General features: G+C 33.4%; 4 protein-coding genes across 4 annotated transcripts in view; 3 read left to right on the top strand and 1 right to left on the bottom strand.

Annotated features, from left to right (window-relative positions):
- Positions 1-3,391, top strand: part of LOC109099942 (neuropeptide FF receptor 1-like) — a 7,358-nt gene extending 3,967 nt beyond the window's left edge. Inside the window, exon 3 of the mRNA XM_019113412.2 lies at positions 2,536-3,391. Within this exon, the coding sequence (XP_018968957.2) occupies positions 2,536-3,277 (742 nt within the window). The 3' untranslated portion in view covers positions 3,278-3,391. The remainder of the gene's footprint in view (positions 1-2,535) is intronic.
- A 4,876-nt stretch (positions 3,392-8,267) lies between these two features.
- On the top strand, positions 8,268-18,143 carry LOC109084047 (inorganic pyrophosphatase-like). The gene is made up of 9 exons (XM_042734816.1): positions 8,268-8,351; positions 9,110-9,174; positions 10,231-10,284; positions 12,602-12,721; positions 12,894-12,980; positions 14,100-14,226; positions 14,298-14,425; positions 15,823-15,908; positions 17,889-18,143. Exons 1-9 carry the CDS (start codon positions 8,291-8,293, stop codon positions 18,136-18,138), a joined length of 978 nt encoding a protein of 325 aa, XP_042590750.1. The 5' UTR covers positions 8,268-8,290; the 3' UTR covers positions 18,139-18,143.
- A 4,226-nt stretch (positions 18,144-22,369) lies between these two features.
- On the top strand, positions 22,370-27,232 carry LOC109113113 (GTP-binding protein SAR1b-like). The gene is made up of 7 exons (XM_042734815.1): positions 22,370-22,525; positions 24,017-24,086; positions 25,544-25,663; positions 25,742-25,807; positions 25,939-26,042; positions 26,116-26,247; positions 27,043-27,232. Exons 2-7 carry the CDS (start codon positions 24,029-24,031, stop codon positions 27,157-27,159), a joined length of 597 nt encoding a protein of 198 aa, XP_042590749.1. The 5' UTR covers positions 22,370-22,525; positions 24,017-24,028; the 3' UTR covers positions 27,160-27,232.
- Positions 27,233-30,196: 2,964 nt separating this feature from the next.
- LOC109113112 (testican-2-like) lies at positions 30,197-60,775 on the bottom strand. Its single transcript, XM_042734814.1, has 11 exons — positions 60,536-60,775; positions 49,437-49,445; positions 48,231-48,276; positions 41,572-41,686; positions 39,439-39,544; positions 37,265-37,409; positions 36,900-37,013; positions 35,223-35,441; positions 34,876-34,938; positions 32,698-32,835; positions 30,197-32,119 (listed from the first exon to the last, which is right to left on the bottom strand). The coding sequence occupies exons 1-11, from the start codon at positions 60,695-60,697 to the stop codon at positions 31,986-31,988; spliced, it is 1,251 nt and encodes a 416-aa protein (XP_042590748.1). The 5' UTR covers positions 60,698-60,775; the 3' UTR covers positions 30,197-31,985.
- Between the last annotated feature and the right edge of the window lie 11,314 nt (positions 60,776-72,089).

The following is a 72,089-nucleotide window of genomic DNA, read 5'->3' as shown; positions in this document are numbered from 1 at the left end:
TTTTTGATTTTTTATTTTTATTTTTTTTTTTTTGGTTAAGATATTATTTTCTTACTGATTTTTTAAGAAAATGAACAACTGCTATAAAGCTTCTGTCTGGCCGTTGACAGACGTGATTACAATGTGCTTGTATTGTTTGAAAAAAGAATGAAAAATCCCTTTGTGTTCCACAAAAGAAAGTAAGTCAAAACAGATCTTAAAAGTACCATTGAATAGAAGATGACAGCGAGTGTCAATGAGAGAGGCGTTCTTCCTTCTGAGAAACTGTCGTGACACACACACACACACACAGAAATCATTTGACAGACACTTCACACGTTATGTCACATTGGATTTTATCTAACAAAGCAGTAATTTGTAAGGACTGGAGCTCTCTATCTATCAACTTGATTCTTAGGTTGCAATAATTCAGCACTTTTGATGAAGAAGTCAAATCTCTGAGGTGCTTTAAAGGGGTCCTATTATGCTTTTTCACTTTTTTGACTTTAGTTAGTGTGCAATGTTGCAGTTTGAGCATGAAAAAGATAAGTCAAATCTCTTTGCTTTTTTTCATGTAAAATATAAATGGAGGTTTTCTATTTAACTGAAAAGGGAGATTTTATTTTCTAGAACTAACGGATAATTGGTGGTTCGGGGCACAGCGCGCTTCTTCCGTTATGTTGGTAAGAGAGTCACTCATTTGATTAATTCCACAGTGTTGCCAACACATTTTTAAGGGAAGTTGCTAAAGGAAGGTTGATTTGTTGCTAAATGTCATTGCGCAATAACGTCATTACATAATGACGCAAAATTGTCACTACATCAGATCTCATCAAAAATATATTTTGTATATGTTAATTTAGATTTGTTCGTAAAATAATATTAATGCATAATATAATATAAATATGTAAATAACTATTTTTAAATACATTGAATTACAGAAAACGTACACTTTTTTTAACCAATTACAATTTATGTTTTTGTTTTATTACCCAGTAAACATGTAAGTAGATAACAGACAATGTCCTGGAAAATTACTTCTACCTTTTACAATTTTAGATTAGTCTTTGACAAAAACACCAATGTTTCCAGCTTTTTGTTCTATTGATATCTTGCATGTTTAGATATTCATACAGAAAAAAAAAATAAAATAAAAAATGTACCAGGTGGCATTTAAAAAATTAAATAAAAAAAATTTTCCAGGTCAAACTTTTGTGAAAGTGATCAAAAATGCTGGCGATGGCTGTCAACTTTTAAAAAAAAAACACTGAGGGAAAGGGTTAAATGTAATGTGTGAAATCATTTAACTGTTTTAAAATGATGGCGATGGGTGTAAGGTTTTAATTTAATTATTTATTTTATTTTATTTTTCAAAATATGACATTTTGTCATAATTTATTTTTTTAATCTCAAAAATTTAGACTTAGTTTGTCTTTATTTTGATTTTTAGATTTTTTTTTTTATCTCATCATTTGACTTCATTTTGAAATCTCATAAATTTAACTATTTTATAACTATGAATACATATTTTATAACCACGACTGTATGATTTTTTTTTTCTTTTTGTGTTATCATTTTTCATTTTGTTTTGTGTAAGCTTTTGTTTTTTACTTATTATTATCATTTTTTATTTTTTTTTTTTAGGATTTTAAGTTTTTTTATTTTATTTTATTTTTTTGTTTTTTTTTTTTATTTTTTGGTTATTTTTTTTTATTTTGATTGATTTAGATTATTTTGATTTTGATTTGATTTGATTTAGATCTTTTTTTTAATTTCATCACTTTGACTTTTAAAATCTCAAATATTTGTCAATTTTATAACTGACTACACATTTTATAACTGTGACTGCATTATTCTGAGTCATATACAGTAGATTTTTTTTATGTCATCATTTCAATTTTGCACTCATAATTTTGACTTCTTAATCTCCGAAATTAAAATGTATAATTCAGGTTTTTGTCATAATTTCGATTTTTTAATCTCATCATCATTTTGACTTTTAAATCTCTTGTATTTGACTATTTTATAACTATGAATATATGATTTTGAGTCATAATTTCGACTATTTATGTCATCATTTCAATTTTGGTCATAATTTCAAAGGGATAGTTCACCCAAAAATGAAAATTCTGTCATTAATTACTCACCCTCGTGTCGTTCCAAATCTATGTTCATCTTCGGAACACAAATTAAGATATTTCCATAGACAGCAAGGGAAGAAGTATTCTCGCAGCTTCATAAAATTAGGTTGAACCTCCAGTGTCACATGGACTATTTTAACAATGTCCTTATTGTCTTGATCGTGGTAGGACCCGTACTGTCTATGGAGGGTCAGAGAGCTCTCGGATTTCATCAAAAATATCTTAATTTGTGTTCTGAAGATGAATGAAGGTCTGGCGGGTTTGGAACGACATGAGGGTGAGTAATTAATGACTGAATTTTCATTTTGCGGTGGAGTAACCCTTTAACTTCCTCACTCTGGTTTTCCAAAGCATGATTAAGTTTCTCCCGTACAGTCTGGTCCAGATGGCTCAGATCTGATCTCCTGTGTTCCAGGTTTCGCTGCATCGTCTATCCGTTCCAGCGGAAGCTGACGCGGCGTCAGGCCATCATCACCATCGCCTTCATCTGGGCGCTGGCCGTGGGCATCATGTGTCCGTCCGCCGTCACGCTGACCGTCTCGCAGGACCTCCTGCACTTCACCGTGGACGGGGACAATGAGACGCACCCGCTCTACACCTGCTGGGAGGCCTGGCCCGACCAGAGCATGAGGAAGATCTACACCACCGTGCTTTTCTCGCACATCTACCTGGCTCCGGTCACGCTCATCTTCATCATGTACTCGCGCATCGCGGTCAGGCTGGTCAAGCCGCCCGTCTTCCGCCGCAAGCTGCGCGTGGTGAACATGCTCCTGATGGTGGCGCTGCTCTTCGCCGTCTCCTGGCTTCCGCTCTGGATCCTCATGATGCTGACTGATTACGGGAATCTTACGGCCGCTCAGCTGGATCTGGTGGCCGTCTATGTCTTCCCGTTCGCTCACTGGCTGGCCTTCTTCAACAGCAGCGTCAATCCTATCGTTTATGGCTACTTCAACGAGAACTTCCGGCGCGGATTCCAGGAGGCGTTCAAGCTGGGTTTGTGTGTGGTGCATGAGCCGCCGCAGCCCAGACGCAACGCAGCGTGGAAACACAACCGGGTGTTTGCGGACCGAGACGAGAAGAACACAAAGAGGGACGGCAGGAGAGAGTTCTGCAGCGGAGAGCAGAGAGACGAGCTGGTGCTGGAGGATCTGGACTGAGACACTTACACACACAAACACACACGCATGCACACACACACACACACACATATGAACGCACACACACCCATGCACACACATACACACACATGTACACACACACACTCACTCACACTTACATGACACACAAACACACACATGCACACCCACACGCACACACACCCATGCACACACACACACACACACACATGTACACACACACTTACACGCACACATAAACAAATACATGCAAAAACACACACACTGACAGTGAGGCTGCACAGTTTGGGAAAAAAATACAAACACAAAAATTATTATTAGAATATGAAAACAGCATATTAAAAACTATAAAATAGCATAAAAGATCTAGTATTTAAAAAATATAATAAGATAAAAATATTACTATTGTAATAATTCAACTGCTATTATTATAGTTGTTAATAAGTTTAAAAATATTGGCATTGGGTTGTTATATTGTATTTTAATATGACCATTGCAACATTTTACTGTAGTATAAAAAGATTTAGTATTTGTGACCCTGGACCACAAAAACAGTCATAAGGGTAAATTTCTTGAACTTTCTTCTTGAACTCAATTTCTTTCTACATCATCTGAAAGCTGAATAAATAATCTCTCCATTGATGTGTGGTTTGTTAGGACAATATTTTCTGTGATACAACTATTTGAAAATCTGGAATCTGAGGGAGCAAAAAAATCTAAATATTGAGAAAATCATCTTTAAAGTTGTTCAAATGAAGTTCTTAGCAATGCATATTACTAATCAAAAATTAAGTTTTGATATATTTACAGTAGGAGATTTACAAAGTATCTATAATTTTGGCCCATTTAATGTATTACTGACTACTGCTACAAATATATCCGTGCTACTCATGACTGCTTTTGTGCTGCAGGGTCACATTTTCGAAAAATATATTACTACTACTTACAACTACTAATAATAACAATAACAACTGTTATTGTACAACAGCCATAACTGAAGCTAACACTCACAGCTCTCTTCTGCTCAACAAGAGGGTTAAAAAAAGAATAATTCTTCATTTTTGAGGGACTGTTCCTTTAAGAGAATGATGCATGCAAGCATGCCGCAGAAATGTACAGCACATGCACATTAAACACACTCATTAAGTACAGTCAATGTATTAAATGATTCATGGACTGATATTTGGAAGTAAATGTTTGCGGTGTTCTTCTGCTGATCTGGTGTTGCTTGATATGCAGATGTATGTAAAACTATTTGTTCTGTGAAACAAACAGCAATTACCATTCATGCTGGGATGTGTACGTTTCCCTTACAGAAAAACACTGACAGCTAATTAGAGAAATTCACATGGCTGTGAAAATGTCTTTTTATAAGCAGCGTTTCTTGAAAAAGCAGACAGTTCACAAAATTACAAATAGGAATATTTAAAGCAAAGCTCTGGACTAATCAACTTTAACCAATCTTTCAAACTCAAATAAAACAAAGTTAGAGTTATATAATTGAGAGACCGGGGCTAGTTGTCACATTTTTGCTTGAATAAAGCATTTCTATACTGACCAAAACAAAACTTCTGCAAATTTTTAACATCACTGCCTGCAAAAAATATACAAACAATAATGGGGCATGTTGTCACACTATATGGGGTAAGTTGTCACAATGCAAACCTGCCATTAAATAGCCTATTAAAGGCTTTGCAGTAGAATTTAGACAGTAAAACAACATTGAAACAATTCATGAATATGCAAAAATGGAAAACGTAACTACGAAAAAAGCACACAAAGCCACTTACTACAATTACAGCAGTTAAAATGCATGTGAAAACTTGCCCCAGTCTGAAACTAAAAGTTGTGAGAATTCACAAATATCATTGTAAATGTTTGAAACGAACACACAAAACCACTGATGATGGAGAAAACAAGTATTGTGCAATTCAATATTCACCTTCTGACAACTAGCCCCGGTCTGTTTTATAGTGACTCTCAGCAGAATCTGCTGCAGTGGTTTTGTGTAACTGTGATAAATCACTTTTGTTCTTTATATTGGTATGTCTGGTCTACTTGAGTGAACTGAAGCATGAAATAACATCTCAAACCTCTATGAACACCAGCATCCATCCGTTTGATTGACAGCTGGAGATCTGCAGAAGCTCCTCCCACTGAAGTACAGCAGCACTGCAGGAGACGGCCATCCAATCACAGTTACTCTGTATGTTTGACAAAAATCATTATGATTTATTTCATCAGAATACATAACTCCTGAATGGATAAAGATGCTGTTTAACAGACAACCGTGACCTGCTACAGGACTTGTTATAAACAGCTGGACTAATACACAATCCAATTGTTAAAGTCGAGAAATCCAAACTCATCCAAGACATTTCTGGTCTTATACTGTGAATGCTATCTTGTTTGTGCTTGTTTTTTGAAAATAGAAATGCTTCTGAAATGACTTTTCTTGTCGACTTTTGGTTAATGTTAACCACTATCCAAATATCTAGTTCTAGGCTGCTGTTTTAGGTGATGCAGCTTTTCTAAAATATTTTTACTGTTTTTAAAATAGGGGGTTAACATGCACATGTGAAGAGATAAAATGGTCTCTTGTTATTAATACATTCAATTAGATTTTGATTATTCATGTCCACTTGAAGTTTAAATCTTTTCAAATGTTTATATTTTTAATAACATCTTTTTGGATTGGATAGGGCATTTTAGAGAAACATAAACCAAACATCACATTTCATAGAGGCGTAGAAAAAACATTGATAATACTTCACAGCGTCGCAAACCCATTGATAATACTTACTGATGTCACTTCCTGTTGGATGATGTCATTGGAAACTGACTTTTGTTAGTTAAAGGGATTTTACTTAAGACACACTTCACTGATAAAATAAATTAATTTATAAAAACTGAGGGACATTGATGATTGGGTTTGGAAAATATATGCATACCCAGTTAATAAAAATATAAACAAGAACATTTTTCTAACATTCTAAGTTTTTTTTTTTTTCTTATTTTTTTTTATTTATGTATGTTTTATTTTTTTTTTTTTTTTTTTTTTTTTTGGTTATGTTATATGTTTGTTGAAAATTTTAATTTTTTGTTCTTTTATTTATTTTTTCTTTATGTTCTCTGAACATTCTAAACAACATTCTTCAAAGAGATTTCAAATGTAGCATTCCCATAACGTTAATTCCCATGATGTTCAGAGAACAATCCAAAATAAAGGTAAAACTTAGCTTTGTATCAGACTGGGCTTTTGTTGGAACATGTAGCAGAAATGGCTCTTTAGCTGAAATATCGAAAAACATGATAAAACAAGACGAGTTCTGATTGTCCCTTCACAGCAGATGCTGCCAAATACAAGTATATTTAACTCTGAACTGTTCTTAATTGCACTCGGTGGGACTTCATTAAATCCTGCAGAAGCCACTGTGTATTCTAGAAGAGTTCAGAGGAAACTCAGACTGTAAATATATATATATACAGCTCTAAACTGTTGACACCTCTTTTCTTGCTTGTTCTTCTTCCACAAACCATGACACCTCAATCAGACAGATTCAAATCTGTAGCACACTAATGAGGAGAAACAGCCCAAGCCTTATTTATAGTCTGTGTTACTATCTATAATGTGACCAGGTAAAAAATCAGCTTCCATAAGCATCTTATGAGAGTCAGCGCAGCAGGAAGGTAATCTGGGCTGTAATTGGCTTTGTTCTAAACCCCCGTCTCTCCCACCTGCTGCTGTGTGTGTTTGGATCACACACACTGGCATTTACACACGCTGATGTGCTAACCACGCGTCCACCTGCCCTCAAGATACAGCACTGCGGCAGAGACACAGAAAACCAGCATTACATGCGATGGTCAGAGAGTTGAGCTCCGCTGTGTTTTACACAGAATGAGTCAAACGCAGTTCCCAGAGTTCAGCAGAACTGCTTGTGCTTTTAGACGCCTACAGAAGATGAGAAGCTCTGCTGCTGCAGATGAAGTCAACTAAAGGAGTGACCTTAATCGCTAGTGTGCACACTTTAAAAATGTGCTTAACAGCCTGTGCCATGATTTACGGATGGACAGACTGAAAAAGAGATGTCTGCATTTTCTGATGAAGTGAATTAAACAGACAGACAGATAGATAGATAGATAGATAGATAGATAGATAGATAGATAGATAGATAGATAGATAGATAGATAGATAGAAACAAGGCACAATAAACAAATAATGCTTTAAAATGAAGAAAACTAGAGTTTAAGTGGATCCATAACTTTAAAACTCTTTTTTAATGATTAGATTTAGGGCTCTGCAGGCATTATTAAGCATGTCCAAATTCTGATGGGGATATTTATTTTGAATGATTTCGTTCGTATGGCGTGCAGTGCTCTGCATGCTTTTATAAGTAATGTTTTAATTGCCAATTTGAAATTTCAAGTGGGAGTTAAAACCAGACCAAGATAATTATATTGTAAAGCATGGAAAGCATTTTGTAAAGCATCTTTCCTTTGCTGTGCAATTTTTACTCCACGTTTATTTTTTGTTATACATGTTTTTAATTAATTCATATATTTTACCCCCATGCCATTTTGAATGTTTTTATAAAACAATCCATTTTGCCAAATGGAGTCAAAAGCCTTCTTAAAATCTTTGAGGCATGCAAATATTTTTTCCATCTTTCTTTAGGTGTACTTGTTCATTTATTAACGTGTGTAGTGTGTAGTTGGCTTTTGTTGGGGAAGGAAGTCTGTGTGTTTATTTTTGTTTTTTTTTTTTTTAATGCTTTAAGAAAGATGAAATCCAAGAGTTAATTAGTTGGTTTAGGAAGGAAGCCCGTTCTCTCTATCTCTCTCTCTCTCTCTGTCTGTTTCTCTCTCTCTCTCTCTCTCTCTCTCTCTCTCTTTATTTATAGAGCAAAATATTTTTCTCTATTTTCTGTTTCTCTCTTTCTGTCTGTCTTGTTTATGTCTGTTTATGTGTTTATCTTTATGTCTCTGAGGTTAGTGTGTTATTAACTCAGCAGAGCAGGAGGAACAGGCAGCATGAGCTTCAGCATGGAGGAGAGAGGCAGAGACAACACGGCCGACTACAGACTTTACTTCAGTAAGTGTCACAGCATCCATTCATCACCAGCACTTCACTGATTCCTGCTGCTCTTCACTTCAGTCCTGTCCTGTCACGCAGCACACCTTCATGACCAAATCAACACACTCGAGCAAATATTAATCTCACAATGAAGCGAACATAGGCTGATTTTAAATAATTTTTTCTACTTGAGTGGATGCAAACATCTTGTAAACACTGTTTTAATTAACTTAAAATTTGTCGGGTTTATATATGTCCAATATCACTTTCCACCTTGTTATTTGTTTAATTTATTTTAACTGACAATGCTTATGTACTTCTCACTGAGAAATTAACATTTACATGAAAACAACTTAAAGCTGATTAAATTACCCATGCATATTCATTTTATAATTGTTGAAAGGATGCTGCATTACAAGAATGACCTGTCTAGTGTTATCTTCTTAATTGTGTAATTATGCATAGGTATATTTAATTATCTTCTCTTATTACAGTGACACACACACACACACACACACAAACTGTTGAGCATCTGCTGGTGGCAGTAAGTAACAGGTGGAAGTATAGTAACTACTGTAGCTACCTGACCATGTGTCACAAAGAAAATATGCTTACTGTTGAAACCATAAGAGTTTTCCGTAATGAATTCTGTCTTTGGTTCAAACATCACAATAAATCCTCCTGCTCTCACGGTCAGACTTCAGAAAGTGCTGAAAATCTCTTTAATCTCAGAGTATTTTAGATCCTTTGTGAAGCTCTTTTATCTCGTCTCACAGGAAACGCAGAGGGGAAATACATATCTCCATTTCATGACATTCCCATCTACGCCGACGAGGCCGAGGTATGGAATATCTGAATCCTGATTCACGCATGCATTCCTCAGATCTCTGAACCGGGTTTTAACGAGGAACAGAAGTCGTCTGTGAAACACACAGACTGAGTTCTCACATCTATGATCACGTGAAATTCAAGCAGAGACAAAAACAGCCCAAAATGTAGTTTTGCATTGGAAAATGAAGTCAACGATGAAATGAAAAGTGCATCTGTTACTGTTTGATGCATGGAGAATTATAAAAAATATACATCTATTTTACATTTATTTTAAAATATAATATAACCTATAAATTCAAATCGTGATGTCAATATTTTATTTTTAATCATTAATCTAAATAACGTGTTGATTTATTGTGGTTAAAATTTAAATCTGTTAATTGTTTTGACAACTAGTTAGTTATATAATTTATACTTAACAGGGAATAAATAGGCTTCATTAGTTAGATGTACTGAAAGGATTTAATTATTTAGATTTTGTCAAAACTGTTGGATTAATGAAGTTTGTTATGATTCTGATAATATTGAATTGCTGCAGTAAATAAACAATAAAAGCACCAAAAAAATTTAAACCTGGACCCTCGTCAGCATCAGCTAAATGAACCGGCACATTGATGATAAAACAAACAAACACTCTCTCTCTCTGTGTGTGTGTGTGTGTGTGTGTGTGTGTGTGTGTGTGTGTGTGTGTGTGTGTGTGTGTGTGTGTGTGTTTCTCTCCCTGAGGCATATGTGTGAATTAAATCTAATTAGATGCATTCTCTCACGATAATCATCCTGAAGTTCATAATGACATTAATATGTCAGATGAATTATGGGAATAGTTTCCTCTGTTCAAAATCACGGGAGGTTTGATTAATATAAACACAACACAGAGCAGAATTATCATGCAGGAACATGAACTCAGACACTGCAGACAGAAAGAAAAACAGAGGAAAGTGTATGACCTCTAAGATGCTCCACAGAGCCATTTCTAGACGGATCGAACGATTTCACAGAATTTGCTTCAGCTTCTGATTGTAAAACGCAGTTGTGATCATCTGCCCAAATCCGTTTTCTCCTTCAGAACATCTTCCATGCTGTCGTCGAGGTTCCTAGATGGACGAATGCAAAGATGGAGGTGAGAAATCTTGATGTGGATTTTTTTTCACATGCTCAGATTACTTTTTTGTTTTTTGATCTTCACTAGAGCTCATTTTAGATGATGATTTTCTAGAATGGACTGAACTTCTTTAACAGTTAAGTATTGTTAGAAAGGCCTGAACTTTTTATGTATTATTTCGTGTTAGTAGCCTAAATATAGGAATTCCAGGAATTATAATAATGGAAGGGAAAATAACAAATTATCTGTAATGACGAATGCTGAGGAACGAACTGATTTAATGAGTTCTGCACAGCGGTAGACAGTCATTAATCATTTTACTTTATTATTGTAATTAAGAACATTTTTAAAATATACAGGTGCATCTCAAAATATTAGTAAAAGTGAAACTTTCATATGATTTTATATGTGATGCATTGTTTTGATGCTTAAAAAAACCCATGGGCAAAATGCATTCACATTTTAAGAGAAACTCTACACTTCTTCAGGTCGAAATAACGAGAATGATGTGTTTTTATGAGTAAAAGGATGGTAATGTAAAGGTTTCCAAAAATGAAAATGCTCTGATAACTTACAGTATATACAGGTGCATCTCAAAACATTTTAATATCGTGAAAAGTTCCAAAACTTTATTTCAAAAAGTGAAACTTTCATATAAATCTAGGGTTTCTCTTAAAATGTTAATGCATTTCGTCCATGGGTTTCTTAAGCATCAAAACAATAACACTTTAATAAAACTTTACATTTTGTTTGTGTGTCCAGTTTAATTTATTTTTCTGAGCAAAAATAATGAATATCATACATTTTTACCATTATTTACAGAAAACACCCACTAAAATGCTTATTTACCAGAAAATCTTGTCAGGTGTATTTAGAGCCAGAATCATAATTAAAAGACAGGCTGACGATTAATTAATTAATTGTTATTTTTAATCTTTGCCACCATCCTTCAAACCACTAGGTTTTACCCATTTGTCAGCAAGACGTTTTTAATCATTTTAAATATATGATTTAATATAATCACTTTACCTTTTATATATTTTGATAAGTACAGATCAGAATAATGTTTTCTTTTAACATAACTATATCTGTTACTCTGAATGACGATGCTTGAAAAACACTGAAGCAGCATCATTACTTGCATTTAATCTGCTTTTTATGTATTACTTTTGTAAATTTAATTAGATGCAGACACCAAAGTCTTTAAACCTTATGCTGTTTATCACCTTTTTTTGTTTTTCCCCATTTTTAAAATACTAAATGATATATCACTCTTGCTAATAATTAGCAACTTAATTTATATTTTAGTATATTGGCGTTTAATGTTATGGTACTAAAATAAAACATTTACTTATTTGCAGATCAATACATACATATTAAAATTCTGTATTGACTAGTGTTGGATAGAATATATAATAAACATGCTTTATCCATCTGTACTTTTTACATTTTTAATTCTATTTTTAATACAAATTGAAAACAAGTACTTATGCTTTTACTGCAGTCATATAATATTAGTGCATCTGTATTATATCTAAAAAAAAATTATATTATACATACAGATATATTTGTGTGCTTCATCATGACTGCCTCTGCATCTAAAGACCAGTTCAGGCCGGACTTCTTCTTACACTTTCACTAATGATTTCTGAATATCTATATATATACAATATATATATATATATATATATATATATATATATATATATATATATATATATATATATATATCTATATTGCAGCCAAAATATATTTTAAATATATCTTCCCATTTTTTATATGTATTGTATTTTTTAATAAAATAAAGTATATTCTTTGCTGATTTTTATACAGTTGTGTTACATGTTCATACGACAACAAAAGTTTTTCTTCAAATGTGACATATGTGAGTGTATTTTCTATTAAAATGAAAAATATCGAGCAAAATGTATTTTTAAATTCTTTAAAAAAAAACATTTATTTATTTTTTAAATGTTTTCAAGAATAAAAAAAATGCATAAAAATATAACAAAAATATATTTGTATTATAATTGGAAATTAATATATTTTGAAATATATTTTAGCAAATATATTTTTCTCATTTATTGCATATATATACATATATATATATAATATCTATATATATATATATATACATTTTTTTTTTTTTTTTTTTTTTTTTTTTTTGCTGTATGGGATGAGTTACTTTATGCTTCTTTTTGGAGCTTGATTTTATAAGTCTGCATTTAATTTCTGAGCTGTATTTTCATTCTATTTCACATTTTATGGAAGAAAAAGTCAAACATTCTGAAAAACTGAATGTTTAAATTCTGAAATATAATCCTGGTTTCTCCAGATCGCGACTAAAGATCCTCTCAATCCACTGAAGCAGGACGTGAAGAAAGGGAATCTGCGTTACGTCAGCAATGTCTTTCCTCATAAGGGCTACATCTGGAACTATGGAGCCATTCCTCAGGTCTGTGTTCTTTCAGATGTTTAGAAGTGAAGCTGCAGAATGAAAGCGTGGGAACCGCTTGAGTCTGCTTAGAGAGGGAGATTTCATGCATGTTTAGATGCCAGCCCAAGCAGCGCTGGAGCTCACTCACAGCATATGAATGAACGGACGGATGATTTGCCGTGTTTTGCAGACGTGGGAGGATCCAGGCCACCGGGACGAAGACACGGGCTGCTGCGGCGATAACGATCCCATCGACATCTGTGACATCGGGAACAAGGTCCAGAGCAGCGCAGAAACTCACTTACTGTAGCTCACGCCACATCACTTCAGTGTGACGGGATATTTCTCATGCTTTACTGTCTGTCATATACAGTCTGTGTTTATTGTCCCCCAAGTTTATTCACTCAAAACTGACTTTGACGTTATTTCAAGCAAGAAGCACCGACTCTTGCTCTTGCAGGTTTTTGGGGTTTTTTGTCTGTATCTGGTTTGATAATAATTAAATATAAATTTAATTTGAAGTTTTTTGTATCAAATATGAAAAAATTTAAGAATAAATTTATTTATAATATTGTTATAAATAAATAAATCATTCAAAAATAAATAAAAGTAATGGAAATTAGACTAATAAAATTATAAACTTCACACTCAAAGAAATATATATATTTATTTAGATTTTATAATTACTTTCATATTATTTATAATAATATACAACATAAAATAAATTAAAATAATATTATATTATATATAATGATTATTATTATAATATAAATATATATATATATATCATATTTGTCTCTTCAAACTCATGCAATATTTTTTTTTTTTTTTTTTTGTTGGAGAGAGAGAGAGAGAGAGAGAGAGAGAGCATGATTTTGAATATGACATATATACTTAATAATCATTATATATAGATAGATAGATAGGTCTATTTATATTTCATTATTATATTATTATGTGTGTGTGTGTGTGTGTGTGTATTAATGTGTTATAATTTAGAAATACACATATAGATAAATACATACATAAAATGTATTATATTTTATTATTTATTTCACCAGCTATATATATATATAGATATCATATATATATCTATAGATATATATTATATCTATATATATATATATATTTATTTTTTTTTTTTTTTTTTTTTTTTTTTTTTTTTTTCAGAGGTAAAAGTTGCTCTCAATGTAAATTATGAATTGTGAGCAAATCATTCTTTTGAGTTTTTGAGTTGTTTTGAATGATTCGGTCAAACCGCTTTGATCTGAACGATTCATTTGAATCATTCTGAATCGGAATGATTTGAAACATCTTTCAGTAGTAATCATGCTTGCCTTCAGAGCTCCAGGAGTTCCAGCGTTCTGTAAGCGTGTTCTTCACATGTCTTCATCAGGTCTGCTCTCGAGGAGAAGTCATCCGTGTGAAGGTGTTGGGGACTCTGGCGCTGATCGACGAAGGAGAAACCGACTGGAAAGTGATCGTCATAAACCTGGAGGACCCCGAGGCTGAAGACTTCAACGGTCTGAGAGCTTTAGCTTCAGTGTTTGTGATGAGCACGAGGGTAAATCTCAGCATCTTCTGTCTCTTGCAGATATCGAGGACGTCCGCAGACTGAAGCCTGGATTCCTGGAGGCCACACTCGACTGGTTCCGGATGTACAAAGTCCCAGACGGGAAGCCAGAAAACCAGTTTGCCTTCAATGGGGAATTTAAGAACAGGGTAAATAGATCCGCAGCTTAAATAATAGACAGGAGACTATATTTGAATAATGACTTCTTCCTGACAGCCAGAAATGAAGATGTTTTCCATCAAGTCACGAAGGCAAGAGAATCCAAGCATGTGATTTTCAAAATTGCTTTTTCAAGAGGTGATCGTGTCAGTGATTAAATTACTAGACAGATCTGAGATCAGCGGTGCGTCTCGCTTCTCCAAACTTTTCAAAACTATACGAGCTGCTAAACATTCAGAAGCTCATCTCTCATTTCGGTTGAAAACATCAGGAAACATGCTTTACCTGTGTTTGTTGAGTCAAGCCTCACTCATAACACCTGGTTCACACTGAACACAACATTCTCTTTAAAACAAAAATGTAAAAAATAGTTTGATTTTATTGTTTTAAAATGTTGCCGTAAATGTATCTTTCTTATTTTTAAATGTTTAAAAACACAATGCATTTACATTTTAGTAAATATACATAAAGGTGCTTCACGATGCAACAGAAGAACCTTTTTGTCTAAATGGTTCCATAAAGAACCTTAAAACATCTGAAGAACCTTTCTGTTTCACAAAAGCTTCTTTGTGGCGAGATTCAGATTATAAAAAGGTGAGAAAGAGATGGTTCTTTGACTGAATGCTTCTTTGTGGAACCAAAAATGGTTCTTCTGTGGCATCGCTGTGAAGAACCTTTGAAGCACCGCTATTTTTACGACTCTATATCTTTTTTAAGTATATTTTTATTAGCAAAACATACCATGTCTTTTTAAAAATGTTTTGAAATGTAAATTTTTGGTTAATATTCTAAATCATTTTTCTTTTTAAATGTTCACAAAAAGTTTTAAATATGCTATTACATTTTTTTTAATTATTACTTTTAGTAATATATTTTAAACTATTTTTAAATGAATTAAAAATTACATACTATATATTTTTTATACTATACACAATTATTTTTTCTTTTTAAATGCTTAAATACTATTTTAAAAATGCTTTAAAAAACAGTAATCATGACATATATACATTTTCTTAAATATATTAAAATAATTATATTTAGCTAATATATTAAAGGTTTATTTTTAAGGTCTTAAAGCTTTAATTTAGTAACTATGCTTATTATTTTATTATTATTTAAATTCTTAAAAAATATTGAACATATACTACATATTTTCTTAAGAGTTTGTAAATATACTAAACCCTTTTTTTTATTTAGATGGTTTAAAATGCAGAAAATATATTTTATATCCTTTTAAAATGTTTTAAAAGTATTATTTTTGGTAAATATACTAAATTATTTTTTAATGCATTGAAAATGTGCAAATATACCACCTCTCTCTCTCTCTTTTTTTTGTTTTTTTTTTGTTTAATGTTTTAAAATGTCTTCTCTGGTTCATGGCCTGCAGGATTTCGCCATTAAAACGATTAAGGACACTCATAGTTTCTGGAAAGCTCTGATCTCCAAGAAAACAGACGCTGGAGAGCTGAACTGGTAAGACATCTGTCTCTCAGTCTATAATCTAGTTTTAGTTTAAACTCCAGTACAATCCACACAGAAAGGCCTCAGATGACAGTCATTCTGTACAAACACACGTGATGCATTCAGCTTAGAGCCTGTGATGTTGCACAAAAACATGCATATCACGAGTGACGAGTGAGTGTTTACTTCTCAGTCTGTTTGAATGGCTTTTGCATGTTGGAATTAGAAACTGGGTTTGAGATGATCTGATTAAAGAGAACAGGGCTGAACTCATTCACATCCTCAGACGCGTCCGTCTTGACTCCAACAGACACACAGACGTAACACGTACCTTACAGTGATTGTTCAGTAACCCACAAACAAACACTTCTGCTTCAGGAAGCGCATCTGAGAGGATCCTGGAGGGTTGATAGTTACAGAAAACAGCATTAAGATGCTCAACAGCACTGTCAGCCTTTAAATAAACTACAGCAATAAAGACAGACAGAAATCAGGGTTGCCAGGTCTGTGCAACAAAACAAGCCTAGTGACCCCATCCCAAATATCAAACTCCAAATATGCCACTCCCATATCTAAAATCATAATTTTTTAATGCTTTTCAAATAAGTAAATATATATTTTCTTAAATGTTTTAAATTGAGAATTTTTAGTAGAACCCAATGTCAACTCAAATATATATATATAATGAGTCTATATATTAACAATAATAATAATAAACTAAAATATTTTTAATTATCAAATATACTATATCTTGTTTAAAATTGTTTATTTTATTTTTAGTAAATATGTTGAATAATTTTTATTTAAAATCATAAATAAACTATGTACTTTCTTAAATGTTTTAAAATCTTTATTTCTAGTAAATTATACTAAATCATTTTAATTTCTAAATACTTTAGAATAAGTATATATTTTTTTGTAAATGCTTTAAAAAGATTATTTTTAGTAAAACCCAGTTTCAACTTGAAAATGTCTGTATAAAAATATTTTTTTAATTAGCAAATATACTGTATCTTTTTACAGATGTAAGGTGCTTATTTTAAGAAAATATACTGAATTTTAATTTTTTAATAATAAAGAGTATACATTTTCTTAAATGTTTTAAAATTCTAGTAAATTATACCAAATTATTTTAATTTTGAAGTGCTCTAAAAATCTTAAACATACTACATATTTTTTTAAATGCTTTAGACATATATTTTTGGTATATATAATACATCATTTTTAATTTTTAAGTGTTTTAAAAATATTTAAATATATTTAGTAAAATGTTTTTAAATCATTATTTTTACTAAAACCCGATTTAAATTATGTTTTTTTAAAAGAGCTCAAAGACATCACTGACCGTTCCTCACAAAACTCATCGTCCAGCACAGCTTTATCACGGCTAGAATATCAAATACTTCAATACACGCATTTCTGTCAAATATAATTAATGCAATATGTCAAACCTTTAACCCACGGGGGAAAAATCAACCCCCGGCAAGAGTTTAAAAGCAGCCTTATTAAATTCAAACTTGGCAACCCTGCTGAAAATGAAACGATTTTAATTGAAATGAAACTCCTGACAGCAGCATGAATTCAAAACCTAGTGTGCTGTCTACATAGGGAGCATTTCAGGACCAAACGTGAGGTTTTTTTCAATAAGGATGGCATTATTGTTCAGTTTACACCTACTGAATTTACTTATTGCTATAGACTATATTTCAGCTTCAGCAGCAGGTAATCAGAATGAAATATACAGGCACACAAACATCTGATCTCTATACAGTACATCCCTACATAGACATCAGCCAGCAAGATGGTTTTTATGGTCACGCTCGGATTGAAAATGAGGTTTCTGATGGCAATCTGTGGCAGATTTGAGAACAGATATTAGATATCAACAGCTCTGTTTAGTTCGCGTCACCTCCAGTGACTCTAGACTGAAGGAAATCTGGTTTTGACTTGATTTCTAATGTTCTGCTTGTGTCTGAAATGTACATCCGTCAGTATGAACACCTGCGTCTCTGACAGTCCCTTCTGCTGCTCCGCCGGTGAAGCCCAAGCCGTTGTGGATTCAGTGAGTGTTTTCTGTCTCGCACACAGAATTATAATTCAGTCTCCAGAAGCATCTACACGTTTGGGAACTTTTGAGCATAATGAACCTCTGATTGCATTCTTTTCCAACAATACCAGAGGTCTGTTTGGATTTAATCGTCGTTTATGCAACAGCAAATTGTTTAAAGATGACTTTGATTGATATGATGAAGCTATTTTTTTATTGTTTTCTTTGATTTTCATTTGATTTCTGATTAAACTTCAACTAAAAAGCTTTAAAGTTTCATCCAAAAATTAAACTTCAATCGTTTACTCACCCTCATGTCGCTCCAGACAGAAGAAGCCGGAGCTGTCAATGTCAAAAAGCATAATTAGGGCCTCATTAAAGTCTCATTTAACTCAAATTAAAGTCTCATTTACTGTAAGTAGTCCACAGAACTCATGCAAAACATTTCTGAAGTCACATGATAGTTTTGTGTGAAATTCAACCCATTAAAGAAATAGTGGAAATGTGCTCACCCACAGGTGATTCAAGATCAGGATGAGTTTGTTTCTTCATCAGGTTTGTAGAAATGTAGCACTGCATCAGTGTCTCAGTAATGGATGCTCTGCAGTGAATGGGTGCCGTCAGAATGAGAGTCCAAACCAGCTGATAAAAACATCACAATAATCCACAAGTAATCCACAGCACTCCAGTCCATCAGTTAACATCTGGAGAAGACAAAAGATGAAACACATCCAGCATTAAGACGTTTTTTGACTCAAATACATAAGAGTCTATAATCCATAATAACACTTCCTGCAGTGAAAAAGTGCATCTGCTGTTGTCTCTCACATCAAAATCCAGGTCACATATTTGTTTAGAGCTGTTTAAACGCTGCTTGATCTGTGTTTATTTGTCTAATGTTTCACACCAGAACACTTTTTCACTGGAGGAAGTGTTATTATGGATTATAGACTCTATGTATTTGATTAAAAAACGTCTTAATGCTGGATTTGTTTCAGGTTTTGTCTTCTCCAGATTTAACTGATGGACTGGAGTGCTGTGGATTACTTGTGGATTATTGTGATGTTTTTATCAGCTGTTTGGACTCTCATTCTGACGGCACCCATTCAACTGCAGAGCATCCATTGCTGAGACACTGATGCAATGCTACATTTCTCCAAATCTGATGAAGAAACAAACTCATCCTGATCTCTGATGAACTGAAGTTGAACACATTTTCAGCACATTCTCATTTTTGGGTGAACTGTTCCTTTAAGTTTCTTGACTGAAAGCGCTGAACTTGTCTAAAGCATCTCAGGAATGGCTCTCTTTTTATGCTCCATTAAAGAAAGTAAGTAAATGATGGCAGAATTATCATTTTTGTTGGTCTAATCCTGTAAGATCTACCTTCTGTTCTCAGGCTCCTCCGTATGGTGCTGCAGAGTTGACTCCGAGCTCAGGTGAGCGATCCGCCCTTCAGTGTTTTATTAGAGAAATATCACATAATGTACAGTAAAATCAATAATAATATCTAATAAGGTTTCCAACATATATTTATTTATACATGATCAATAAAGTTAATACAGTTTTCAGAAGACAATATTATTTTATTTAAATTTTTATATATATAATTTAAAATATTTTTTGTTGTAAAAATTATATGTATATAATTTTTAAGATTATTTTATATAAGAATTTAATATAATTTTAATACTATTTAATTATAATTATATGATATATTAAATAATAATATGATATATTTACACATCTGATTATGTTATATTTTTTATTATTATGTTAATTTTTTTTATTTTTTTTTATAGTGTAAAAATTATATTTTTACTTTGTTTTTGGATGATATGTTTTTGTATTACTTTAATTCATAGACAACGATCATCAGCGCTGACGGGAAGAATAAATGTAATGTCCGGATTTTATTTTTATTAATCAATTATATAGTAAAGAAGAGTAGAGTTTGTCTTGTTTTTGTTATGTATTGTATTGTTTTATTATAAACACTGTGTAGTTTGATTCATAAAGGCCTAAATAAAGTTTGGATGTTAGGTAGTCAGTGCAAAATACTCTGTGAACGTATAAAGCCTTTCAATGCAAACTCTATCAGAATAAAGCAATGTGACTTTATAAATACACATCTGTGCTTGAGCTCTTTTACTGGAATACAATACATATTTATATTATGCATCATTTCAATGTCTATTTCTGCATCTGTATATCTAATTGTAGTACATTTAATTAATTTGGCTGGCTTTAATCATTATAATTGCTCGGAAACACTTGATTGTGGTTCTACAGGTAATTGCTGCTAATGTCATGATGTTATTTCTTGACTTTATGCCCTGTTGCCATGGAGACCAGCCTCAATGTAGCATCAATGTAGCAGCATCTGTTACTCTGCGTTTGAATGTCAAGCAAAAAAATGACATGGATGATGCATGGGAGTAATCTGCCTGTAATTGGGGAAATTTCCTGCCCTGTACACGGAAAAACAAACAATCATTATAGTTTTACATTGGCGGACAAATGTTTGGAATAATTAAGTTTTTTTAATGTTATTGAAAGATGTCTCTTCTGCTCACCAAGGCTTTATTCAGCAACTGATGATAATTTATCTGCAAATCATCATATTAGAATGATTTCTGAAGATCATGTGACACTGAAGACTGGAGTAATGATGCTGAAAATACAGCTGCGCATCACAGAAATAAATTACAGTTTAACAGAGATTCACACAGAAAACAGCTTTTTTAGACTGAAATAATATTTCACAATTTTTACTGTATTTTTGATCAAATAAAGCCTCGGTGATCAGAAGAGATTTCTTTCAAAAAAATCGTAATTATTCCAAACTTTTGAATACAGCTGTAAAGAATGAATTATAATGGCTTTAAACTTTCTGTCGCATCTCTTTAATCACTTTTCCCTGAGCAAGTATTGAAGTTTTAATTTTGAGCTTGTCATTACTATCACACACAATATTAAAGTCCAGTTAAAGGCTGATTACGGCAAAGATCTGATCTTTATTACTGGACGTGTGATAAATGTGTTAATATGATATGAGATGCAGAATGATGAATAAGTTTTAGATTTATAATCTTGTATATAATATTCATTTAATAATGGTTATAAAATAATTGTATATGAGATGAGTATAGACTGAATGTACTGTAACTCACTTAAAAGCATCTGCTAAAATACATATTGAATGTACTGTAAGTAGCTTTGGATAAAAGTGCATAAATGTAAATCTCACCCATATTCATATTTTTTTAGTTAATATGAGTGTTTTTCCCCCATTGGTGAGAGTTTAAACATCATTGATTTCTATATGCATGATTTTCTGAATGCATCCCATAATCAGCCTGTCAAATAAAACACTGGTCAGTCATGTGGTCATGATTTTCTGTATGCATACCATAATCCTAGCGGTCAGTGGTTGGATGCGCAACACACCTGCATGCAGAGGTAGGTGTTCTACAGCCATAAAAGTGTGATTACATCCGCATCAGAGCATTCGTTTCGAAGAACTGCACTTACAGTTCATGATCAGGTCAATATATATTATAATATATATTATGTATCCACATTTTTGGTAATTTAAAAAAAAGTTTTAATTGAGAACATCAAAGAAACTGGCAGCTACAATACACGAGAAGTTAAAAAAAAATGAAATAAATGTAAGAAGGACATGGGGTATGTTACTAAACATAAATCATATTAAAAGGAAAAGATTAGAGGACTTACATATTTCAATCGTTTTTAATAACTGCTTAATTATTAGGCTTAATTATTAGGTGAATTGGAGATAGTCCCAAAATAATGATGTTGATAATTAAGTGTATTTCGTTTTCATGTTGTCGTAGGTCTTTTTACATTTAATAAACCCATACAAAAAATATTTTCCTAAAGGACAGAAAAATCTTTGACAATATTCTCAATGAAAAATATTTGGAAAATGCTTTTAGAGTAATGGCGAAGCAAAATAAATAATAAATAAATAACGCACTAAAGTCTCCGCGTGCTGCTTACAGAAAGAAACTCTGTATCAAAATCAGTATCAGTATCTCAAATCTTATTGACATTAGCGCATGAATAAATAAATAAACTACGCTGTTTTAAAATATTTATGAAGATTAAATTACGTTATATGTCTCCTGATTTTGACGTGAAACTATTTTTATTTGTTTATTTATTCATTTTTATTTATTTATTTTCAGCATCGTGACATTATTTTAATGACTGGCACACATAATCACACATAATCACACATATAGCACACATATAACACACATAATCACACATAACACACATATAACACACATATAACACACATAATCACACACATATTACATTTAATTATGTTATTTAACTGTAAAAGTAGCAACATTCTCTGACGAATGAGATCGAGCACCGACGGTGACGTGCCTCAAGGCGGAAGTAGGGTCAGGCTGGCGTGCGCGCTCATGTGAGTGATCCTGCGAGGTACTAGAGACGCTCCGCGGCTCGCGCGCTCTCAGAGAATAACGCAATAAACCGGAGTATTCACCGACGACACACTGAGGCCGCGACACGCGTTTGAGAGAAGGTGAGCGATGATAAAAACACCCAGAAACACACACACATACAGAGAGAGAGAGAACAAGACGAGGCTTTATTCAGGCCTGGGATTAACGGAGTGTGTGTGCGTGCGTGAGTGTGTGCATGCACCTGATGACTCTCTGTCACTCATCTGATCTGTGTGTTTGGTCTGTGCATATTAATAATAATAATAATAATAATACAGTGAATTATAGCAGGGGCGTGTCCAGGATCTTATACTTGGGGCGGCAAATATACTAGTTACATGTAACGGAGTTATGTCATTTAATTACAAAATAAATGTAAGTGCAATCTGTTACAGTTACTGAGAAAAAAAAAGTGTAATTAAATTACAGTTACTTGTGAAAATGTTAACAATTACAAACGAGGTTACATTTGATTTTTTTTCACACAAACACACACACATACAGATTTGATTGATTTATTTCTTTATTGCATTGCTCTTAAATAGGAGACACCAATGTTTCAGGAGTTTAGTACAGGATAAGATGCATGCTTATTCAATAACTGTTTTATTTCCTATCTGGGTTTATGCATATGCTTTAAGATGAACTGTTCTTCCTCCCAAGGCTTGTTTGATGCCAGTGTGATTTTAAAAACAGTATCACAGCGATCAAACTCTTTCTCGTTATGATTATAAACCTGTATTTAACCAGTGGCTGTGGTTTAAAATTAAATGATTATAATCTTAATTTAATCCGTGTTGAGTTCTACTGTAAGCTTAACCCTGCCTGCTTTACATGATTCAAAATGATTAACAGTTGAAAATGTTACATTTAGAAAAGTAATCAAATGTAATCTGTTACATTACTTTAATAAAGCATTTGAAATAGTTACACTACTTGTTACATTTTAAATAGTGTAAACTGTAACTATTACCTCCCCAGCACCGTCTAACAGTAACGTCACAGAAAATATTCTGCAAATCAATGGAGAAAAGTGTCAAAGATTCATATAGTTATTTTCACCTTATTAGACATTAGAAAATCTCTGTTATGGCATTTTAAAATATACTGTTTGTCAAAGCTCAGCACTGTTTTGTATTGAAGTATGAAGAGTGTGAAGAGTTGATTTTCTGCTAAATGTGAATTTATTCCTGTGATGCATTTTAATGCATTAACTCTCTACTGTATAACAGTAATGTCAAAGCATGAGTGATTTATGTAGATACTTACTTTATAATATTTTGAGCTCATTTAAAATTCTAAACAACAACAACAACACTTATTTGTTTATCTTTTGATTTCTCTAGAGATAAAAGTAGCCTAAACGTAGCAGATCTGATAAGAACAAATGAATGAATGAAGGAACGAATAGTAATAATAATAATATTAATAATATCGAGCCTACATGCACATTGATAGGTGTGGAAAAACATACTAATGGTACGATATACATTGCAGTAAATATCAAAAAGAGTACTACCATGTGATAAAAAAGGATCTTTCCGTGTTGATCTTTTCTGTGTTTTTGTTAGGAAACATCTGCGATGTCATTTATATTCGACTGGATCTACAGAGGCTTCAGTGGAGTGCTGCAGTTTTTAGGTGAGTGCACATGAGATTTAATCACAATGTTATTCTAACGTGCAAAACAGGTTGGAAAAAAAAACGTGAAAATGTTTTTGCCCCCTTCCTGTTTTTATTTTTTGCATATATGTCACACTTAAAAGATTCAGCTCAAACTAATATTACACAAAGATAATGCAAGTAAATACAAAATGCAGTTTTGAAATGATGATTTCATTTATTAAGAGACAAAACGCTGTCCAAACCTGTAATCAGTAATCAGCTTTCTAAAATAAAGTGCTTAGTCACAGTTCTTTCTTCATTTAACAGGAGGGCGCAATTACTTTTTCACATAGGGCCAAGTAGTTTTTTTGCTCTTAATAAAAGAAATCATCATTTAAAAACTGCATTTCGTATTTACTTGCATTATCTTTGTGTAATATTAGTTTGAGCTGAATCTTTTAAGTGTGATGTATGCAAAAAATAAAAAAAACGACACTTTTTACGACACTGTGTATATATATATGTACAGTACAGGTCAAAAGTTTGGAAACATTACTATTTTTAATGTTTTTGAAAGAAGTTTCTTCTGCTCATCAAGCCTGCATTTATTTGATCAAAAATACAGAAAAAACAGTAATATTGTGATATATTATTACAATTTAAAAATAATTGTTTTTAAATTTATTATACTTTAAATTATCATTTATTACTCTGTGATGCAAAGCTGAATTTTTAGGATCATTATCACATGATCCTTTAGAAATCATTCTAATATGATGATTCATTATCAAAGTTGGAAACAGTTCTGCTGCTTAATATTTTTTTCAGAACATGTGATACTTTTTTAGGATACTTTGATGAATAAAGTAAAAAAGTAAAAAAAAAAAAAAAAGAAGCTATGTTTTTAAAATATAAATATTTTTGTTATAACAATATACACTACTGGTCAGTAATTTGGGGTCGGTAATTAATTTTTTTCTTTCTTTTTTTAAATAAAATCAATACTTTTATTCAGCAAGGATGTGTTAACTTGATAAAAAGTGATAGTAAAGAAAATATATTATTAGAATATATATTATTAGAATTTATTTTTTATTTTGAATAAATGCAGTTCTTTTTAACCTTTTATTCATCAAATATATTAGACAGCAGAACTGTTTCCAACACTCATAATAAATCAGAATATTAGAATGATTTCTAAATGATCATGTGATAGACTGGATGTTACATGTGACACTGAAGGCTGGAGTAATGATGCTGAAAATTCAGCTTTGCATCACAGGAGTAAATTATTTTTTTTAAAGTATATTCAAATAGTAAACTATTATTTTAAATTGTAATAAATATATCACAAATATTACTGTTGTTTTTTCTGTATTTTGATCAAATAAATGCAGGCTTGATGAGCAGAAGAGACTTCTTTCAAAAACATTAAAAATAGTAATGTTTCCAAACTTTTGACCTGCACTGTATATATATATTGTTTCTTGCAGGTTTGTATAAGAAGTCTGGAAAGCTGGTTTTTCTCGGGCTGGATAACGCTGGGAAGACGACTCTTCTGCACATGCTCAAAGACGACAGATTAGGACAACATGTGCCCACGTTACACCCCAGTAAGACTCGGTTACTAGATTAAAACACAACACAGCTGTGAGATCAATCATTCCCAGCACTGACTGTGTTTCTCTCAGCGTCAGAGGAGCTGACCATCGCAGGGATGACCTTCACTACGTTTGATCTGGGAGGTCATGTACAAGGTCATTATTTGATGTGTTAGGTTTTGTAGAAGGTGTTCATCGTTTACTCGCCTCTGTTTGCTGTTAAACTTCTGTGTGAGAGTATTTTAGCATTCATCTGTTTGTCCTCGTATGTTGTTGTTCATCTGCAGCCCGGAGAGTGTGGAAGAACTATCTTCCTGCGGTCGACGGCGTGGTGTTCCTGGTGGACTGTGCGGATCACGAGCGTCTCTCAGAGTCGAGGCTGGAGCTGGACGTAAGTGTGCGCTGCTTCAGACGATCGCGGGCAGACGCTCCTCTCTCTCTGAGCTCAGTCTCTGTGTTTGCAGGCTCTGCTGACAGACGAGACCATCTCCGGCGTTCCCGTGCTGGTTTTGGGGAATAAGATCGACCGTCCGGAGGCTGTGAGCGAGGTTAGACTGAGAGAGGCGTTCGGTCTGGACGGACAGACCACTGGGAAGGTCAGCGCCGGCCAGTCACAAACACACCACCAGTCAAACGTTTTTAAACAGTGAGATTAAAAAAGTTTCTTCTGTTCACCAAGACTGCATTTATTTGATCCAAAGTACAGCAAAAGCAGTAAAAATGTGAAATATTATTACTATTTAAAATAACCATTTTCTATTTGAATATGTGTTAAACTGTAATTTATTTCTGTGATGTGCAGCTGAATTTTCAGCATCATTACTCCAGTCTTCAGTGTCACATGATCTTCAGAAATCATTCTAATATGCTGCTCAAGAAACATTTCTGATTATTAACAGTTGAGTACATTTTTTTATTAAAACTTTTATCAAGCAGTGATGCTTTAAACCGATCAAAAGTGATGATAAAGACATTTATAATGTTACAAAAGATTTCTATTCCAGATAAATACTGACCTTTCTATTCATCAGAGAAACCTGAAAATTCTACTCGGCTGTTTTCAACATAATTATAATAATAATAAAAGTTTTTAAGCAGCAAATCAGCATATTAGAATGATTTCTGAAGATCATGTGACACTGAAGACTGGAGTAATGATGCTGAAAATACAGCTGCGCATCACAGAAATAAATTATAATTTAAAATATATTCAAACTGAAAACAGTTGTTTTAAATAATAAAAATATTTTACAATTTTTCTGTACTTTGGATCAAATAAAAGCAGGCTTGGGGAGCAGAAGAGAGTTCTTTATTAAAGGTTTGTCAGTAAGCATCATGAGATGTTTGTATGATGCTGAACACAGTGTGTGTGACTGGTGTTGTGTCTGCAGGGCGGCGTGTCTGTGAAGGAGCTGAACGTGCGTCCGCTGGAGGTCTTCATGTGCAGCGTGTTGAAGAAGCAGGGTTACGGCGAAGGCTTCCGCTGGCTCTCGCAGTACATCGACTGATTTCATCCATTCTGGCCTGATTTGATTTTAGTATCAGCCATAAGTATGGAAACCCCTTTCTGACACCTGAAGATTTGTGTTGTGTGATGTAAGGTCTGAAATGAAGGAAGTAATGTTTTTGTTTTTTTTTTGTAACTGTTTTGTGAATTTTTCTCTGAATTTCTGAGTTTTCTTAAAATTGTGAGGAAGTACAGTATGCAGTGTGAGATCTTGCAATTCTGTTTTTTGTTTCTGCGATTTCCGGTTCATATCTAGTTTATATCTCACAAAGAAGAAAAGAAGAAATAAAAGTCAGAATTGCAAGAAAAAGTTTACTGTATATCTCACAATTTTGACACTTTTGTCCTCAGAATAACAAGGTTACATCTTGCAATTCTGAAATAAACAATAAAAAAGACAATTGCAACATTTTATCTCACACTTCTGACTTTTTCTCACATTATGGACCTGTTTTCTCATAATTCTGAGGAAAAGCCAGAACTGCGAGAAAAATTAAATTTTTATTTATAGAAAATCTAAATTCAGAATCACTAGAAAAAAGTACAAATTCTGAGATAGTCACAGTTCCTTTTTAATTTTTTGGCAGAAACAAGCTTCTATAAATAAGAGCTGTTGATTTGATCATTTTGTGTTTTTTGGTTGTTTTTTTGTTGTTTTTTTTTATCTTTTTTGTCGTGTGTGTGTGTGTTTTGTGTGTGTGTGATTTTGGCACTGCAGCTTTAAATGCAGAAGATACTGTATTAAAGAGCCTGGAATCCAGACATTGCTTTTTAAATAATAATCATGTGATTTTTCCGTAAATAATATTAAGACCACGTTTGATTGGGGAGTTTTGAGGTAGTATTATTTAGCATCTTTCTAAAGAGCTGATGTGTTTGAGATGTACAGTATGCTGTAATATATATTCTACTGTACAGTGTTTGTGTGGATGATGTCATCAGATGCCGTCAGTGTTTGTTGATCATCAGGTGGAGCTTCGGCTCGTCTGATATGAGAGCATTTACGGCACAGATCTGATCATTTTTTGCAAGTGTGTAAATATTCTATAATTAAGTATAAATGTGTTTTTATTGTTCATAGCCTTTATTTGAGTGTACAGGAATTCATCATAACAGACCGTAAACATCTATAAACTATAACTATTTTAAAGAATGTTTCTACTGTTGTTATTTAATAATTATTATTATTATAATTCATTCTTTATTCTTTGTCCTCGTTACAATGTATTTATACATTTAAGTACTGAGTAATATTAATAAACTACATGTACTTACTATATAGTTAGGGTTTGGATTAGTGTTATTTGTATGTAATTATTCATAATTTATTGTTATTATAATAGGAAGTGCATGTGACCAGTGTAATAAGGACACCTTAAAATAAAGTGTTACAAAAAAAAGTAACATCTTAATGAACAGTGTCCTTGTTACATGTACTTAAGTAATTTAGTAATTACATCATGCAACTAACCCTAAATCTATAGTAAGTACATGCTATTTAATATTACTTAGTAGTCAGCTGTATAATTAAACTATAACAAAGACACATTAAAATCAAGTGTAACCCAGAATTCTGTTGATTGGCCAAAATATTCCTTTAAATTATTAGTTATACCGCTGATAAACAGCAGGAGGCAGCAGTGAGTTCAGATCTCAGATCACTCAGTCCTTCACAGACAGTCAGAAGAAATACACCGCAATGGTGACAAACACCAGTTTAACTCGAGTGTCTTCAGATGAAGCTGTAACGGCTATGAATGCGTGTTTGAGCCTCAAGGGGTTAATAAAACATTGTTTGGATTTGTAAGCTGGTTAAAGCACACTGCAAATGTGAACGAGTCTGAAACACTGAAAGCATTTTGTCTGAGTTTCCCTTTTCACCCTCAGGATTTAACAAATAAAACAAACTACCATCCAGTAGCTCAAACAGCAACACAAGGTCATGGGTTCGATTCCTAGGGAACCTTCACAATAATGCAAGTGGCTTTGGATAAAAGCATTTGTTAAATGCATATATTGTATGTTCCTTCAGTATATATCATCTATACTGCACAGCAGTGTTATTTTATTTTTAATATCACTGATATACTAGTTTTTATTACTATTTTGATTTTTTTTAAACTTTGTTTTTACTTGAATTTTAAAGTTGTAGTAATTTAATAACTCAGTTTTTTTTTTTTTTTTTTGGTAATAGTAATTAAGTAATTATAATAGTTTTTATTGATATTTCTATATAGTTTTTCTTAATACTTTATTTTCTTTTAATTTTGTTTAATTTGTAGTAATTTACCAATTCTTATTGTTTTTATTAATTTAGTAACACGTTGTTTTTTAGTAATAGTAATTTAGTAACAGTTAGTTTTTATTTATATTCTGAATCAATTTTTAAAAAGTTTTTATTTTAGTTAAAGTTGTAGTAATTAGTACATTTTGTAGCATTTTTATTAATTTAGCTGTTTTTTTTTAGTAATAGTAATTTAATAACTATTACCGTTTTTATTCATATTTTGAATTAGTTTTTATACTTTGTTTTTATTTTAATTTTTGTTAAACATTTCGTAATTTTGCTTTTAGCTTTTTTTAATTAGTTATTTTGGTACATAAAGTTAAACTAAAAAAATGAAAAAAGTCATCTTAGCAAGTAATTTATTATTATTATTATTATTATTTAAGTTATGGTTTACTGCATTTCAAGTAAATAACGTTTTTTATGGTTTTAGTATTAGTTATAATAATAATCCTATTATAACCGCGTTGCATATGCAAATTACTGTATGCATAGATCTTTACTACATTTGGGAAACTGTGCATACAGCTGCAATACAGTATCCCACAATGCACTGCACTCAACACCTTCCATGTCCAGTGTGATGAATGAACCAGAAGTAAAAGCACATTCAAACTCATTCTGAATAATAGTTTTTGATGCATTAATGATGATTCTCAGATGCTTTGTCAAACTCATCATGAGATATTTCTCTGGAGTTTCTTAAGATGTAGAGAACACACGGCTGATGATGTATCAGAGAGACGCTCGCTTCAGGTATTTACAACATTTTATTTCACAGATTTGGAGGCGCCGAGCTTCTCAACATCACGCTTTAACTGCTGTTTTACAGAGAAAGAGCTTTCTGCTGTGAACGATCATGCAATATGAAAAATAAAGCCAAGAACATTTACATATTTAATAACTCGTAACGTTTCATGTTTTTTTTTTTTTAGCAGAAATGACTTTTGACATCCCACACAGGCTTCAGGTAAAACACAACCTTGACGCAGTCAAGAAACCGGAGTCAGTTCTGATTCAGAGACGAGTGTGAAATCAAAGTTCTCAGTTGTCAGTCATCATAATTAAGTTAATTGCATGTCTGTGTTTGCTACATTGATTCTTTTGCAATTATTTTTATGGCCAGAGCAAATGGAGCTAAAATAGTCTCAAAATGAATTCATTTAACAAATATGATTCACAAAAGCATACACTGTTTCACATTCACACACACACACACAAAAAAAAGCCAGTTCATTATTCATAATCTTATTTTGTGGATGTAAATTTTATTGTGCAAATCATAATCTGTGAATGTAAGAAAAGACACAAACATACTTGTGTTTATAAACTAGGTTTTGAATTTAAAAATCATATTTTGTGAATATGAAAGGTCATGAGTTTGTCTTTTTATGTTTGCCGTTATATACTTATAATAAAAGTTACTTTTACATTTTAAACAAATGCAAAATTATAATATAATAAATACATACTTATAAATACATTACTTATAAATTAGAAGGATATGCAAATTTATATTTTTAATAAACACTTAGAAATGCATCACATAAAAATTATAAATATTTACTTAAATGCAAGCAAATCTACAAAGAATTCAATCGGTTTCAGGAAGACGCAAACATACTTTTGTATTTAAGAATTTGGTTTTGCATTTAGTTAATTTTTAATTGTGCAATGCATATTTTCTGAATATAAATTAGGTATGAGTTTGTCAGTTTATGTTTGCAAATATATATATAATAAAGTATCTTTGCACATTTCCGCAAGCAAATTCACATTTTTTGTGTGTGTGTGGATGTAAATTTGTGTATTTGCAAATCATATTTTGTCAATATGAATAAGATTATGAGCTTATCAATTTTGCAAATCTATACTTAATTAAATAATAAATGCATTACTTATAAATTGTAATAAACTCGAACTAAAGCTAATTCACATTCACAAAAAGTTGATGTATTTACAAACAACAATTGATCAATTCATTACCTTATTCATAATCATAACATTTGATTAGAATTATTTTTTTTAATTTGTGAATGGATTTTTGAAATATGAAAATATTAAATTGAGACTTTTTTTATAGCTGTTCCAGAAAGCAAATATCATAAATGTGCATATCTGAATTATCAGTAACTCTCTGATCGTGTCTGAGCATTAATGTAGGGAATATGCATTATGATTTTTAGTGCATAAGAGCATAAAAAACATGATTTTTAGAGAGACAGAAGCTGAAACTCATGATTATAGTCACGTTCACACAGTACAGTGAGTGTAAACCTGATCTCCAGAGGTTTAGAAACCAAGTTCTGTTGCATAAATCCCCTCAAATAAACCGTGATACCCTGTTAATGATGATGCATCAAACTCCGGGCTTCATGTTTGCGTGTCGCAGAGTTTGAGTCTCTCTTGCATCTGAATCGTGCATCCGTTAAAGCCATGTCAGAAATGAAAAACACTGAAATGCAAACTCATCCGCTGGTGGGATGCTTCAGGAAGCAGGAGTAGATCAGGTGCACCGGACAGCAGACGCTGGTGATGTTTTACCAGATGTACCCGCCGTCGTCAGACTCCTCTTCCTCCTCCTCCTCTTCCTCTGCGTTCTCATCCACGTCTTTCTCCTCCTCGTCCTCCCAGCCGACGCCGCTGCTAAAATCTCCGGAGCTGAGCAGCTCGTCTACGGCACACAGACACAGATTTATTAGATTTAATTTATACAGTGAAGTGTTATTTTACATCTGATTATTCTGATTATTATTACTTACCTGAAGAATAGAATAAAGCACTGTTTATTTCATTTGTATATTTGTTCTATTATATTTATCTATGCTTGTAATTCGTTTATTTTCTATGCTGATTTACTCACCTACAAGATCATTGAATATTTTTTTTTTTTTTCTATTCAAGTCATTCAGTGATTTTTTTAATTTTTTTATATTGCAATATATTTCACAGAAAAGCAAAATATCGCAATGTGAGTCTTTAACAATATCATGCATCCCCACTGCAGGCTCCAGTAACAGGAATCCACAGACGGTGACAAAGAATTTATTTGAGCTTGAGAAACAACATTCATGGGGCAGTTCATTTCAGATTGTGTTTCTGATTTGAAATATGTAATTTAATTGCGAGTTCATCTAGCAGTTTTTGAGAGTTCAGGATTCCCCCATTTATTTAGATAGGACTTGGTCTTGTTTGAGCTGCCCAGAGGCTTGGCGGCCGAGTGAACGGACTTTCCTTGAAAGGGTCACTCACCGCAGTCAGGGTTTCCGTGGATCCGGGACCCCGGGGCCTCGGCTCCGTGAGGGTCGACACACCAACACTCGCTGCGGCTGCGGTCACACTGCAGCTTCCGGTAATAACCGTCCTCATCACAGCTGGGGATGTACATGCCTGCACACACACACACACACACACACACACAACACGCACGCACACACACACACACACAACACACACGCACACACACACACTCACAGGCACGCATGCACACACACACACACAACACACACACACACGCACGCACATCCACACACACACACACACACATGCACACGTACACGTACACAACACGCACGCACACACACACACACACACACACACACAACACGCACGGCACACACACACACACACACACACACACAACACGCACGCACACACACACCACGCACGCATGCACACACACACAACACAACACGCACACACATGCACGCATGCACACCACCCACACACACACACACACAAACCACATGCACACACACACACACAACACGCACGCACACACACACACAACACACACGCACACACACACACACACACACAACACGCACGCACATGCACACACACAACACGCGTGCACACACACACACACAACACACACACCACACACACACACACACAACACGCACGCACACACAACACGCACGCACACACACACACACACACACTCACACGCATGCATGCACACACACACACACACACAACACGCACGCACACACACACACACGCACGCATGCACACACACACACACCACACGCACTCACACGCACGCATGCACACACACACACTCGCACGCACACATGCACTCACACAAACACTCACATACACACACATGCAAACACATGTACACACACACACGCACGCATGCACACACACACACACACACATACACACGTACAAACACACACAAACAACACACACACACATACACCACATACACACACATGCACACACACACACACACACACAACACGCACACACATGCACACACACAACACGCATGCACACACACGCACACACATGCACACACATGCACATGCAGACACACACAACACGCACGCACATGCACACACACCACATGCACACATACACGCAAGCAAGCACACACACACAACACGCACACACAAGCACGCACGTACACACACGTACACACACACAACATGCACACACACACACACACACACACACACACAAGCTTTAGTGATCTCATGTGAAATTAAAACTTTCTACTTTCTACTTTTTAATTCATGTCAATCTTTTCTTTACTTATTGTTTTTTATTCATTATTGTTTATGTGTTAGTATTTATTTACCTTCATTAATTTATTTAATAAATATTTAATTAAATATTAAACTTAAATGATCTTTAATTATTATTTATTTATATTTCATTATACTTTATTTTTAGCTAAATAAACCAGATTAAAAGTGATACAGTTTCTTTGTCATTTTTTTTATTTGTTTATTTATTTATTATTAATTTATTGAATTATTTAACTGTATTTGTTTATGTTTAATTATTTATGAAATTTTAACTAGATCAACAAGGTAAATTAATACAGCGATCAAGACTGGAATTATTTTTATAATAAGACAAGAACATTAATATGGTTACAAAATGTTTACCACTTCATAACTATTAACTATTAATTTTTATTTAATTTAATTAATTTATATTACATTTTTTATATATATAATTATTTTTTATATTTAATGATTTTAATTAATTTTAGTTTTTTTTGTGTTTTTAGAGAAGAGTGTGGTATTATTTCTATAACACAAGAATAGTAATATTTATATATAATAAAACCATATTAATATCAATATGTTTGCATGTATGTATTTATTTATTAATTCATTTAGCTACTTAACTAATATTAAACATATTGATGTCATCAATCAACTATATACAACAGAATCCATAGAACTCACAAAGAAAATACATTGCATCCATTTTCCATTCAAAAAACACTTTTTCTAATTTAATAGAAGTCTGATTATATGGGTTTGATGTATTCAAAAAAGTCTTCTATCTTTTATCCACTGCACATGTATTGCGTATTATATCCTTCCCTTCTTAACCACAAATGGCTTTATTATTAATCATTTTCGTGTGATTGCATCTTTGCTGGTTTGTCTGTCTGTGTGCATTTACCCGGTTTCCTCTTAGATGGCTCTTGTATCTGAATCCTCTCGATTTCAGCCAGACATGGAGGTTCTGCAAAAAATACATAAAAAATATTATTTAAAAAATCAGCGACACAGCAGTCCATCTCTCAAATCACACATGTGGTAAGATAAAATAAATAATAAAATAAAAAATAATATATCAGCATTAAAATTATGCAATTTACGGTTCAGAAGAACCATATATATAAATATATTTTTTAAATACATTTTTTAAAATACTTTTTTTTCTCTCTCTCTTATTTTTATTTATTTTTTTGCACTGAAACATAATTTTGCTGATTATTTCCCAAGAAAAGCACATGCCAAACTCACTCTCTCTCCAGAAGCACAGGCACCATTCTGCTGTGGACACCTTCCCGTCGCGGTACGAGTCGCACGAGTTAAAGAAGGGCCTGATGCACACTTCATACTTCTCCAGGTTTATGGCGGCCAGCTCGGACTGATCCAGGAACAGGTCATTACTGGTGTCCAGCTTGGAGAACATCCAGCCAATGGAGTCCTTACAGCCGGCCACGAGCCCCCGGTCAAACACTGCAGAGGAACAAGCTGAGATTCAGAATGATAATCCAACAACTGAACTCTTTTCAATTGTGTTCTTGCTGTTATACGCTAGGGGGCGGTATTGTGCATCTCCTGAATGAGTCAAGATCGAAAACACAGAAAGGTGCGATCTCACATATAAGCATATGCATATGAAAATTAATATAATCATCAACACTAACCGCATATAAATGAAAACTGCCTAATGTTACAGAGTGAGATGTGGATCCAGAAAGTGTTAAAGGCCTGTGAAGCGTTTGGAGAACTGATGGAAGCCATCTACTGCATCTTTACTTTGATAATATTACTTGAACTAGAATTTGATAAAAATGTTAAAACATCAAAATGTTGCTTTTTTTATGAAACCTACCTACATTCAAGTGTTGATTAAAAAACAATGCTTGAAGCTAGAATAAAACTGATGTTTTACTTGCTTGAAAGTTAAGGGTCTGCTCTTTATTTTGATGTAATGCATGTTCAGATATTCATACAACAAAATATTCTGGGGGCCATTAATTTTTTGTGAAAATTAGCAAAAATGCAGGCGGTGGCTGGCAACTTTTTCCAAAAACACTGGCGGGGAAAGAGTTAAAAAAAATTATAAGTATAACAGTATGCATTATGAAAGCTCAAGATATAATATACATGATAATATACTTAACTGATCATAACAAGAAAGAGGGGGCTGATTTTTCTTTTCTTTTTTTTTTTTTTTTTGAAGGAAGTTAATACTTTTATTCAGCAAGGATGCATTAAATTGATCAAAAGTGACAATAAAGACATTTCAAATGTTTCAAAAGAATTCTATTTCAAATAAATGCTGTTCTTTTGGACTTTCTATTCATCTGTGAATCCTGAAAAATAAAATCTATCACAGTTTCAACAAAAACATGAAACTATAGAAGCTACAGAAGCTTGTTTCCACCACAGGATTAAAAAAAAAGGTAATCATGAATTTTTTGTCACAATTCTGACTTTTTTCTGAATTCTCTTGTAATGAGAAAAAGATGCAAAATTCCAAGAAATAAACTCACAATTAGATGGACACTCAGAAGTGCAAGAAAAAAGTCAGAATTGTGAGATTTTTTTTCTTGCAAGTTGTTAACTTAATTGTGAAATATTTCACAACTACATTTTTAATTTTTTTATTCCATGGCAGGAATAGGTTTCCAAAGTTTTCAACATTTCAAATGTTTCTTGAGCAGCAAATCATCATATTAGAGTGATTTCTGAAGATCATGTGACACTGAAGACTGGAGTAATGATGCTGAAAATACAGCTGCACATCACAGAAATAAATTACACTTTAACAGAGATTCACATAGAAAACAGTTATTTTAAATTGCAATAATATCTCACAATTTTTCTCTATATTTTAATCAAATAAATGCAGCCTCGTTGAGCAGAAGAGACTTCTTCACAGTGCAGTGAACTCTGTTGTGTTTTCACCTGATGCTGTGCTTTGTCTTCCAGAGTTGTTCTGTTTTGCATTTCCGTGGAGAAGCTGAAACCAGTCTCGGAGTCTGTCGCCCAAATCTGCCAAATCCTGACCGGTGCAGAGCTCTGGAGAGACGGAAACACCAGTAAATAATGAGAAGATTCTCTTTCACTTCTGCCAGCAGATTAATAATGCAGAGGAACAATAAACTCACTCAAATGCATTAAAATTTCCACTAACTAGGCTTCATAAAACATGAATGTCTGAACTCACTGTGACACCAAACATCATTCTGCACATTTACAGCGAGAGCTCTGTGTGTGTGTGTGTGTGTGTGTGTGTGTGTGTGTGTGTGTGTGTGTGTGTGTGTGCGGACCTGGTTTGGGTTCGGGTGACGTCTCTGGATTTGTCTTGATCTTGGGTTCTGCTTTAGGAAGTCCAGGACTGATACAAGGACAAGAACCAGAACACAGAACGGACAGATCCTTCCCCGACAAACACGCCTGCTGCTCCAGCTTACACCTGACCACCAAACACACTCACACACAAACACACCACACGTTCCACACACACACACACACACACACACACACACACACACACACACAAGAGAGAGCTTCATATGAAAGAACCGCAGTGTGTTCATGGCTCAAAGTAACACTCACATACATAATTAAGCAGATATGAGCGGCTGAAGATATTTTTTTCAAATATTTAAAAATTAATTGAAAATGAATATTTAAAAAAATATTTAAAATAAATTAGAAATACATTTTTAATTATATATATATATATATATATATATATATATATAATATATATATATATATATATATAATAAATAAAAAGACATATTTAAAAACACTTTTTAAAACATTAAAATAAATTAACAAATATTTAAAGATAAATTAAAACAAAATAAATATTTAAAATGAATCGCAAATGATTATTTAAAAATAAGTTAAAAATAAAAAAAATATTGTTAAATAAGTTGGAAAAAATTAAAAATACATATTTAAAAATAAAAATTAGAAAACAGAAAAAAAATTAAAATTATTTGAAAAAATTATTAAAAAAATAAAGGGAAAAAACAAACAAATAAAATATTTAAAAATAATTTGAATCAAGTATGTAAAAACTAAAATACAAAATATAAAAAATTTTTAAGTATTATAAATAAAAAATCTAAATTGGTTTACCTGAATGTCAAATGACCATCAAAGAACCATGAACGTGAATGTGTTGTTAAATGTTTTTTAAATATTAACTTAAAATCTCAAGGTGACTTCAAGATAATATTTTACCTCAAAGAGGTTCGGCTGACAAAAAAAGTGTGTCAATCCCTTCTCTAATTAATTCAACTAAAGGAGGAGAAGTGACTGCAGCCGCAGTGATGGAGCGATGCCCTTCCTCACAGAATCGATGGATCTGCAGCGGCGCGGTGTAAACTCTAGCGTGTGCGCGGCTGCAGATCACATGCGTGTGATGAATGAGGCGGACGGCTCCGCTCCTGGTCACTGTATCGACTCATGCACTGTTTTTAATTTTGACCTTGTGTGTAAGAGACAGAAAATTACCTCCTTCCTCCCATCCCTCTCTCCCTCTCTCTCCCTTTCTCTCTCTCTTCTATCTCCCTCTCTCCCTCTATCCCTCTCTCTCTCTCTCTCCCTCTCTCTTTCCCTCTCTCTCTCTCTCTCTCTCTCTCTTTTTTTTTCCTTTAGCTTTTTTGTTTTCATGTTCATCATGTGTATTTGTATATGTATTTTCATCTCTTTCCCTCTCTCTCTCTCTCTCTCTCTTCTATCTCAATAAGCAATCGCTGTTTCCTGCGGTCACCCTTATAAATATTTGATCTGATTCCAGCTTAAGCCTTGATGTTCTACTGCAGAGCAGTGTGTGTGTGTGTGTGTGTGTGTGTGTGTGTGTGTGTGTGTGTGTGTGTGTGTGTGTGTGTGTCTGTGTGTGAGTGTGTGTGTGTCACTGTGTGAGTGTGTGAGTGAGAGTGTGTGTCTCTGTGAGTGTGTGTGTCTATATGTGTGTATGTGTGTGTGTGAGAGAGAGTGTGAGAGTGTGTGTGTGTGCGCGTGTTTTTGTGACATATCAGGACACAACTTTGTATAATGTCATGGGTGTGACACAGGTATTACCATGTCCCCATTTTTCAAAACGCTTATAAACCATACAGTATTAGTTTTTTTGAGAAAGTAAAAATGCACAAAGTTTCCTGTGAGGGTTAAGGTTAGGTGTAGGGTTGGGGTAGGGTTGGTGTAGGGCAATAGAAAATGTACAGTTGTGTATGTCAGAGATAAAGGTGTGTGTGTGGTACGCCTATGTGGATGTCCCCACTTTTCACACAAAACAAACATGTGTGTGTGTGTGTGTGTGTGGTGTGTGTGTAGAGTGTTTTTGGAGTGTGTGTGTTTAGAGTGTGAGTAGTGAGTGTGTGTGTGTTAGTGTGTGTGTGTGTTTGTGTTTTTGTTTGTGTGTGTGGGGTGTGTGTGTGAGTGAGTGAGTGTGTGTGTGTGTGTGTGTGTTTGTGTGTGTGTGCACCTGTGAGTTGTAGTTGTGTCCGTCTGATCCACACACAGGTGTCGAGGTTGTCTCTGAACAGGGGTTACAGTTGTTAGCGTGAGGCTTCAGTCCAGACTCTTTGATTCTACAGCAAACACAACAACACAATCTCAGTCCAGCAGTTTCTGCTTTCAAATGTTTGGTGAAACGACTTCATAATCAATAATAACTCTGTTTTATTACATTAAAACAAAATACCCTTTTTTTCCAACATAACTTTATTAAATTTAATTTTATTAAAACATTATTTTTTAATTTTATTACGTTTGTTCTGTACATATTTTATATACACATTTTATTTCTTAACTTAAAAAATAATTAACTTAGTTATTAATTATAGATTTTAATTTCCAAATTTGAGTTGAACAGATTTATATATTTTTAAACTTTTATTTAGACTGCTTTCGTTTTTATTAAATTAAAATACTATTTTCTTACAACATAATCTTATTTTAAATGTATGTGGTGTACATACATTTTATATTTTTTTAGCTAAAATAAAACAAATTGATTTGTTCAGATATTTATTATAGATTTACTTTATTTTAAATTTGTTTCACATACATTTTATATTTTTAAACTTATATTTTGACTTGTGTTATTTAATTAAATTACATTTTATATATATATATATATATATATATATATATTATATATATTATATATATATATATATATATATATATACAATATATGACTGTGTTATTTAATTAAATTACATTTTATATATATATATATATATGATATTTCACAACAAAAGAAGCTTTTTAATTTGGGAGTTTGGTTATTTTGTATGAAAAAAAAAGGTTTGCATTTGCATATGTTTTTTATTGTTTTTTTTTGCGTATCATATTTGCTCCACCAGGCTTTTATGACTCATACAGTCTGATATAGTGAGAATATGGAGGAAAAAAATAAAGGCTCCTCAGAAGATGTGAGATGTTCTGGAGGCTTGTGAAGATCTTTCCTCCGCTGAGGAACAGTGAAAGTAAAGCTTCTGCATTAGTCAGACCACACACACACACACACACAGATAATAACACTATTACACACACACACTCAGAGATGAACGATGGTTTCGGCAGATAGGAACAACACAGCGGGTTATAATGTTCTGACCCATTAGTTTTTGCCGATTACACTAGAGCTCTGCGGACCAGATAAATGCTGAAAGTCACTCACACACACACACACACACACACACACTGATGAGACACGTTCGGAGGGTTAATAAACTCTGCTGTTCTGTGGTTAATATCAGTCAGGAGCAAATGAACAGAGACCGAAAGAGCCATTAACACTGAACACTAAAGTACACTTGAGTTCATTTGTACTTCTGTTTAAATAGATGTTCATGTTCAGAATACATTATTATAATATCTGAAGCGATAAAAGTTCAGCACATGACTGGATCATTAAATCTTCTATGGACTATCTTATAATCTCAGTTTAACTGATATCTCTTGTATTATGTTGAAATGTTGGCTACGATCAGTATGTTCCGGAGCAAACTGACCAGAATTGGATTTAATACAATTCACCGAAAAAAATCACACGATGACACTCAATCAATCAATCAATCAATAAAACAGGTAAAAGGTAAACTTTTAACATTAATACTTCTCATTCATTATAAAAATTGAAAATATTAGATTTTTTTTAATATATTAAACAATTATTTTCAAAACCTTTTATTTTTGACCAAAAGTGAATATTATAATTAGTATATTTTTTATTTTTGTATTTTTAATTAAAATGTTTCTACGGCCTCTAAATGATCAACATGATAAAAATCTATGAGCCATAAAATGATGTATAAAACATGATACTCAACAAAAACACAATATGCAAACTTCTTTTTAAAATTTAAATATACATAAACTGCCTTTCAAAATTTTGGGATCAGTAAGATGTTTATGGTTTTTGAAAGAAATCTCTTCTGCTCACCAAGGCTACATTTGTCTTATCAAAAAAAAAAAAATTGTCAAATATTTTTTCAATTTAAACCAGCTGTTTTCTCTGTGAATCTCTGTTAAACTGTAATTTATTTCTGTGATGTGCAGCTGTATTTTCAGCATCATTACTCCAGTCTTCAGACTGAGCGAGACTGACCTGTGCTGGAGTTTGCTGCGGTTCACACACATCGCTCTCTGATATCCCTGAGCCACACACACCTTGTGACGGCTGCACTTCACCTTCTGACACGGATCCTTCGTGGTGTCCACACCTGCTCAAAATAACTCAAAATCAACATCTGCATTCAAAACGCTTACAGTGTAATGAAAGATGAAATGTTTTTACATGAGGAAAAGTGAAATATGAAAACCACATTTCACTTTGGAGGACAAAGTAGCATTCGATTTTTATTTTTATCTTTTAACAAATGAATTTGTCTGTGATACACGTGGATAAAACTCTTGACAGAATGGTTAACTATCTTTTCTTTTTCTTTTTGGTTAAAGTTTTACGTATTTATTTGCTTTTGTTCTATATATTTCTGTTTAGCCGTAATTTATTTTTATTTCAGTTTTTTTTTCAATATAATTTTAGTACTTAAACTTCAGCTTATTTAAGCAACATTTTTTAAATGTTTACAGTTTTAATTTAATATTAATATTTTATTTATAATTTTTTTTTAACATGGAGTGTTATTTTTAATATCATTTATAAAAAATATTATTATTATTTATTTAAGTATTAATGGAGTTACAGTAACATGGAGTTACTTATTTTTTAATTTATTGATTTTTTTATCTATCTATCTATCTATCTATCCATCTATCTATCTATCTATTATTATTATTTATTTAAGTATTCATCTATCCATTATCCATCCATCCATCCATCCATCCATCCATGCCATCCATCTATCCATCCATCCTCCCATCTATCTATCTATCTATCTATCTAGCTATCCATCTATCTATTTATCTATCTATCTATCCATCTCGCATCCATCTCCAATCCTATCTATCTATCTCCCCCATCCATCCATCTCCATCCATCTATCTCTCTATCGATCTATCTATCTACCATCATATCCCTATGCCATCCTATCCTCTCTATCTATCTATCATCTATCTATCTATCCATATCCATCCATCATATCATCATTTATCCATCCCTCGATGTATCTATCCATCTATCTATCTATCTATTCTATATATCCATCTATCCATCCATCCATCTATCATCTCCATCATCTATCTATCTATCTATCCAATCTCCATATCTATCCATCCATCCATCTATCTATCCATCCATCCATCCACATATCTATCTATCTATCCATCTATCCATCTATCCATCTATCTCCATCCCTCATCATCTATCTATCTATCTATGCCATCAATCTATCTATCGTATCCATCCATCCATCCATCCTCCATCTATCTATCTATCTATCTATCAATCTATCTAATCTATCTATCTATCCTATCTGATCTATCTAATCTATCTAACCATCTATCCATCCATCTATCCATCCATCCATCCATCTATCTGTGCATCTATCTTATCCACTCTCTATCCATCCATCCATCCATCCATCCATCTCATCGCATCCATCCATCCATCTCCATTATCTATCCAACTATCTATCTATCCATCTATCTATCCATCTATTCATCCAACTATCCATCATCTATCGTCTATCTATCTACTATCTATCTATCCTATCTATCTATCCCTGCCATCCATCCATCCATCCATCCCATCCATACCATCCATCCATCCATCCATCCATCTACCATCTTATCTCTATCTATCTATCCATACTATCCTATCTCTATCCCATCATATCCATCTATCTATCTATCTATCTATATCCATCTATCCATCTATTATCTATCTATCTATTCATCATCTATCTATCTATCTATCTATCTATCTATCTATCCATCTATCCATCTATCCAACTGCCTATCCATCCATCTATCTATCTATCTATCTATCCCATCCATCAATCCATTCCCCTCCATCCATTATCCCTCCATCTATCTATCTCTATTCCATCTATCCATCTATCTCTATCTATCTATCTATATATCCATCCATACCATCCATCCCTATCCATCATCTCTATCTATCTATCTATCTATCTATCTGTCTTCCGTCCGTCCCATCGTCCGTCCGCGTCCATCCATCCTTATAATTTTTTCCATCTATCTATCTATCCATCCATCTTATCCATCCATCCATTTTTTTATTTATTCTTTCATTCTTTATATTATCTATCATACTATCGTTCTATTGTTCTTCTATCTGTCTATCTATCATCCCATCCATCCATCTATCCCTATCGTCCGCCGTCCGTCTACGTCCGTCCATCTATCTATCTATCTATCTATCTATCTATCTATCTATCTATCTATCTATCCATCCATCCATCCATCCATCCATACATCCATCCATCCATCATCCATCTATCTTATCCATCCATCCATCTATCTATCATCCATCTATCTATCATCCATCCATCCATCCATCCTTATCATCTATCTATCTATCTATCTATCTATCGTCTGTTTATCTATCTGTGGTTCAATTTATCATTATATCTGTCCATCCATCCATCTATCCATCTATCTATCCATCTATCTATCTATCCATCTATCCATCTATCCATCCATCCTATCTATCTATCATCTGACTCTATCTATCTATCCATCCATCCATCCATCCATTCATCCATCCATCCATCTATCATCTACTCTATCTTTCTTATCTATCTATCTATCCATCCATCCATCCTCTATGCTATCATCTATCATCTAATCCACTATCCATCTATCATCTATCTATCCATTCTATCTATCTATCCATCTATCTCATCTATCTATCTATCTATCTATCTATCTATCTATCTATCTATCTATCTATCTATCCATCCATCCATCCATCAATCATCCATCAATCATCCATCAATCATCCATCCATCCATCCATCCATCCATCCATCAATCCATCTATCTATCTATCTCATACACACTCAGAAAACTCAAACAAGAACAACTGCATTTCACTTAAGATGTATATTATTTTTTTTATTTAATATTTTATTTATTATTTCTTTATTTTTAAACCTGGAGTGTTTAACAGCAGGTGCAACTCACTTAAGTGAATTCCTCCTTATTACAGAAGTTTGCACCAAATTACTAAAGGAATAATGCTGATCAGATCACTGTGTCCTTATAAATGTTACAGGGATATGATGCTCTTTTTACAATCTCATCGAACACTTTTATGGAAAACAGAAATTCTGAATCTCTTTCCATCTATCTGAGCACTGATTATGAACAATTCAAAACTACACTAGAGGAGAGAAAAAACCTCAAGAAAGAGAAGAAGGGATGAGACTGGAAGCGGCATTTCTGCAGAGAATATGCCATCTGTTTTCTGTGTGTGCTGATAAACCCACAAACAAGAGCACAAACAAACAACTAGAGGCCAAAGACAGAACAACTGCACACAGAAACATCTATTCCCGAGAGAAAACATGCTTTCACTCAGATATCAGACTGCAGGCAGCCACAACTGCTGATTATTATTCACTGATAAACAAACCTGACAGGATATTTCTGCTCCGTTCTGCAGAATATATGAAGTGTTTATTTGCAAAAACAGATAACTGGTTATTTTTTTTAAATACTTACTTTATTACATAATATCCTTTGGACTTTAAAGTGCATTGGAATGTAAATACTATGATAGTATAGTAGAAAACAGCAGTATATACAGGGTTCCCACATCTTTTAACTAATTAATTTCAATTACATTTTCAGTTTGTGATTAATGGATAGAAAGTCAAATCAACATGATTGAAAACAATATTGATGGAACGTATAACAAACTAACCAATAATTTTAAGTGCAAATTTAAAGTCCAAGATATTTATGCTTTTTTGTCTTTATTAGATTTAATATTTCTATTTAGCTTTAATTTATTAATCATTTAATTATTAGTTAAATAATAATATTTGTAATACAAATGTATAATCAAATTATATTTGTTAATTATTTCAGTTTTATTAGGTTTAACACTTTTAAAAGTTTAAAACCTTTATTTATTTTAAAAAAGGGGTTTTAAAATTTAAGCTTTTCGTTGAATATTTCTTTTTTGTTTACCATAAATTTATTTTAAAATGTGTGTATTAACACATTAAATAAAACATTTTAATACATGGAGTTATTTGTTACTTTTTATTTCACTATAATTGTATTTTTTTTTTTTTACTTTTTTTACATTTTTTAAACTTTATATCTGGGATTTCATAAACTTTACTATTGTCTTAAAATCATTTAATGGACAATGCATTCATATACAGATGATGAAACATTTTTCAGCTGAAATATATAAAATATTATATATATTGACTACAGGAAATGTATGACTTTTCCAGAATTGGAAAAAGTCACATTTTTAAAATGGCACATTTTGCATGATTGTGGATCCCTGACATGCACATTACAGCACTGTGATGTGATGATATGTTCAAGCTGCTGGGGTTTATATTATAATAATGACCGTCTGCCTGGTCATTCACATCAGCACACACACACACACACACACACACACTGTCTCCCTGATGTCTTTGTGCTGTGGGTTATCGTTGCTCTCAAACCCCGTGAGGTGAGTAATGCCTGTGATTTCTGTATGCACGCCATCACATCTCTCCCTCCACGCCTCGGAGCTGCGCTGGAGGTGTTTCCATGGAAACATGAGCGCGCTGCAATTCCTGCGCTATGATATGATTTGTAGCACACTTACAAGCTTCATAAATTAATGAGAGCAGCCGCACCGAGAGCCACAGAGAAAGAGGTGTAAAGTGTCGAAGGTGTTTAATTTAACACAGGACTCTCGCCGTGAGTCGCCCATCCGTCCACATTTACGAGTATTTATCCCATTCTGATTCCTAAAGGCTCACAATGACAACTAGAGATGATTAGATCTTCATATCCCAAGATTAAAAAAAGATGTTAAGGGTTTTATTCGCAACTACATGTGGCTGCGCAAACATTCATGATGTTCACCCCAAAAATGAAAATTCTGTCATTAATTACTCACCCTCATGTCGCTCCAAACCCGTAAGACCTTCGTTTCAACATATTTCATAATATTTAATGGGTTTTTTAAATAAAAAACATTAATACCCATTATATTATCTTTATTTATGAATGCTGAATCAAAAAAAAAAAACGTTTTAAAGCTACTTTTTAAAACGGGTATTCAATGCTTTATTTAACACAATAATGACTTTAAACAATCTTGTGGTGTAATTTATTTATTTATTTATTTTTTAAATAATGCGCAGTTAATTTGAATAATCAATCAGCACATTAGGTAAACATTTTAATTGCTTGGCAGCTCTAGTTGAAACGATACGACAGTGAAGATTCACACTATAAATCAATTCCTTTGATTAAAGGGAGCTGCGGAATTAAATTATGCAAAGCTGCTCCTGTAAAAACCTCAAGATCCCACTTTTACCCTTTTTAATCTGCACTCTCAAACAAAAGCCCTTTCTGATCCACGATCTGATGTGTGTTGAGTCCCGCCGGCCCTTTAATTACTGCCACATTAGACGGGATTTCAGACAGTAATGCAGAATTGTCTGCAGGTCGTGAAGTCAATATGACAACACTAGATTAGAGGCATTGGCCAGCAGCAGACAGACACATTCTCCAATAACAGAGCTTTTAGGAATTCAATATAGGCATGAAATATTCACTGCAAGCAGACGCGAGCGTGACAGATTACACACGTCTTCAAACAGAGCAGAATAATCCAAATGTCTGGGGATAAATATGAAAAATGCAGCAATGCAAACCATGCTAATCATCACAAAAGCATCAAATGTCTGCATCTATACATCTGTTATTTTTTACTGAGTGAAACTGTTTCAAAATGTTTTTTTCAGTGCACATTAATGATGTAATGATGAACAGATTGATGCTGGAGCATGAGACTGCTGAAGCGTCTGGATGTTACGAGCAAAAGAATAAATGCATTTATGAGTGAAGACGGATTATATTTGTGTAAAAATGGAAATACAGTCAGAGCACTTCGGATGCACACTGAGCAGATTTATCCTGAGCAAAGAAGAAATATTGGTTACCTTACAGATTTACATTAAGAAATACAGTACATAGAGCTCTGGACTGGGTTATTATAGTTAGAGTACATTAAAACACACAAACAAAAACTGTAAATTTCGTTACATTAATTGAAATAATATAAAATATAAAAGAAAACAAAAATATTAAAAAAGTAAATTTTATCATTGTTTAACTTGCTGTGTTAAAAACTGAAAACTGCATTGAAACTTAAATAAAAACTATGTAGATATAAAAAAAAAATTATATCTCAATGATACTAAAATGACACTGACAATCCTTTTTAACTTTATTTTTAATGTGCTAAAGACAGAATTTTTTATGGTAATGTCTCCCCAAAATAAAAATAAACTGATTTTAAAAAAGCTTATTTTTAGCACCTGTTTTTGCATTGTATTATTTTCATTTTCTAATTGTAATGTGAATGTGAATTTTAATAAAAAAAAATAAAGTATGTAGTGCAGCTTTAAGGCATTACAAAAAACTACAGTAATGTAAAAAAAAATTAGATAATTATAAAAGTAAAAATAAGTATAAGTACATAAGATTCATTTAGGCTTAATTTTCTCTGAGCAAAATATTCTCTTATTTTTTTTCATTGATTTTGACATGACGTGTTTTGAGATTTTATAAGCGAAGAGTATGTTGTGTTACTCACTTTCATCTGAAGCCCGTGGACCTCCAAGTGTACGGATGTAGTCATCCTGATGAGAAACACCAGAGAAATCATTTTATAATCACAACACATTCAAACAGGTATTTCATCCTGATCTAGACCAAATAGTTCTAATGTTCCTTTGTTATACACAATATTTACTCAAAATTCAGTTAAAATTGTAACGCACACAGAAACACACACACACACACACAGAAACAGACACACACACACACACAGAAACAGACACACACACACACACACACACACACACACAACACGCCCACACACACAGACACACACACACACACACACACACACACACACACACACAGAAACAGACACACACACACACACACACACACACACAGAAACAGACACTAGACACACACACAGAAACAGACACACACACACACAGACACACAGACACACACACACACAGAAACAGACAGACACACACAGAAACAGACACACACACACACAGAAACAGACACACACACACACACACAGACACACACACACACACACACACACACATAAACAGACACACAAACACACGCACACACACACACACACACACACACACACAGACACACACACACACACACACACAAAGAAACACGCACACACACACACACACCACACACACACACACACAGAAACAGAAACAGACACACACACACACACACACAGAAACACACACACACACAGACACACACAACAAAGACACAGACACACACACACACACAACACACACACACACAGAAAACACAAACACACGCACACAACACACACGCACACACACACACACACACACACACACACAGACACACACACAAAGAAACAGACACACACACACACACACACACAACACAACAGAAACTGAACACACACACACACACACACACACACACAGACACACACACACACACACAGAAACAGACACACACACACACACACAGAAACACACACACACACACACACACGCACACACACCACACACACACACCACACACGACACACACACACACACACACAACACACACAGACAGACACACACAAACAGAAACATACACACACACACACACAACACACACAGACACACACACACAGACACCCACACACACACACACGCACACACGCACACAGACACCCACACACACACACACACACAAACAGACACACACACACACACACACAGATACCAACCTCCACTTCCTTCAGCAGCGAGAGGCCGGCGGAAAGCAGGAATGAAGAAAGAGAGAGAATGAGATGTAAACTTAGAAACACATGAAAGAGGACAGCTCCGCACTTTGCTTTAATTGTCATCTATTAATATGATCTGGGTGAATATGAGCCGAGGGGTTTCCCGCAGGACTGCAGCAAGATCTGCCAGAGCAATTTATATACCGGTTCGGTTTTGGCAATGATACACATTATCTGTACAAGAAACATTAAAAAACGGAAAAAAGATCTTTAACTTTGTCTCTCTGTTCATCTGCAACTCTGCAGTCAAAATAAATAAATATCAAAACTTACAATAATTTCAAGGAATAGTTCAGTCAAAAAAATGAAATATATATTTTACAATATTTTAAGGGATCATTCAATCAAAAAATTCTAAACATTCCGTCATTATTTCTGCCTCTCTGTTTATCCACCTTTTACTTTGTGGAACTGCATGTGTAAAATTAAATTAAATTAAATAAAAATAAAATAAAATGTTATAATATTTAAAGGAACCACTTGATCAAAAAATTACATTTTGTCATTATATACTTATATGTTATTATATTGTTATTATTTATTATATCTTTGTCATTCTAAACCTGCATGTTATTTATTTATTGATTTTTTTATTTTTACTGTGAAACATTACAAAATGCAAATGTTTGAAGACTCTTGATGACTTTTCATCCCAATCAATGATCACTTCAAGCTATAAAAAGGACCGAACACATTTTAAAAGCATTATAACTGTAGTCTGAGCTGCAGAAGAGCAGATTTTCTGCAAAAAGTGAAATTAATCACCTGTTTTTTGATACTGAACTGGAAAAATGGTAACAGGAATAAAAAAAAAAACTGAAAATAAATAATATACATAATTAATGACATTAAAAATATATTATACGTTCTCAGTCCCGCTGTAGATGCTCGGGGTTTTTCTCAGGCATGAATCTGGAGAACTGTGATCGTGTAAGACGCGAGTTTGCCCTTCAGACTGAATCAGAAGCTGAAGAGTGTCTTCAGACACCAAGAGACTGACTTCAGCTCAGCTTCTCATTATAATGTTGTGGAGCTCCTGGAGCGAATCCGACTGGAAAGCTCCGCTGAAATTTAGTTCCACTGAAATCTGCATTCTCCACATGAATACTAAACCCACATTCACATTCTGCCAACACCATCAATCTGTGATTCTGTAGCGCTTAGGAGCCGCACTGTTCAATTAGATGCAGACAAAGCCCTGGAGAATGAACAGAATGTGAAACAAACCCAAAACTGACAGACTGACACTAGTGCTCGATCAATATGTGGTTTTCAGTGACTGCTGCCAATACTGATGTCCAGAGATCACAAAGTGTCCAAACATCTGCTGAGTAATCCACCAGGTTTAGCTGCTGCTGGCAGATGCTTAAACTGCATCATTATGGGAGTAAAAAGCTACTTTTTTCATTGACAGCCATTCAAAAATACATAAGTTTATATGCAAGCAACATATTATATTTTATAATAGGTCAAAAGTTTGGGATCAGAATGATTTTGAATGTTTTTTAAAGGAGTTTCTTCTGCTCATCAAAGCATTTATTTGATCAAAAATACAGGAAGAAATGTAATTTTCTGAAATATTTCTATGATGTAAAATAACATTTTTCTATTTTAATATACATTAAAATCTAATTTATTCCTGTGATGTGCGGCTGAATTTTCAGCATCATTACTCCAGTCTTCAGTGTCACATGATCTTCAGAAATCATTCTAATATGATGATTTATTATCAGTGTTGAAACTGTTGTGCTGCTTAATATTTTTTTGGAACCTGTGATACTTTTTTTCAGGATTCTTTGATTTTAAAAAGTTTAAAAGAAAAGTTTGGGGTCAGTCAGTAAAGAAATTAAAACTTTTATTCAGCAAGGATGTGTTACATTTATAAGAAGTGATAGCAAAGATTTATATTGTTAGAAAAGATTTATATTTTGAATGAATGCTGTTCATTTTAACTTTTTATTCATCAAAGAAAATTTCCAAAAAAAAAAAAAAAAAGTTTCCAAAAAAATATTTTTTTTCAGGATTCTATGATGAATAAATAGGTCAAAAGAAGAGCATTCATTATGTGTCAGTACTTTATACTGGAGTAATGATGATGAAAATTAGCTTTGCATCTCAGAAATAAATTATATTTTATAGGATATTAAAATAGAAACCATTACTTTATATTGTAATAACATTTTGCAAGATTAATGTTTTTTCTGTATTTTTGATCAAATAAATGCAGCCTTGATGAGCAGATGATTTTGTCAGACATTTGTTATTTTGAAAATGCATTAATTTTACTTGTTTAGAATCAGCACAAATCTATTAAACATTTTTTTATAAATATATATGTTTTCATTCAGTTAAAAAATAATGAACATGCTTAAAATGTGTCAAGCTGTGAAACAAACGATATTCAGTTAAAACTGATACAAACTTCATTAATTGATATAAACCTGATTTTTGTGAATTGCAAACACATTCAGTTTATTAGCGCTATTACAGATATCTATTACAATATGCATGACAAATATGCATGTTTATTATTGTGTTTGGGTTATAACGGTGTACTCCAAAATAGATGGAAGTATAATATTCAATGCAACTACATACATCTAAATATATTTGTTTTTCAGAGCGTCACAAGCAGAGGGTTTGAAACTTAAAAAGCTGAATGATCTGTTTTTAAATGGGTGGGATTTCCTCGTTGATGATTTAAAGATTGACTGATGAAGTGAGAGCTGAGTGACGGGACGATGACCCAGCAGCTCCTGTAATGCAGCGCTGCACAAATTGCTTTGGCACTGAGACGCTGCACGTCACTCTTCAAGACTCAAAAGAGCCTCTCCGTCTGGCAGCCTGTGATCTGTGAAGTGGGCAAGATTTTTTCCTCCCCAAACGCTGCTTTCTGCAGTAACACTTTTGTAGTGGTTTCATTTCCAGAGAAAATAATATTTCCATCGCAGCTTTTGTGTGATTAGCTCTACTCTGACATCCTCAGAAGTCAATTTCACCTAAAATTAATTTGTGAAACACTAATAAGAATTATATATATATATATATATATATATTTCAGTATTTAACACTACTTTGTAAGAACTTCCTCCACTTTTATAAAGCATTTTGCAATGCATTACAATTTACATCAGTGTTATTTCAGTATTACTGAGACTCTATTATAGTTTGTATTCCTATTTTGAATCACTTTTTAGTTCACTTTTTAGCTAAAATTTCAGTCATATTCAGTGTTTTTTATTATTATTATTATTATTATTATTTTAGTACATCAGTTTCAACTAAATTAAAATGAGATACTGTCCTGGCAAAAAAAAAAAATATTATTATTATTATTATTATTTTAGTACATCTTTTGAGTAATGAAAATGTTTTCATTTTGGATTAGAATTTTTTTTATTTATTTTTAATTTTAGGTTTAATTGTTAAAAATATTTTTGATTTTTATTTTTTTATTTTTTACTTTAATTTCAGTTTTAATTAACTATAATAACCGTGTTTTACATTTATGCATTTGGCAGACGCGTTTATTCAAAATTAATTTTATTGCATTTAAGGTATATGTTTTATAAGTGCATGCATTCCATGGGAATTAAACCCACGACCTTGGTGTTGCAAGCACCATGACCTACTGTTTGGGCTACAAGAATGCAATGCACCACCTTACATGTGACGCTGCCTTAGAATTTGACCAAAATAAGTCTAAAAAATCAGAGTTTGGCCAAATTCTACAGCAACATCACAGGCATGCTTGTGCATTGTAATACACTTTAACAAAAAGTTGAAAAGAATCTTTTGGAACAGCCTGAAATGCTTTAAAATGCTGTCTATATAGGCGGCTCGCTGTGTTTTAGAAGTGTGCATTGCATCCCTTTCTGAAACAGTCACAACTGCCACTGCAGAGTTTTTCACTCACTTTCCCAATCTCTATTTTCTTTCTCTATGCGCTCTTGCCCTCGCTGCGCTGACATTTACTGACAGACACGGCCTGAAAAATAAAAGACCTGCTGCAGCATCGTCAGAAATGCATTAAGGCTCTTCCCAGACTGCGGTTTCATATCAGTCCGGCCATACGAGCACCGTGAAACTGGACATTTTCTTCAGTCGAGCGCGTCTGACTCCTCCCGGGCAGAATCCAAACAAACTCCGGCCCGCGGCCCTTACCATGTGGCCAGAATAAATCGACATCACAGTCTGAAGCTGCCAGCTGCACTTTCAGATTCGCTCCACAGGACCAAGAGACTAGAAAACAAACTACAGCCACTGTGCAGAAGACCTGCTGATGTATGCAGATCATCATCACCATTCACATACAGTCTGAACCAGGACTAATCAGTTAGCAAGAGCAACTATGGCATCTCACTTCTTTCACAGGATGGATTTTTCCCTGACTTACTGTATAATGTTAGTCAGGGTTTCAACCCACAAAAACATGAATCATAACTTCACATTTTACACAAAACGGGATTAAAATGCAAGATCTGCAAAAATGACCTTATGAACTCTTTTGGAGGCAAGCAAGACGTCACCGGGTCCACTCATCGTTTTAATCATACGCTAGATTTAAATATATCACATGGAATCAATCTTCCTGATACAGACATCGTACCTCAAAGTGATGATGTTACTGACCAGGAACGAGCATATCCCTAAACTATTTACTATATTTTATGTTTTTTCTCTCTGAGTTCAATATATCGCAACGCTCTGCTTGTCTAACACTTGCCCTTCAATAATTGTAGAACAAACATCAAACTAAATCATTTAAATCAGAACAAAGACTTCCTCTAAAACATTTTTATTTCAAAGGCACCTCATCCTGAGCGTAACGTGTCTTTACCTCGAACACATAAAACACAAAGACTTCCTTCACCCGCTGCGTCAGAGGAGACCTGAATTTAAAAGACCTTCAGGAGAAAGTAGGAAGCGCTCCGTTACTAGGTTTGATATTCTGAAGCCACGCGCTCACGTCAGGCGTGATTTACGATTCTTCAAAATACACAGTACCTGGAGATCCGTCTGTGTCTCACGACTTCAGTCTGAGATCATATCGCCACCTTAAATTATTCCCAGCTATCTGAAAGCCGATCTGACGCCCGAGAAGGGTGTCTCAAATGAAGACTTTCAGCTACACAAAATGCTTCACCGCATGAGACACTGCTCACAAAAACCCACAAGAAACAGACAAGAAAGGCTTTCGCTGTCAAAAGAACAGCGGCTCGCTCCAGTGAAAAGACTGTGAAATAATCCACCGCGTGTTGACATCCCATCAGATCTGACTTACAACAAATCAAAAAACTCCTTTACTCTGAGAAGTGAACGTGTTGCTGCAAGTCTGTTAAAGTAAGTTAAACCACTGACATGTTTATATCCCTCTAGCTGAATAATAACACTGTTTTAACGGCAAGAATACTAAAGTTTGCAACCAAAATGCAGAAAATATCCCATCCTCAGTTCATCCGAGATCAGGATGATTGTGTTTCTTCATCAGGTTTGTAGAAATGTAGCACTGCATCAGTGTCTCAGCAATGGATGCTCTGCAGTGAATGGGTGCCGTCAGAATGAGAGTCCAAACAGCTGATAAAAACATCACAATAATCCACAAGTAATCCACAGCACTCCAGTCCATCAGTTAACATCTGGAGAAGACAAAAGATGAAACAAATCCAGCATTTTTAACTAAACTCTGAGTCCATAATCCATAATAACACTTCCTCCAGTGAAAAAGTGTTCTGGTCTGAATCAGGAGAGAAATCTGCACAGATCAAGCTCTGTTTAAACAAATATGTGGCTGGATTTTGATTTGAGAGACAACAGGAGATGCACTTTTTCACTGGAGGAAGTGTTATTATGGATTATTATGTTGTTTATTTGACTGAATACTTTGTTTCAGCCTAACATAATTAAATAACAGGAATAAAATGAGCATAGAAATACCAAAAAACTTGCTTTAATGTGCATTATTTATACTGTCTTTTGAAACCAGGACCTGCGTCAGTGCAGCAGTGCGAGGGCAGACGCATCGGCCACATCGCCCTGAGCGAGAGCGATTACCCACAATCCCCTGCTGTCTGACTGCAAGCATATGCAGAAGGACAAACATGGCTTGCGGCTCAACTCCTCAATGTCCCCTTCAGTATGTGTGCCGGTTTTATACAGCGTTTCCGAGAGCTGCACACGGGTGAAAGGCTCCCGATGATGAAACTTTAAAGGCCAGGTGCTGAGAGCAGATGCATCATTAAGAATTAAGCACCATCACGGCAGCCATGAAGCAAGAGTTTATGCATTTACATCCACATTAACTTCCTGAACATGCTGCTGTAGATCTAATGAGAACACGAGTTTGCCTCTGAATGAATAAAACACAGTCAGTTTGACAGCCAAATATGAATCACTTTTAACTTTGCAATTGTTAGTGATATTTCCAGATGAACTGGACTGAAGCAGCTCAGCTTTACATGATTTACAGCTAGTTAATGCATGCATTTGGACCTTATTATAAAGTGATGCCATTAAAAAAAAACAACACTTGAGATATCCCTATGGTTGCCATAACAACTGAAAGATAAGACAAGGCCATCCACTGTCTCTGACAGTTACAAGATTTCTTTTCTTTTGTCGATAATGTGCTCTGAATGTAAAATAAACCCTCAGTTACCAGTAAAGCTTTAAGGAGGACAATTACACACAGCAGAGCTCAAGCCACACCCACTTCCTGAAACGCTTACCATATATGGGCAAAGCGTTAATCCAGGGAGCCTAGATTCTGAAACATACTACAAAACATCACTGAAATGTCATCTGGGGTGAGGCCAGTTTAGTTTTTACTGACTGTGTCACTAAATTACATTCTATCACCAAACAAGGCTTTGCCAAGCCAACTTTCAAAGATTATCTGGCCAAACTTTTCTAGTTAAAAAGTACAATTGCATGAATTACATTCTAATTCAAATTCGATTTTGCAGTTTTCCTGTTTGTTGCATTCACATGCATATTCATTCATCTAGCAGATGCTTTTATACGAAGAGGCTTACGAATGAGCAATACCAACCCAAAAGATTCATCCAGGTTTCTGCAGGTTGATAAAGGAAAATTTAAGACTTTCTAAGACCTCTGCAAGACTAAAAGAAAAACTGAAAGAACACAGTATGTCAATATATGGTCTCTAAATGTCTTCTATCAGCAAACTTGTGTCACTATTGAATGGAGATTAAGGTTTGTAGGAAAGGACCTGATCAGGCTAATTTGTACTTTGCACTGTATATTTTATTGTAAAAACTTAATAAACAGTTTAAAAAAAAAAAACATTTACTTCAGACGCAAAGTGACATAAAATAAGTCTTGTTTTATGAGAAATAGATCAAAATGAAATGAGTTTATGATTAAAACAACAACAAACATTTGCCAATGGGCTCAGAAGAATAAAAAATAAAAATTAAAGAAAAGTTTTCATTCCACATTGACAGATATTTGTTCTTGTTTTATCATAAACTCGCTTTATTTTGAACAATTTCTCATAAAACAAGACTTATTTTACCTCACTCAAGTAAATGTGTCATGATTTAAGGATACTGTATTTATATAGAAAAGACAAAAATCCTGAGGAAGATTTTTTTTTCAGTGCATGCAACATTTAAAGCCATGCTTTTATGAATTTAAGACTTTCTGATTCAAGACCTTGGAAAGGATTAAGATGTTTTTTAAGACCAGCAGAAAGCCTGTCATTTTAATTTAACACGAAATGATGCACAGCGCTGTTTATCTTCATCAAATCAATTGCTTCTAAATTAAATAATTCTCAAACTACATTTTTCTTTATATTCAGTTTCATTAAGAAATAAGGCACATAGGTTGCGAATGTGGTGTATTCTGTTTGGTTCAGAAACGCAGATTAACTGTAAACTCAAATCAACTAGCTCTACAATATTATCATTCAAAAACTCATTTACAAACAAAATAGTCTAAATCAGCTCTCTAGTATTTATTTTACACCATGAATTAAACAGTTGCAGGCAACAAAATACCCTTCATCTAATTTATTAACAGCAGTTGCAACAAATCATTCTCAGCATGTTCCCCATATTTTTTCTGTGAAACAACCATCTGTGCAAGACACCACATTATCAGTCAAGAAATGTCTGAAACATGACTGCAAGATAACATGATTCTTCTTGGCATAATTGATCGTGATGAGACGCTGCTTTCCTAACGGCTGTCTCAGGAACAGTGCTGTTATTAATAACACTGATGCCACGCTGCAGAGCTATTAATCAATCACTGCTTCAGGTCACAGATATTACTCAGTCCACGCTGTAACGTTTGAGTCACGCTTCCCTTCAGCTAATTGGGCTGGAATCTGTTCTGAAGTTTGAGATTTGCATCACATTATGCAAAAACAGGAGATAACGTGACAGGAGCATCAGTCAGCTGCTTCACTCAGTGAGTCACCTGAAGCAGACAGATTTTAAAATACTGTTGCATTTCTAGTATAGTATAATATAGTACAGTACAAAGCGTCCAAAATGAGTGTGCAGCAAGCACAAAATGCAAACTGGCTTTGGCTTGTAGATTAAATAAAACACAAAAACCTGCATGGTGTAAATCAAACTGTAAGAATAACATCTGACTGTCACTGATGTACGAGACATGTGTTGCTCAAATCAACTAAATCTACTTAAAATGAAAATAAAAAGCAGCTTATCTAGAAGTTTTTATTCTTTAGACATCCATGTGGTGAGTGACACGAGGAATAATTCCTCATATACCTTTAAAATAAAAATATATTAATGACATAATGTTACTAAACAAAAAAAAAACAATTTAATAAGACTACATAACATTAAAAAACAACATATCAAAATATAAAGGAACAAAACATAAAACAACATCATAAAACAGCATAACATTAAACAACATAAAATATAACAAAAAATTTAACAAAACAGCATAACAAAACAAAGTGTAACATAAAACAGCACAATGTAACAAAACAACAATGTAAGGTATAATATGTTTAGTGACAGATCTTTTACATCTGCAGAGTTTGCAAGGGAAAAAAAATACTTTTTCACTGGAGGAAGTGTTATGTATAACATGTTTAGTGACAGATCTTTTACATCTGCAGAGTTTGCAAGGGTTGTTTCATCTTTTGTCTTCTCCAGATGTTCACTGATGGACTGGAGTGCTGTGGATTACTTGTGGATTATTGTGATGTTTTTATCAGCTGTTTGGACTCTCATTCTGACGGCACCCATTCACTGCAGAGCATCCATTGATGAGACACTGATGCAATGCTACATTTCTACAAACCTGATGAAGAAACAAACTCACCCTGATCTCGGATAAACTGAGGGTGAGTACAATTTCAGATTTGTTTCATATACCGTCTTTACGGCTCTATAAGACTTAAATGGTGTTTAGCAACTAAAGAAACAAACAGAACGAGTCAGAAATGAGTTCGATTTTTGATTTTAGACAAGCATGGATCCAAACAAGACAATAAAACCAATAGTGTGTCGATGACAGAACCATAACGCAGTCCTTCAGTTAACCAATCACATCACTACTAACCTGATGAGGTTAACTGAGACCGAAACTCTTGCTCTAAACACACACACACACACACACACACACACACACAATCTCTGTCACCTGAGTCAGTCCTGCACTGACGGACGGTTCCCAAGGTGTCTTTCTCTCAAATAAACAAACACAAAACACACAATGTCTGTCTCTGTAGCGCTAACTCATCCAGACAGCAGCGCCTCGGGGAGCAGACGAGACTTCAGCTGTCATTTCTCACCAGCTCTCTTCAGTAACAGCGTGATGGAGATGAGATTATATATGTGTGGAAAAGAGCAGGGAATGTTTCCTCGCCGCTCTGGCGAAAAAATCACTTTCAGAATAACAGCTCATGAATTCAGAACGTATATTAACCCTATTATTGTATCTGAATCATATAATGAATTTTCAATGATGTTGAGATGATCTTCATACGGTGTTATTGCAATGTTGTTGCTTTTCTATACAGTATTAATTTTTACTAACTAGTTTAGTTAGTTTTAAACATTTTAGTTTAGTATACTTAAAGTACAATTGGAGGGTATTTTTATTAAGCACATAAATATGTAAAAGTATTTACAGAATACTTAGCACACAATAACGTATATGTTCTCGATACTGAACTTCACTGACCACATCTTTGATGCTTTATCTGGAATTAAAGTAATTTATTTGTTTACATTAGGCTTACATGTGGATAATGAACCAAATTTATTTTTTGAAATATCACTCTCCTCCCATCATGATTTTTTGGGGAAAAAAATAAAAATAGACAACTAAATAAAATAACATGTAGGGCCTAATTTACTAGAGGTTCTAAAAACATTGCTGCAGTCTATTTATAAAACATATTCAATATTCAACGAATTGCTAAAAAAAAAAAAATTAATATGTAGAACAAATGATTCAACGACTCCGCTTGTTTCATTCCTGAATGAATCCATTTTTTTTGAATGAATCTTTTTTTTAAGTCACTTGTGTTGTAATTGATACTAAAATCTTTATTAGAAGCGTCATCACTTTCAAAAAGGTGATTTATTCTATTTTGATCGCTACTGTAGACAAAAGTATTTATATCCGAACTATAAACTTGTATCCAGTACTTTCGTGATTTTAAGGGTTGTAACAGAAATAATAACGATACAAGACATTGTGAACATAGATACATTCTATATAAATTCTTGTTCGACACAGATAAATTATTATATATATATATATATATATATATATTTTATAGATTTTTAATATTTATTTTTTTTGTTTTCAGTTTGACATTGTTCTGGCTGGCAGCATAAAATACAAAATAAATATGCATGTTTCGCCATTTGTTCCAAAAAAAAAAAAAACTATTCTCAAACCAGTGCCAGTTATGGTTTTCACTGTGACAACATGCCCCACTTTAAGGTCAACGAACCGAATTCCTGTTGTACGTTACCTGAGTCAGAATATTTGCTCGGTTGTGATTTTAAAGGGTAACTCACGTCTCTGAAGCGGTTCCAGTGCTTCACGGTGCGGCTGTAGCGGTGGACTGTTGAGAGCCACTGCTGCTCGTCTTCCAGGAAATTCCCGCCGCCGATCTCCCGAGCTTCTCCCGCGCTCAGCGTCACGAGCAGCAGCTGAAGAACCGATAAACCTCGCATCATGAGCCGCTTCTCACGAATAAACACCGGAGAACCGAGGCGACGGTCTGATGTCTGCTCAGGAGACGCGCAACGACCGGACTGAAGAGAGAGAGAGAGAGAGAGAGAGAGAGAGAGAGAGAGAGAGAGAGAGAGAGAGAGAGAGAGAAAGAGAGATCTGCATCCGCGTGCAACCGCTGCTGACCTCAAGCAATCCAGTTCATCAATTAATGCTGATCGTGATTAATTTCTTCAGGATTCTGTGATGAACAAAGTGCAATTAATGATATTTAGTCTAGCCTATTTGAAATCATTTGTAACATTATAAATGTATTTACTGTCACTTTTGATCAGATCAATTCGATTTGTCATCAGTTAGAATGAATGAATGAATAAATGATGAATTTATATGACGCGCTGGTGTGTGTGGATGATGTGAGAGTTTGTGTTGATCAGAGAGATCCAGCATGTATGTGTGTGTGAAATAGACACTTTCACATTCTGTAATCTTACAGGAGTCTAAAGATTATTCTGCAGTTCGTATGTCTGATTACACGTTATATTTCTGAGGAAGATTTACATTACATTTATGCATTTAGCAGACACTTACAGTGCATTCAGGCTATACATGTTTTCACCTAACATGTGTTTTCCTGGGAATCGAACCCTCTTGCTCTGCTAACGCAATGCTCTACCACTGAGCCACAGGAAGACTATAACTGATGAGCTACATCACAGAAATAAAAAATGGTAAATTTGAACTTTTATCTCACAAAAGCCAGTATTGCAAAATATATAAACTCAGAATTGCGAGATGTATAAACTTAGAATTGCGAGATGCATAAACTCAGAATGGCTAGATGTAGTAACTCAGAATTGGGAGATATAATCCTGTTTTTATGTATCTGTGCAACAGTGCAATCCATTGCAAAATAAATAGGCCATTTAGTAATTCAAACTCTTTCCAGGTGTCAAAACATAGAGTTTGGAAAAGTGTATTTAGAAACATATGTATGATCCCAGAAAATCGAAATTTCAATTTAAAGAAACAGACATAAAGAACACTTCTGCAGTTGGCAGTATATCGATCGATACAATTTAACCTATTTCATATGAAGGTATATTTCAAATAAACCTGATTGTCGTGACAACTGAGATGTTATTAAAAGAATAGCTTCATGAAAATAAGGAAAGCATTGCGTACAACAAAAGCAAAGCAGCATGGGTTAATGTATGTGAGCTATTAATTTAATCGTTTACTAATTGACAATAAATCCACAATATTTCGATTTCAACAGCTCCTTGAGCATGAAACAGATGTGAATGGATTTTCTGTGACATGATGTGCGACTATAAAGCACTCGCACTTCATCAAAGACGTCTGAAGATAATAAACGAGAAACACTCTTGTACTGAGGTTTACAGAAGCGCTGTGAATGAGAGCTGGAGGTTGTAGGTGGGCAGAAGCAGCCCACGGCCTTAACTCAACGCTCATTTATTGAGTGGGAAGATGTGAAAACAGTTCACTGCCTCTCTATATGAAATAAAGGCGTCTGTTGGCAGCATTATTCAGTTGAAAGAGAAACATCATTTACTTCATACGACTCACTGCAAACCTGGAGATGATGAAAATCACTGACACCATCGAAATTCTGCTGCACATTACATTCACTATACAATACAATATTCTCTATACACTATAACATAAAGACCCGAGCTGAGAGCGTGCTCTCAATAGGACAAGAAATCATACCTGCAATATCCACAATGATCTAGGCTTATATTAGACAGTATGATCTGGGATGACAGCTCGACTCATGCAGTTGTTGTTTTTAATTTGTAGTGTAAATATGTGCATATTTAAATGTCATATTTTAATTATTACATTTAAATATGTGTAAATAGTCAAATCACTACAGAATGGTGAATTTATATTATGTATGTGTGTATGTGTATACATAGAGTGAACGAGAGAGAGAAATTATTAGTGTATTTCTGAGTATGTCTGCAATATTATATATTTTTATTTATGTATTTATTTTAAAGGGTGTTTTAAGTAAAAGAATGCATATTATTATGAATCTATCTATACACATATTATTATTAATATGCATTTATATAGAATATTTACTATTTTTGTGTATTTTATTGGGTGTTTTTGAATGTATTCCTATTATTATTACTACATAACACAGTATATAGTATAATTTTTTGTGAATTTGTGTGTATTTTGGAATGTATTTATACGCACACACACACTATATATACACACTGTATATATATATATATATATATATATATATATATATATATATATATATATATATATATATATATATATATATATATATATATATATACATATATACACACACACACACACTTAACAAACATACACACTATAAAATACTATGAAATGAATAAAAAAAAAATACTATTGTCAACCAAGTGGGAAGGTTATCAGCTGTTAATATAAATAATCTTAAACTGACTACATAACTGTAGTCAGCCTTTGCAATAAAAACTGGTTTATGACAATTACAAATCAAAAACATCATCATCGTCTTTTATTTGAACAATCAAACACATCAATGAAACAAAAGGAAAACTGTTTAATTCTATTGTATCCAATTCCCAGATGTTCAGATGTTAAGGCACAGATGTGGAATATAATTCTGAACTGTAATCATAATATTTTTGATGGAAGTACACAGCTGCAGATTTGATCAGGATTCATTATATCAGGGTCATTTCTGTAAGATGAAGCCAAACCACACAGAGTTCTACCTGAACTCATTTACTATGATGACCGTTCACTTACAGCACTGATGAACAGGATTAGTAACTGTGTGTTAAACTCAAAGGCACAATGCAAGAGTGCTGCTGGCGTTCGTTAGAGTCACTCACAGGGGGATAAAGAGCTAAAACTGTGGGCAGCAGTGACTCATGAGTTACTCACCCGTGTTCAGTCATGGCCTGGTCTTCATCTGACCGCTGCTGCATGCTGGACCTTCAGAAACACAAACACAGAGCTCCTCAGTCTCACAGCGGCACCCATCCACAACAAATTAATAATTCTCGTGTTGGGTCATGTCCTGGTCTTATTAATAATTATATAATAAAATAAAAAATAAACATATTTATAACACAAAAAATTATTATTAATATTTTATTAAAATTGACAAATTTAAGTGAAACTGGATATAAGAATATATTAATAAAATATAATTTACATATACACACTCACCTAAAGGATTATTAGGAACACCATACTAATACTGTGTTTTGACCCCCTTTTGCCTTCAGAACTGCCTTAATTCTACGTGGCATTGATTCAACAAGGTGGTGAAAGCATTCTTTAGAAATGTTGGCCCATATTGATAGGATAGCATCTTGCAGTTGATGGAGATTTGTGGGATGCACATCCAGGGCACGAAGCTCCCGTTCCACCACAACCACCCAAAAATGCTCTATTGGGTTGAGATCTGGTGACTGTACAGTGAACTCCTTGTCATGTTCCAGAAACCAATTTGAAATGATTCAAGCTTTGTGACATGGTGCATTATCCTGCTGGAGGTAGCCATCAGAGGATGGGTACATGCTGGTCATAAAGGGATGGACATGGTCAGAAACAATGCTCAGGTAGGCCGTGGCATTTAAACGATGCCCAATTGGCACTAAGGGGCCTAAAGTGTGCCAAGAAAACATCCCCCACACCATTACACCACCACCACCAGCCTGCACAGTGGTAACAAGACATGATGGATCCATGTTCTCATTCTGTTTACGCCAAATTCTGACTCTACCATCTGAATGTCTCAACAGAAATCCAGACCCATCAGACCAGGCAACATTTTTCCAGTCTTCAACTGTCCAATTTTGTTGTGCTTGTGCAAACTGTAGCCTCTTTTTCCTATTTGTAGTGGAGATGAGTGGTACCCGGTGGGGTCTTCTGCGGTTGTAGCCCATCCACCTCAAGGCTGTGCGTGTTGTGGCTTCACAAATGCTTTGCTGCATACCTGGGTTGTAACGAGTGGTTATTTTAGTCAAAGTTGCTCTTCTATCAGCTTAAATCAGTCAGCCCATTCTCCTCTGACCTCTAGCATCAACAAGGCATTTTCGCCCACAGGACTGCCACATACTGGATGTTTTTCCCTTTTCACACCATTCTTTGTAAACCCTAGAAATGGTTGTGCGTGAAAACCCCAGTAACTGAGCAGATTGTGAAATACTCAGACCGGCCCGTCTGGCACCAACAACCATGCTACGCTCAAAATTGCTTAAATCACCGTTCTTTCCCATTCTGACATTCAGTTTGGAGTTCAGGAGATTGTCTTGACCAGGACCACACCCCTAAATGCATTGAAGCAACTGCCATGTGATTGGTTGATTAGATAATTGCATTAATGAGAAATTGAACAGGTGTTCCTAATAATCCTTTAGGTGAGTGTATACACTACCGTTCAAAAGTTTGGGATCAGTAAGACTTGTAATGTTTTTTAAACAAGTCTCTTCTGCTCATCAAGGCTGCATTTATTTAAAATAAATGTATTTAATATAAAAATACAGAAAAATTGTTTCTATTTTAATATACTTTAAAATATAATTAATTTCTATGATGCAAAGCTGAATTTCCATCATCATTACTCCAGTATAAAGTGTCACATGATCCTTCAGAAATCACTCTAATATACAGATTTATTATTAGAATTATCAACAGTTGGAAATTTTTTTTTTTTTTTTTGAGAAACTGCGATACATTTTCAGGATTCTTTGATGAATAAAAAGTTAAAATGAACAGCATTTATTTAAAATATAAATCTTTTCTAACAATATAAATCTTTGCCATCACTTCTAAACAATTTAACACATAACCTTGCTGAATAAAAGTTTTAATTTCTTTCAAAAAAAGAAAGAATAAAAATGTATTAAAACTTTTGAACTGTAGTGTATATTGTTAGAAAAGATTTCTATATTAAATAAATGCTCTTCTTTTTAACTTTTTGTTCATCAAAAAATCCTGAAAAAAAGTATCACAGGTTCCAAAAAAATATGAAGCAGCACAACAGTTTCAACACTGATAATAAATCATCATATTAGAATGATTTCTGAAGATCATGTGACACTGAAGACTGGAGTAATGATGCTGAAAATACAGCTGCGCATCACAGAAATAAATTACATGTATATTAAAATATAAAAACGTTTTTTCCATCATGCGTTCACATGCGGGCAGTCAGTCAGATCTGCATATAAACTGTGTTTCTAAAAGCGAGGTGTTTTATGTTGTTCAGGCTGTGATCAGCAGCGAGTCGAGGGAAACGCTGACGCCTCTCAACAGATTTCTGCGTCCCACGAGGAGAAACTCAGCAGATCTGAATCATGATTCCAGCACACACAAAAACCAGCCCACTCGCCTTCAAAACATTCAGAATACTGTGCATATTAGTGAATCTGGATCTCATTAGTCCCAGATCTCCAGTCAAGTCCCCTGAAACGAGTTAATCACTAATTAACCAGCAGAGAAACAACATGACACCATCATGACAATGATCAGAACTGCTTAGTGTTTTCTTAATAGCGCATGATGATTTAAAATACGACAAAACAAGCATTAAAATCAGCTGAAAAAAAACCTAAATATCAAATATATTTCTTATTTTACTTCATCCCTTCAAAAGAACCAGGATCCTCACAATCAACACTATGGGCATTTGTATAATGAATATACATTTTTATTCAAATTAAGCTCTACAATAATTTTATTGGATATAAATTGTGAGTATTTTTTTATTATATAAATTAAAGATATTAAAAATAGATTTTTTAAAAATATTAAAAATAAATTTTAAAATTATTTTCTTAAGATATTTGTATCCTTATCCAGGAGGTAATGAACTGAAAAGTCATACAAATTTATTGGTTAAAAAAAGATTTCAAGTTCTGAAACCAAGAATTACCCTAAATGAGCAAGTCGGCATATATATATATATATATATATATATATATATATATATATATATATATATATATTTTTTTTTTTTCTTTTTTTTTCAGAACTTGAAATCTTTTTTTAACCAATAAATTTGTATGACTTTTCAGTCATACAAATTTTAAAAATTATTTTAAAAAAATTAAAATATTACAATAATTTTTTTTTTTTTTTTAATCCAATACCAAATCATGGGTTAAAAAGATTTTTAGTTCTGGGAGAAAAAAACAACAACAACATTTAATTAATAAAATCAAAACGCTATGCATCTGTATAATGAATAAGGATTTTTCTTAGCCAAGTTCTAAAATCTTTTAATATTTTATTGGATAGAAATTAAGTTAAAATATTTCTTAAAATATTAAATTATATTTTTTAATTATAAATGTGTGATCACTTTAATGTATTTTAAATGCTAAAAATATAATATATAATGTATACATATATAAGTGTATATAATATATAGAAATATAATAATGCTGTCAAATGATTAATAGCATCCAAAATATAAGTTTTTGTTTACATAATATATGTGTATACGGTGTATATGTATATATAAGTACAAACACATAAATGTGTATATTTAAAAAAAATGTTGTTTATATTAACCCCTTAACTGTCACCGTCCCACCTGTGGGACGCTTTGGCGCTCTTTTTGTGTTGTCCTTTTTCTCTATAAAAATATTTTAGTAATCATCATAAATTATATATCATTTGAAAGCTTAGAAGCCCAAGATTCATCCTGTGGAAACCATTTTGAAATCGGACATTGCGTTACCATGGAAATATACTTTAAAATCTTATGGCGGTCTCCTCCCCCTTAGTGGGCCAGTATCAAGTGTCATATTACAAAATGCATTACGGTCTTTTAGAATCAAAACTTTTTATAATCTTGGCAACAAAACATATCATTGGAAAGGTCTGAGTCTCAGGATTCCATATTTGGTGGTTATTTTGAGTATTGAAGTAAAATTGACAGAGAAATCTAGGGGAAAATTCATTAAACAAAATTCAATAGAGTTTTTGATGGCTCCCAGTGGCTGTTGTGGTATGACGCCCTAAATAAAATCTCACAAGAACCTCAATTCTTTTCATATCAACTTCAAAATTTGGAACATACTTATTTAGATATAAGGCTTTAATTTATACCAATTTTAGAATAAAAACCTGTTATGTAAAATAGTTATAATAATTAAAATAAAAAAATGAATATAGCACATTTTATTTTATTGTAGATTTAAACTTCTATAACTTTTATATACTTAAATTTTTTGAAAAAAAAAATTCCACTTTAAAAATCTGCTAAGTTTCTTCTTTTTAAAAAGAGACCAACCTTAGGTCTATATTCCAAAGTGTTCATAAAATACAACAATTTAAGTCTGGATAGTGCACTTTAATGCCTATTTTAAAAAATGGGGGGTGACAGTTAAGGGGTTTTTGTTTATATATTTTGTTAATATAAATATATATACGTAAATATTTTCAGAATATATGCTGTATGTGTGTGTATTTATATATTCATAATAAATATACACAGTACACATTACGTAAACAAAATTTTCTTTTGGATACAATTAATCGTTTGGCAGCACTAATATATAATATATAATATGTGTATATAATTCAGTCTACAGTAGCGCAGTCGTGTCTTTATTAAGGTCATGATCTCATTTGCTCTGAATGTATTGGTGCATTTAGTCCATTTATAACGAGCCACTAATTACATCCTGACAAACAGGCATTTTCAGTGGAACTCTTTCCAAATATGTGAAGCATTAGAGTGTCTTTGAAGATGCTGACTCGTGTCTGCTTTCATTAGCAGCAATCTCAGCTCTTCTGCGACAAGAAGAGAATCTGAGCTCGAATCTCATTAACTCTCTTCTTCATCCTCTCAGGAGACTCTCGAGCTCTGATGATGATGATGAAGACATCGTGCTGACCTTTAACACACACGACAGAGAGAGAGAGAGAGAGAGAGAGAGAGAGAGAGATTTCGGGTGCAAATTCAGCTCTGTCTGTATACTAAGTGTGTGTGGGTTTATTTATCGGCAGATTTTCCTTGGCTTTTAATTAGGGATCTAAAAAATGAAGACAGTTTAATGTAATGTTTAGTTCTTTATTTAATGTAATGTGGGATGCAAGTGTGTATGAAAAGGTGGTGGGATTTCTTTATTTGGTTTGTGTTGTTTAGTCATTTTTGGAGTATAGTTTTAACTGCTGGACACTGACTGACAGCGACACAACAAAACATTTTTAAACACTGCTTCGAATATAACAAAGACACAACAAAACATTTTTAAACACTGCTTCGAATATAACAAAACAAGCATTAAAATCAGCTTAAAATTGTATTTTATTTCACTCTCTGAAAAAAAATCAGGATTCCCTCCTTTTTCTTTATAAAATCTGTAATTATCATAAATTATATATCATTTCTTAGAAGCCCAAGATCATCTGTGAAAACCATTTTGAAAATCGGACATTGCGTTACCATGGAAAATGGTTACTTTAAAAATGGCGGTCTCCTCCCCCTTGTGGGAGTGTCAAGTGTCATATTACTTCAAAACTTTTTATAATCTTGGCAACAAACATATCATTGGAAAGGTCTGAGTCTCAGGATTCCATATTTGGTGGTTGTTTGAGTATTGAAGTAAAAGTGACAGAGAAATCTAGGGAATAATTCATTAAACAAAATTCAGAGGAGTTTTGATGGCTCACAGTGGCTCTATGACGCCCTAAATAAAACATAAAACCTCATTTTTTTCATCTCAACGTAAATTGTGGAACATAACTTATTTGGACACAAGCTTTAATTTTATACCAAATTTAGAGTAAAACCTTTATGTAAAATATTTAATAAATAAAATAAAATAAAAATTAAAAGCGCATTTTATTTACAGAACATTTAAAAATATAAATACTTTAATTTTTGAAGAAATTAAATTTGCCAAAATCTGAAATTCCAAAGTGTTCATAAAATACAACAATTTAAGTTTTGGATAGTGCACTTTAATGCCTGTTTTAAAAAATGGGGAAATGGGAAGGGGGTTTTACTGAAAAAAAATCAGGATTCCCATAATCATGAAAAACCTGTGAGCCTCTTTTTAAACACTTTTAGATCTGGAAAATGCAAACAATTAAATTAAATAAAGAAAGAAATTAAATAAAGAAATTAAATGAAGTGAAATAAATAAATATGAATAAAGAAGGAAATTAAATAAAGAGAAAAAATGAAGTGAAATAAATATAAATTAAAGAAAAATAAATGAAATAAATAATGAAATAATTAAAGAAAGGAAATAATGAAATAAATAAATGAAATGAATAATGAAATTAAATAAAGAAATGGAATGATGATTAAATAAATAAATAAATAAAATATCTCCTTACCCAGTAAATCATATAATATATCTTACCCAATAAAACACTATGGGCATTTGTATAATGAATATAGAATTTTGTCTAAAATATTTAATTGGATAGAAATTACATTATAGATTATATATTATACACTATTGATAACATTGTATTTATACATATTTAAATGTTTTAAAATTACATTAAAATATTTTTAATCCTGGAAAATTCATTGGTTAAAAAGAGCAGAAATAGAGTAAAATTAAATTAAATAAAAAAACAATTTAATTAATTAATTAAAAACTGCCATGTCATGAAATTCCCAGAGAAAAGTTTTGTTGTGGAGTTTCAAGTCTGAGAAACAGCTTTCAAGGAACAAGGACACTTTAAAAGACTCGGAGTGAAATTGCCATCATTTACTCACCAAACATTCTTTCTTCAGTGTTTTACTCCGTTTAATGAAAGCAGTGAGTGACATCAGTAAAAGTGCTGCTTTTCATTGCTCTGTTAGTTTTCTGCATGTTAGCACTCTCCTAAAAAAAAAAGACTAAATACACTTTGCAAATATATGCAATTAAAACATCGGAGAAATATTGATGATATGATGATCCTGCACTCAGGGGCACACGCAAGCTGTTCCATTAAAAATGCTCTTTATGCCATTTATATTAATATTTACAATGCATAACATAGATAACTGATTTTTAATGCATAATTCATTTGCAAAACAGAGAATTGTGATGCATTCATCAGCAAAGTCCAGAGCAGTGTTTTAGCGTCCTGTCTTGAGAAAGTGACGCGTCCCGCTGAGGAATAGGATCCGCACTGTATTCATAAACCTTGCTGAACATCTGCGGAGAAACAAGAGTCTCAGTTTTAGGCTCACGGCTTCAGGCTTCATTTACAAGCCCATTATTATTATTCAGGGTGAAATTCATAAATATTTTGCATGACAGAATCAGTGGTTACTATGGACAGAGAGTAGATGTTAAAACAAAGAGTGAATGAAGTTGTTTACTGGATTTGATTCTCAGAATGATTTGGACCATGTATGGGAACAGAGGTTCTGAGAAAGCAGGCGTAGTCTGTTCTGGACGGGACAAGCTGCTCCTGCTCTAAAAAACAGCCCGCGTGTGAGAGAGATAGAGTGTGTGTGTGTGTGTGTGTGTGAGTGAGTGAGAGAGTGTGCATGTGTGTGTGTGAGTGAGTAAGAGAGTGAGGGTGTGTGAGACTATTTTTTACAAAATAACTTGCAGTTCTGCTGCCGGCCATCAGGGGGCGACAGATACAGCTTAAGAAACCTCACTTGTGTTCATATACTGTACAAATAACAGGTTAATCTGGACATATAATAGAAAACTGTGTTTTTGTACCATGGTAACAGCATGAAGTACTTCATGAGTACCATGAATAATGAATTTAGTTTATATTGCATACAGAATATACCTTCACCTGGGGGAAAATAATCATTTAATATTATGGTATTATCAGTAAATTACTGCTACATTTTTACACAACAACAAACTCTGAAGGGGAGAGACTGTTGCTCAACATTGTGTGAGATACTTTATTTATATCAGTTATATTTAGTCTCCTCTAATGTTGCAATCATGGATGATGTCTGGATTGAGATATTAAACTGTGTGAACTATAAGTGGATGTATTTATAAACACCTATACTACCATTCAAAAGTTTGGGGTCGGTGAGATTTATATTTTTGAGTATCTCCTGCTTACTAAGGCTGCATGAATTTCATTAAAAAATACAGTAAAATTGTGAAATATTATTATAATGTAAAACAGCTGTTTTCTCTGTGAATAGGTGTTAAACTGTAATGTATTTCTGTGATGCGCAGCTGTATTTTCAACATCATTACTCCAGTCTTCAGTGTCACATGATCTTCAAAAATCATTCTAATATGATGATTTGCTGCTCAAGAAACATTTCTGATTATTATCAATGTTGAACACAGTCGTGCTGCACAATATTTTTGTGGAAACCGTGATGCATTTTATTTTTCAGGATTCACAGATGAATAGAAAGTTCAAAAGAACAACATTTATTTG

The sequence above is a fragment of the Cyprinus carpio genome, chromosome B12, assembly GCF_018340385.1.
Source record: "Cyprinus carpio isolate SPL01 chromosome B12, ASM1834038v1, whole genome shotgun sequence".
Lineage (NCBI taxonomy): Eukaryota > Metazoa > Chordata > Actinopteri > Cypriniformes > Cyprinidae > Cyprinus > Cyprinus carpio.
The sequence above is the reverse complement of the archived record's forward strand: the minus strand, read 5'-3'. Positions and strand labels throughout refer to the sequence as shown.

What these genes read in the sequence shown, in the direction of transcription:
- LOC109113112 (XM_042734814.1), bottom strand. Translation starts at nt 60,697, where the DNA reads ATGATGCGAGGTTTATCGGTTCTTCAGCTGCTGCTCGTGACGCTGAGC. An exon ending in GTCACCCGAACCCAAACCAG is followed by an intron (nt 37,014 to 37,264) that starts GTCCGCACACAC and finishes CCGTCTCTCCAG; the next exon opens with AGCTCTGCACCGGTCAGGAT. An exon ending in GCCATCTAAGAGGAAACCGG is followed by an intron (nt 32,836 to 34,875) that starts GTAAATGCACAC and finishes GTGTGTGTGCAG; the next exon opens with GCATGTACATCCCCAGCTGT.
- LOC109113113 (XM_042734815.1), top strand. Translation starts at nt 24,029, where the DNA reads ATGTCATTTATATTCGACTGGATCTACAGAGGCTTCAGTGGAGTGCTG. An exon ending in TCTGGGAGGTCATGTACAAG is followed by an intron (nt 25,808 to 25,938) that starts GTCATTATTTGA and finishes GTTCATCTGCAG; the next exon opens with CCCGGAGAGTGTGGAAGAAC. An exon ending in ACGGACAGACCACTGGGAAG is followed by an intron (nt 26,248 to 27,042) that starts GTCAGCGCCGGC and finishes TTGTGTCTGCAG; the next exon opens with GGCGGCGTGTCTGTGAAGGA.
- LOC109084047 (XM_042734816.1), top strand. Translation starts at nt 8,291, where the DNA reads ATGAGCTTCAGCATGGAGGAGAGAGGCAGAGACAACACGGCCGACTAC. An exon ending in TCTACGCCGACGAGGCCGAG is followed by an intron (nt 9,175 to 10,230) that starts GTATGGAATATC and finishes TTTCTCCTTCAG; the next exon opens with AACATCTTCCATGCTGTCGT. An exon ending in TCTGTGACATCGGGAACAAG is followed by an intron (nt 12,981 to 14,099) that starts GTCCAGAGCAGC and finishes TGTCTTCATCAG; the next exon opens with GTCTGCTCTCGAGGAGAAGT.